The sequence below is a fragment of the Equus quagga genome, chromosome 4, assembly GCF_021613505.1.
Source record: "Equus quagga isolate Etosha38 chromosome 4, UCLA_HA_Equagga_1.0, whole genome shotgun sequence".
Lineage (NCBI taxonomy): Eukaryota > Metazoa > Chordata > Mammalia > Perissodactyla > Equidae > Equus > Equus quagga.
The window spans coordinates 43,506,471-43,578,559 of NC_060270.1; positions in this window are offsets into that span (position 1 = coordinate 43,506,471).

Sequence of the window (72,089 nt, forward strand, 5' to 3'; positions counted from 1 at the left end):
TACTAAAGCGGAGAGGCGGACATTAAAAAAAAAGCTTTTCGTGACAGGAATTGGTTTTAGTTTCACAGACACTTATTGCATTTGTTTGCCAGTGTCATTTAGAGTCCCACCAGCCGACAACACCATGGACAAGTAGAAAATGTTGAACAAATGCTTTTGGGTCACCTGGAAACAGGACAACATAAAATAAAAAAATTTTTCTAACTGCTTCACAATCTGCACCTGTAGCCTTACAATCCTTAGTCTGTTTGTCTGTCTGTCCCTCTATCTATTTATCTATGTATCCATTTACAGTTATTATGTGCACTATCTTTTAACATGGGTCAATGGAGATGAATTCTTATAGAATTTACTGCATTACTGTTCACTTTACGTATTCATTCAATCATTTTGTTATTGACTGAATGGGTTCCCCCCAAATTCCTATGTTGAATCCCACCCCACAATGTGATGGCGTTTGGAGGTGGGGCTTTGGGAGGTAGTTAGGGTAGAATAGGTCATGATGGTGGGGCCTCACGGTGGGATTAGTGGCCTTATAAGGGGATGAAGCTCTCTTCATGTGAAGACACAGCAAGAAGGTTGCCAACTGCAAGCCAGGAAGAGAGCTCTCCTCAGAAACTGAATTGGCTGACTCCTTGATCTTGGATTTTCCAGCCTCCAGAACTGTGAGAAAATAAATTTCGGTTGTTAAGTCACCCAGTTTATGATAGTTTGTTATGGCAGCCCAAGCTAATACGGATTTCTATTTAATAATGGTGACAAGAAAGATGATGATGATGGTAGCTAACATTTGGATTCTTGCCATTTGCTAGACATTGTCTTGGATAGTTACATGCATAAGTGCTTTTAATCTCCACAACAACGCTACAGGTTAGGTACTATTCATTGGTCCCATTTGATAGATAAGGAGAGGTTAAGTTACTGAACCAAGGTCCTACAGTCAGTAAGTGACAGAGCTGGGACTTAAACCCAAGACCGTGACTCCGCAGACTGAGTCCTTTTCCAATACTAGGTACAGTATTTCAGTTCTGAAAATTGTCAATGAATAATTATAGTTGGTATGTATATTATGCCATATGTTTTGTAAAGTGTGTATCTACGGGCATCTGCTTGACACATCCCCAGAAACAGTATTATTGATCTTATCCTCAAACATAGGCATCTTTGGGTCACATCTGGTGTTCTTTCCACTGTGCCTCATTTGCCACATACCTATTGTAGCAGATGCTGTTAGTGCTCACCCCGTCCTTTCAAGTCTTACCATGTCACTGTCGGTTAACTGCTTTCAATGGCCAGAACTCATCTCATTCACTGACAACCTTTATTGGCTGCTGAAGCCAATCTGCTCACGTGCCTAGGAGACCTGAATTGCCAGGTATTAATGCCCTCTTGCTTTCCTCATGGTAACCCTCAACCAATGACGGATGGGAGTTGGTGTCTAAATATTCTCACTCCCTCACCCTGGGTGGCATAATTCTGAGGTGTGTGTTTTTCACAAGCTTCCAGATTTTCTTCCTTTGCAGGGTTGAGTGCCAATGGCTTATAGGAGTAACTTGCTTGGGGACACATCCTGTAGTGTCTACCTTCTCTTCCCTGTCTCATGTCCCCGTTCCCCTACTGCTGTTTTCCTTCACCCATCAAATAAAGTACTTGCCCTTGAATTCTTTGTCTCAAGTTCTGCTTACGGAGGAACACAAACTAAGACAACTCTGTGTTGTTGTGGGACAGTCAGTATGTACTTTACCTGGCACTTTAGGTCTCCATGATTTTATCTCCTCTCCCCAGCAAAATTGTTAATGGTGTGAATATATAGTTTTTCTTTTATGACACCTAGATTCTCATGTGTTCTGGATTCAAGAGGGATGTCAGGGAGATCGACTGGCCCTTCCATGGGCTACTGTGTGGAGCCTCCAGGGGCAGGGCTGGGCTCATGATGCAAACTCACTATGGGTTGTTATAGTGACTTGTGTAGCCCTTACCGATGTATCACTCATTCTGACTCTTAATCACATGCTCTCTTGAGATGCTGGACCATCTCTTTGAGTGTAGGTTTGGTCACCCTTTCAAAGTGGTGGCATCACTTACATAAACAGTAATCTTTGCTATATATATTCTTATTATCTTTAAACCAAATCAGGGTATAGGGCCTTGATCCAGTCTCTGATGCAAATCCAGTCTCTCAGAAACAGGAACATTGGTCACAAGGGAGGAAAACCAAAAGATTATCAGGAACTAAGACCAGATATGTCTGCCCCACCCAGAGACCAGATGTCTGCCCCACCCAGAGACCAGCCCCTGTATAACTGGCCTGTAGTCTTCGTTCTGTAAGATGGGCTTTAAGGACACTAGTCCACCATCTTCCATCTTTGCTGGCAAAAATGAATAAACCCTTTCTATTCCACTGACTTGCCTCCTGACTTTTTGGCTAGTCTTGCGGCAAGCAGAACAAGCCTGTCGCGCAGTAACAAAAGCAGTGGCTATCTTGAAAGCAGCAGCTATCTTGAAAGCAGCAGCTGTCCCACCCTGATTTTGAATTTCCCCTCATGCTGAGTACTTTGTAGGTGCTTCCCAAATGCTGTGTTTGGGAGTGTATATACTGTTTTTGATTTGTAAGTTATTCCACACGTGCTGTGTGATTTCCCTTTAATATTTGCGTCAGAGCTGGCATAGTTGTTTATTATGTTAAAAAAAGTTCTTTTTAGATTTCTTTAATTCCAAGTTTATGTTAGGACAAAATTCAGACTGGAGTTCATCTTTGCACTACTTATTAGGGAAAAAGAGGGCCTAATAAGTTTGGCATAAACAAGCTTAAATGGGAAATACTTATCTACTTAAGAGAAGCTTTACTTTTATCGCTTAAACTACTATTTCACATACGTTTATTAGGTAAGCAGAAGCAAACTGAGACTTGTCTTTGTTACAGTTATTTCAAACAGTTCTTATCTATTCATTCTTCTCTACTCTTATCTATTCATTCTTGTCTGTTCTTATCTTATCTCTCTAACACAGAACTTTTACCAGATGACATAGGTGTTTGGATGAATAAATACAGGAGAGTTTATTCACTGGCTAGGGTGCTTGAAACATTTCTGCACTCATTTGGGTGTCATCTTGGGCTGCCTTACTGGAATCTGGACCCTGTGGTACCATTTTATCCGTGTGTGTTCTCAGAGAAGAAGGAACTAGTGGTTAAGCACGAAGCCTCCCGTCATACTCTGGGTGGTGTAATGGGCACATTTTGGGTGGCTGCCCAACTAACAGTAATTCATGCCTGATACAAAGGTGTGGACTCCCAGCTTCCATCTGCCATGTCTGGTCCAATATGACCTTCTTTTCTTGGCAATGGCTAATTGTTTTTTAGTGGTGTCTTCTGAATGTAAACTGGGCCACTTGTATTCTCTTTCCTGGGAATTTTTAGAATTTTGAGCTAAAAACAATGGACCTGGGAGTCATTAAGATTGACTGATGTTAATGCCAACATTCCAGAGGAGTAGTTCTCAACCTGGCTATACATTAAGATCACTGGGGAGCTTTTAATATACACTTGTTCATGGGCCTCACCCCTAGAGATTCTGATGTAATCTGTCTGAGTGGAGCCAGTGCCTTGCTTGTTTTTCACATTTACTCATGTGATTTTATTATGTAGGCAAGGTTAAAAATCAATGTTCTATAGGAAATTGCCAGTGAAGCCCCTGGAGCATCGCAGAATCCTTCCAGTGCCCTTCTAATAGATTCTTTTTCTCTCCCTCCCTCAATGTCTTTCTGAGTCTAGCTAGAGTGAGTATTTGTTCTTTACTACTAGAAGAACCTTAATTAATATAGATGATATCAGTGTGAGGATTACCATCTTTAAATTTTTTTTTGTTCATGGAAATATATCACTTAGCTATACGACTCCCTATTTTGCATCTGGTCTTTTAAAAATTGCTGTTTTAGGTTTTCCAATATTTTCTTAAAGGGTCTTGCATATTTCCCTTAAGATATGAATATTTTGTTTCTTTAAAGGTTTCAGGCACTAATTCTATTCCATTACTTTAGCTTCCTATTTATATGTCTGCATAATTTTTTCCTACTGGACAGATTGTAACCTTGAGAGTGAACAGTAAGGTTAGAATGAATTGAAGTTGCATTGGGTGAACTGGAGTGTAAATCTTGTCTCTTCGTTCCCAACAGCTCCCGTGTGTATGTGTGTGAATATGTGTTTTAGTAAGAGTGCAATGCCAGTCCTCACACCTTAATGTACTGTAAAATATCTCATTTATGTTTCTTCTTTTTCTGGCTCTCCTTCCTTTTCCTTATTTTCTCCACATGATTTCAAAGGGATGAGAAAATTTATTTGAGCATTTGTGTTGCTTACTGTCAATCTGAAAAACAATTGTCAATAGACTGTATTAGTTCGTATTATCAAACATACATAGATTCACACACACACACAATCAAATTTTAGTGTAAGCAAATTGCCAAGTATGTCTTCGGCATGACTGCCTTGCCAGTGACCAGCTGAGGCTTCAGCTACAGGACTCAGTATATGTATGGTCCCCAGCTGTACTGACTGGCTGGCATATGGCATCATGCTGGCACAGAGGTACCGCCAGTCAGTCCCACAAGCATGCCACTCCACCCAGAAACAGAACCAGAGGGCTGATTTCTCCCTTACCGTTCTCAGCAGAAATACACTTTCAAAATGGCTTAGGATAATCTTGTAAGTGTGAAGGAGATCCATTTATTAGCATAACTTATTTAATAGCCTTATTTAAAGTTGGGAGAACCCAATGATTTTTAATTGAAAATATTGGCTACAAACTGCTATGGGATTTAATAATGTAATTTCCTGTCTTGAAATTCCATTACCCAGGATTGGGCTAAAGAACTTTTGTGAGTCACTTGAATTCTTCTGGCCAGCTGCACATTTGATTCTAAAATACTGTGCTGCCTTGGATCCAAGGAGATGCCCACTGTTCTCACCTCTAGCACATGACATCCTTTCTACTTACTGTTGTAAGGTGAGGAATGGTAAACTGGGCTGGGAATCAAGAGAGTAATATTTGGATTATATTTCTACCACAAGGGGTCGTGTGACATCTCGTTTAAGTAGGCTGGGATTTGAGGGTAATTCACAGAAAAATTGCTATACTATTTATCACCATGTGACTCAAGGATATCCAACTATCAGGAGTTATCCTGCCTTTAATACTCACAAGCAAACAAAACAAAATACACTCAAGGCCCATCCCACATACAGCTGGGAATTTTAGCATCTTCATGAGGTGGGACAGGCAGACTAAACTGTTCCCAGTATGTTTTCTTTTGGTTTCTTGCTTTCTGCTTTTGCTAAACTCTTATTTGCTGCCCTGGATCTGACCTCCTGGCCTGTTTTTCCCTTCTATTTTTTTTCATCAATTCCATATAAGGAAGAGAATTTTGCCTTTAATTTTCTACCAATTTTCTCTTACCCAAGACAGTGTGTTTAACGGACTTTCACTGAAAGTCTGAAGGTAAAGTGTGTGTGTGTGGAGGGGTGGGAGGGAGGGTGTTATGGGCTGCATTGTGCCCGCCCCCTCAAATCCGTATGTTGAAGTCCTAACTTTTATTACCTCAGAAGGTGACTATATTTGGAGATGGGGTTTTTTAAAGAGGTAATTAAGTTAATTGTATTAAGAGATTAGTGGAGTGGGCCCTAATCCAATATGACTGATGTCTTTATCAAAAAGAGACACTAGGATACAGGCAAATACAGAAAAAAAGATCATGTGAAGATGCAGGAAGGAGAAGATGACCATCCACCAGCTGGTTTCTTCCAATGTCTCTCTCCTTGGAAGAAACCAACCCTGCTGACACTTTGATCTTAGACTTCCAGCCTCCAGAAACTGTAAGAAAATAAATTTCTGTTGTTAAAGCCACCCGGTCTGTGGTAATTTGTTATGACCCCCCTAGAACATGTGTATAGGGGACTCTATCAGAACTGAGCACTGCACAGGAAATAATTTAAAAGTGGTTGCCATCTTTACTTTAAACAGCTCTTGGCTCTCTTACCACTGGAAATTCCTCATCAGCATCTTTTCTTCTTACAATCTCACTTTTTCTTCATGTTGTCAGTGCCTTTCTTTCTCCTTAGGTCTTCTTATCTCTCCTTCATTCTACCTCGAAGGAAGGGGAACTCTGAACTTTGTCAAGGAGAAATGGAATTCTTAGGGATGCGCTCGGCCAGGTGGGTGCTTGGAGGCAGAGAGGCCTGATCCTTCTTCTCTGGGCTCCACGACTTCCCTGCTGTGGGGTTGGGGTAGAGTCCTGAACCTCTCCATTCATCAGTGTCCTTGTCTGTAAACTGGGGATAGTGCTGCCACTTACCTTACTAGAGTTGTTTTGATGATTAAACAAAACAGTGCATGTAAAGCACTTAGAAGAGTGCTGAGCTCAATAAACACAAGCTATTATTATGTCACAGTCCCACCAAGTGGTGCATTAGTGGATGGAGAAAAAGGATGATAAATGGATGCAGGTGCCAAACCAGCCTGTTTGATATACTAAACAAGGTTGCATTTCCTTTGATATACCCATGGGCAAGGTAGACCCTTCTCTTTGAATTAGTGCATCTCTTCTTTTATGAGCTCTGCTGTCTTCACTCCTTCCAGGTCCTGTTCAGGCACCATTAGGTTCTCTGAATGCCCATCAGCACCAAAGTGGGCCACAACAAAAAGAGCTACTGAATAACTATCTTGTTTGCATGAGTACAGAACTCAAGATGTCCTTTTGGCTCACTCACAGGGCAGGAGAACAGAAAGGAGTTTGGGTTTGGGGCAGAAGTCTTGTTGTTGTTATTTTTAGGTCTATTGAGTCAATTCTGACTCCTAGTGACCCCGTGTACAGCAGAGTGGAACCCTGCCCTGTCTTTTGTGCCTTCCTCTCACCTTCCGGTGCTATATCAGCCAATGCTCCACCTGCCATTGCTAATCACAGAGTTTTCATGGCCAATTTTTTCAGAGGTGGGTGGCCAGATCATTCTTCCTAGTCTGTCTTAGTCTGGAAGCTACACTGAAACCTGCCCACCATGGGTGACCCTGATAGTATTTGAAATACGGGTGGCATCACTTTCAGCATCACAGCAACATGCAACCGTCATAAGATGACAACTGACAGACAGGTGGTGTGGTACCCTGACTGAGAAATGAACCCGGGTTCCTGTGGTGAGAGCACCAAATCTTAACCACTAGACCACCAGGGCTGGCTGCAGAAATTTTAACTAATAATAAATAATGTCTGTGTGCCTATTTCCTTGGGACCTGGTATGGCTGTAAATAGCAGGATAAGATTCAAGAATGCAGAGCTCTGGTCCTTGTCGCCTTTACCACAACCAATACAATTTTTTTTTTTTTTTGGTTATTGAGGCATAAAAACAAACAGCCTATGACAATTAAATTGCCATCATCAGCTCCTTGCAAGATGGACCAGCCTGTACCATTGCCATGCCCATGGCTGGAGAAGAGCCCTATTTGTAACTCACAAATGGTGAGTGAAACTATCTGTAAGAAGGCAGCAGCCAGAGTATCCCCAAAGATGTACAGTCTCAGAAAGATGACACTGCAGGCACCCAGTGCAATAAGATTCTCCATTGACACTAGTCTGTGGCCATTAGGGATGTAAGTTGTGCAACAGTGCCAGATTCTGGCATCGGATCTTGATTTCATCTCCTTTGAAAGCTTTCCCTTTTATGTGTAGTTAATAAAAGCCATTGAGGAGAAAGTACCATTCAGGCCTTCCCCTTTTGTCTAATGTGAATCTTTACAATTTCTCAGACAGAGCTTTTAGGAGGTAGTTATTAATTACACACATTATGGATTATACAATCAATATGCCTGAATTCCTCTAAATTATCCCATAATTTGATCACAGAGTAACTCAGTTAACAAGGCAGAAATAACTTTTAAATGATGTCTAATTACCACTCTAACCACCAGATGTCAGTTTTTAAATGCAGGTCACAGATCAAAAGGCATTTTTCACAATTGTAGGGGAAGGAAGTTCAGCGGTTGTGGTACGTGACTTCCTGGGGAGTGTGTTTGCGAATTAGAGCAGAGTGGCAGGGACTTTATTTCCATTTGAACAATGCTGACTGCATGATGGAGTTCATGTCTGTGTGCTCCATACTATAGTCAGACTGTAGGGTGACACTAACCACTGTGTGCCTGGGCCCCAGAAACCATCAGAAGCACTCCAAATACAAGCCGAGATGAATTGAATATCCTGTGGCAGCACTGTTTTGTAGGTGACAGAGGTGGACGGATGGTGTCTATGTGGGGTGGCAGGTCAGGGAGGCATCGCTCTTTTCCTCTCTCTCTCTCCCTCTCAGTGCCATCACACACAGAGGAGCAAGCGACCCCGGGACTGTGTAACTTTTCAATAGCGCCCCTCAATCCAATTTCCAGATGCAAATCTCAAAGCTGCCCTATGTCAGCATTTCTCAAGTGTGTCCAGATGTTAACATTTCAGTGGCTAACAAGCATTGCCATCTTTTTCATTGTCATAATTCTCTTTAATAGGTAGATAATCTAGATTTTGAAATTCTGCGTTATTCTCCAGTGAAAGATGCCCCACTCTATGGGATCAATGAAGCCATTTTCATTTGTATGAAAGAAGATGTAGCCTTGCCACAAATGTTTTTGTTTTGCTAAACTGGTCCTCATGTGTAAACTGATGTACAGCCTGACTCCCAGGCTTCGGGGGTGTGGTAGAAAGGCACTGCTTTTCCAAGAGGCGGCGAGCTGTGGTAAAGGCACTGTGGTCTTTGAAGTTGTAGGGACTTGGATTCTAATTACAGCTTTACTCTTTTTCTCTTGGCAAAATAAGCTGAAGATTAAGAGAAATAGTGCAACTAAAGTGCTGGCATGTGGTAGGTCACGGTAACCTCCAGCTATCACACCATCAAGCATCATTGTCAGTGTCGTCCATTGCCGTAATCATCTTTTCTACTCATAGTTTTATAAACATATGAAACCAATTCCTGACCTGCAGGGTTTGCTTATCCTCCCTTCCTCGTTTTGTTCCAGCTTTTAAATCACAGCTGTTCCTCTAGGTACGGCTTGACTCTACCCTTCCCCCTCACCTCACCTCACCTCACTCTTCCTGCCCACGACACTTCTCTCTCACCTAGGCTATATGGTACTAGTCTTGTGGGAACATCATCATATACACAGTCCATAGTTGACTGAAATGTCGTTATGTGGAGCATGACTGTAACAAGAAGTCAGTGCTTACTTGAATGATGAATAAAACCATGTGCTAGTTGTCAAGTATATTCACTTGGTGATGTTGGTGGATATGGATTCAAACACACAGAATGTAGAAGTTGGGAAAGACCTTTGAGCTCATCTCTTCCTTCTTTCATTTAACAGATGGGGAAACTAGGATCCCAGGAAGCAATAGACACTTGTACTCACAGAGAGTTCTAACTTAAGGGTTTTCCTGTTGCCAGAACTGTATCATATTCGGTGAGAGCAGTCAGAACTTTTGTTATTATCGATCTAAGCATGTAACATTTCTGTGGAAGCATGTTTGATTCTTTGTATGTGGGCTGCTAGAAAGTATCTCCTTAAAAAATTATTTCAAGGATTTTTTTGATCAGGAACAATTCAGCACACTGATGTTTTCACAGGCCAGACCACCATACTCTGTGTGCTTGTTTAGCTGTCTATTTAGGCAGCTATTTATTTAGGGACTTTTAGCTGCCTGCACTAGCTCAATTCTTTCCGTTTCCCTTTCTGACGAACCTGGATTTTGTGCAAATCTATTCCCCTCCTTCTTGCAGCCCATGGGACTCAGAGGAAGCTGACCCCGTTTGGCTCCAAGGATGGATCCTGATTGATCTAAGACTATAAGCAAATCAGATTAATCCTAAGATCAGTCCGTTTGAGGATGGTTATGTTTTAGTATTTTGACCTATGAGCCAGAAGAAATGATTTGTCAAGGCTGTATGGGAAAATCTTTCTGCCTCTCCTAGGATCCTTCTGGGAATTATTCTCTCTCCCTGACTGAATGTAAATAGCATGCCCTGTGGCCCAGATTTCTACTGGAAACATCTTAAAGCCACAGGAGGAGCACGCCTCAGGATAAAACGACACTGTGGCTAGTAGAACATGACATGAAAAGAACACAGGCTCTTCATGATGTTGTCCCATTGCAAATTAGCATGACCTCTAGACTTCACGTTACTTGAGATGATAGAGTTCCTTAATGTTTAAGTCCATTTAAGTGGGTGTTCTGTTGCTTGCCTCACATTCTAACAGAAGCACTCATGGGTAGCTATTTCCCCGCAAGTACGAAATAGTTCCCTAACAAAATGTACTATCCGCTTTAATATAAATTAAAACCTTGCAAAACTCTCCAGAGAGATGCGAACTATTCAATTGCTTCAGAGTATGGTTGGAGATTTCCAGAATAGTGACTTAAATATCACACCACAACTGCTAACAGCCCTAAGGGTCTATGAACACCTGAATGCTAAAGCTTAATGGACACCAACTTGAGGCAGCACGTGGTGGAAGTGGAGAATTTAATAGGTCTGATGTCGGCTTGGAGTTGAAGACAAGGATGATGAAGAAGGAAGAGCTCTTAGCATGCATAGTGAAAATAAAACTCTGTAACGCTGTTATTAAATTTCTGACGGACCTCTCATCTGAATTATAGAACAGAGTAATAATGGTCATAATATTAATTATTATGCACTTACTCTGTGCTGAGCACTTTATAAACATTTGCTCATTTAATTGTTCCAACTGCATTGGTGTTATTCTCCCTGCTTTAATAGATGAGCAAACTGAGGCTCAAAAAAATTAAAAAATATGACAAAAGTCCAACAGATAGAGGATAAAAAAGGGAGCCACAGCGTCAACTTATAGAGCCAATACACTCTGTTGCCTTAAAACAACATTATCATTTTGCCCATTTACTCATAGTGAACAATGAACGTTCACTAAGTGCCAGGCCTGTTCTGGGCCAGTAGAATACATTAGTGAATAAAATCATGCTGCTATTGTTGAGATTACATCCCAGTCGGGGAGGATAGACTAAAAAAACAATTGCACAAACACATGTATCTAATGTATTTCTAATGCTTACACAACGTAAAACGTAACGACAAAAGGCAAAACGCTTTTTGCATGATGCCCTTACAAAAATATTGACATCTAATGAGGCAAGCTGTACACCGAATAGAACGGGTGCATTTCGGCTCTCAGAGAAAGCCCTGTCCTGGTTAGTGTGAGGGTGAAGTCCGTCGCTCTTGGTCGGACGTTGCAATCTTTAATGCTTGCCAGTAGGTGGCATTCATGCCCTATAAACATTATAGACAAGAACCTGATTGGCACAGCTTACAGCGAGACTGAAGTTTGATTTTGTAATGCTAGAGCTTCCTATGCTCTCTAATTATCTCTGTTGAATGGGTTGGGCATATGAGAGACTTAGTCAGTACAATTTGAAATACAGGTAATGTGGCTGTGTAATTTTCAGTGATAATTTATACAACTTTTATTTTAAGGTAGTCCTAAAAGTGTACCACGTTTTCTTGAGGCCTATGGATTATATTTATATTCGTGATGAACAATCGACTGCGTGGTGAAAACAGGCTTCTGGAAGTGCAGCATTCTGCTAAATTATACGGTCAGAACACACTTGGAGTTAAGAATCTAATAAAGGTTTTCACAGAGGAAAATGCGATTGAAAAATAAAACCCATTCCTAGAAACTGATATGCCTTTTAATCAAGCTTGGAAAATCGTTCTGATAATCTGCATGGGATCTTTGCTATTTTAGAGGGAGAGAATGTTGCAGGATGCTGGATTTAAAAAGGAAAACATGCACATTTCAGGCTCTGATTAAAGACCTTTTGGTAGTATCCCTACCATCATCCTTGTCCTTTTTCTTTCCAAATTAGATGGAGGGGCGAAAATATGTAAATTTGCAGCACAGGAGCATCATTCTGTCCTTTCATCACACTGCTCTTTGCAGTAAATGATTGAGACCCTGTGATGGATGAAACCCGAGACTGGGAGGTGAACAAAATGCTAAAGTGTATTTCTATGTCCTGCTGCCTTTACTAATGTTGTTTAAAGGCGCAGCCACTGGGCCCTCAAACTCTTCCTTCTCATTCATTAATACACTTGCTAGTCTACCTACTGCATTTGCTGAGAATCTTATTTGCTTCTTTTAGATTTACCCTCTGAATCGCAAGGCATCATCTTATTTGAAAACCCTCAAATCCCTTTTAGTTGCGTTATTAAGACGCTATCAATTAGTATTCACAAAAGACACCCTGCTGACGTCTGCAGCAGCCAATGAATGTGTGACTCAGTTGCTTTTATGCTGAAGACCTGAGAATTCTAGTGTTTTCTCTTCTACACCTAATTTGGGAAAAGTTGTATTTCAGGAAGTTGCTAGACTTTTGTAAAGGAAACGCCAGCTTCACGTGAGTTTCAACTACTATTCTAGCATTTTGCTATTAAAGTACCCTGAAGTTAATGTGGATACATTTATTATTCTTTACTGTCTTTCCCTCTGGGTGTGTGCCTATCAAGCTCAGTAATACTAAGATGGAATCTTCTTGAACTGAATTTCATTTATGAAGCTAAAATCTATGCTTTACCTTTTTTCTTGCAGGACGGCAAGATAGTATCAGGAAATTTTCAGTCCCCAAAGGGACTCTGAGTCTCTCTTCTCAGATCTTTCCTGTGAAGTTTAGCAACTCATCTTTCCACAGCTCCTGATTGTTTCTTAAATTGGACGTAAGCCAACTGCTTACTATGCTGAATTCTTCTAAGCAAAATCACGTCCAATGCCTTCCACTTCTATCTTAACTAAACCTTAGAGTTAAAAAAAAAGTCCAGAATTTGCACCTGATATACTTTTTATTGCACCACGTTTGTGTTTCTTTTCTGAGAAACCAAAGGAAAAAAATGAAAAAACAATGAGCTCATAATGACAACCTGTCTCTTGCTGGGAGAGCTGTCTAAGATGGGAGAGGAACTAAAATTGGTAAAGCTGTCTATAGAAAAACTGAAAATCTTTCTTTGATTTTGGTTTAGTAGTAGTACTGAAGATTTTAACCTAACAGTACTTGGGTAAGAAATCTCTTTGGGAGCATATGAGGACTGAGTTTAGAATTCTTTGTGTAGACCAATCCACTGTGGATCCCAGGACTCAGCAAGTGCTGGGGACAGATTTCCTCCGAAATGTCTAGATAAAACGTAGGCCGTGGTGGGAGAGTATTTGATAGAGCAGAATCCGAGAGATTAAAGGTAAGTCACTTGTGCAATATGGCATTTCAACAGAGTGACAGCTAAAAAGCATAGTTTCTACTCCCTGCCTTTACTAAGTGAATTTTTCTTGGAATGGTAAGGTGGAGAGAAAAAAATCAACATTGTTTATAGCTTGAAAGAAAACCTTTGAAAAAACCATAGAAAAGTGTGGACCCGGTACAGCTTTCTGAAGCATCTGAGAAAAGACAGCATGGCTCACTGCTTCTAAATTAGATCACAAATTTTCTGGCTGATGGCAGCATCTTAGTGCTCACCCTAAAGGCAAAGATCTGAACAAATTACATTTTAATATCTTAGGTTCATTTATCCCTGCTGAGATCACACAGAAGCAAAGAAGTACACATACATGGAAATCCAATAGGCCCAAGGGACTTGGCAGCAGTGCTGTACATGGAAAGAGGGTAACAGTTAAAGTGAAATTAAACCTCTCTGCTTCTGCAGCAGCTGATACACCTGCTTAACACATGTCGTCATTCTGACGGAGTATACCCCTCGTGCATAAAAAGGGGCATGATGGATTTACGAACTAAACTTTGCTTAATGAAATGTTCACGTAGTTAAGTGCTTAAACTCTCACTTTGTTTTTTTCCTATGCATAAGAAAAACGCTAATGTTGACATAGAGCTCAAATGAAGTGATTTTGTGAGAGTATAAGAATTTCGGAGGATAAAAGCAGAAAAAGGTAAGATAAGATGTGACCAGACTGGGGACGACTTTGTGTGGTGGTCTAAGGAATCCCATCTTTATTCAATAGATGTTGGGAATCATAGGAAGTTTTTGAGGGTGGAAGTGATGAATATGGAACAGGCAGGTATTATACATGTGGATGGCAAAGAGGAGGGAGATCATTTAGGATAGTGTTGTGATGCTTAAGGCAAAGAGAAGTAGAAGCTAGAAGAAGAGGAATAAAGGTAGGGATGAAGATAAGGCAATTGAAGGAGGAGTGATCATGAATTTGCAGGTTTGGTAACTGCTGGGGCACAGCAACCAAAGAGAGAGAAATTCCTGTCCTATAAGGTTTGAGACTGGGTCACTGTCAGATGAGATAGAAACAGGATCCCTAGGAATGGAAACATTTGGGAAGAGATGAGAATTCAGTTTTCAATATGGCAAGTGAGCGTCGTGTGGGAGAGCCAAATGGAATTGCCCATGAAGATAACGAAAATGTGAAACAGGAGGGGCCTGACCTGGAGTTGTTTGGGGAGGGGAGAGTTAGGACATAAAAAGCAAATTTTCTTGGAAAGTTTGTGTTTCATCTAAAAGTTCGTTTCAATTTTTCATTTTATTCTTCAATATATATGTGTTTATTTCTTTTTCTTTTTTTTTGAGGAAGATTAGTCCTGAGCTAACATCTGCTGCCAATCCTCCTCTTTTTGCTTAGGAAGACTGGCCCTGAGCTAACATCCATGCCCATCTTCCTCTACTTTGTATGTGGGACACCTGCCACAGCATGGCTTGACAAGCAGTGTGTAGGTCCACACTGGGACCTGAACTGGCGAACTCCAGGCCACCAAAGAGGAACATGCGAACTTAACTGCTCCGCCACAGGGCCGGCCCCTCTTTTTTTTCTCACGTATGCTTTTTGGAGGAAGTATGCTTTGGTGGAAGCTTTTTCAAGTATGCTTTTGGAGGAAGATTGGCCCTGAGCTAATATCTGTTGCAAATCTCCCTCTTTTTTTTTTTTTCAACCCAAAGCCCTGTTACATAGTTGTATATCCTAGCTGTAGGTCATTCTAGTTCTTCCATATGGAGTGCTACCTCAGCATGACTTGATGAGTGGTGTGTAGGTCCGTGCCCAGGATCCAAACCAGCAAACTCTGGGCCGCCCAAGCAGAGCACACGAACTTAACCACTCAGCCATGAGGCTGGCCCCTGTTTATTTTTTGCTTTGCTTTATAACTGCTTGACAAGTATTCAAGTAAACCAAAAAACATCTTAAGTGTACAACTTGGCATTTACATTTGTTTTAATATGAGAATATGTTTTAATATTAGTTACAGTCAAGAAACACCCATATTCCTGGATATTACTTCTTGTACTCTATCATGGGCCCCAGGGAGCATGCAAATAAGCATTTGATTCCAACGGTCACTTTCAGTAATAGAGAGATTGTCAAAAGAGAGGGCTGAGAAAGGAGGATAAAGGGCTATAGCAACACATTAATTATAGATTGTCCATATTTAAGAAGAAGAGCAAGGTAAGTCCAAGAGATTGATCAGAAAGTTCAGAGAATTATTGTTGCTGGAACTGCCCGGAGGAGGAAGTCAAAACCTGGATGGTCAGCTCAGTCAACTGTTGCAGAGAAGCCTCCAAGAAGGAAGAAAGAGTCCTTAGACCAGGAGGGGAGATTGAGGGAAGAGAAAGTTCAGCAGAGCGAAGAGGGTAGAAATCAGATGCCAAGGGTTAAGGAGCAAGTGGATAGGGAGGAAGCAGAGGAAGGTGAGTTTAGAATGAAAAGACTGACACATTTGCAGGCTGATGAGAACGAACTGGTTTCAAAGGAAAGAGGAAAATCCAAGTGAGAGAGAGGAGAACTCCATTCTGGGGAAGACAGGAAAGGGTGGAATGAAAGATTTAAGCCCTTATGAACCCGCAGATGCTCATTAGGGTACTAGATCCCGTTCTTCTTTGTATCTAGCAGAACTACAAGGAATTCAGTTGTAAAAAATTCTGTTTGTTAAAATCATGATGAATCTGAGTTAAACAGGAGGCAGCATTTATTCTTGGTGGGAAACGAGTTGTGGGGAACCCTGCTCAGATGCATTTGTTGCCTGCTGATGAGGAACAAAGCATTCTGAAGCTCCATGCTTGCCAATCTGGGGCATTGGGATGTGTCTGGTGTAATCCAGTGACCAGCTTTGCCTCATTTCTATCACCCAGTGGGTTATTCTAGGCAATACAAGCATGCTAATTTAATTATTGCTGCCCTTGCTGGGAGATGTTCTCCAGCATTCTTGGCCTGAAGAACTGTAGTGGAAAGCATAGGTTAGGTTGGCATTTGACTTTGCTAAATTGCCAGGATTCCAGGATTCATATCCTGTTTCTGGAGAAAACTAAAACCCGCTTGCCAAATTTTCTAAATGTGCACAGAACATTCTTATATCCACTAGAGGTTGGGCATGCATTTCTTTGTCAATTTGGCCAAAGTAAGCAAACACATTTCTTTTCCAAGTCGAAGATAATGAACAGACTTTACCCAGTTCCCGAGAGGCGCAGCTCAGCACGTCAACCTTCTACTCTTACTGGTACTTCTCATCAAACATCAGTGTTAATTATGACTGATTAGGATGAGCTGGATTTGTTGACAGAATAGCTAATGTAACTAATCAACTCCAAGTTTTTTCTAAGTTAATTTTGTAAATGTATTCCAACCAAAGCATGTGGATAAGAACTTTTCTTGTTACAGCTCTTGATCTATCAAAAATAGAAATAGGAGATAAAGTATTGTATTGTAGCTCCCTGAAATTGCGTAGGCTTGTGCCTGAGGAAAGCAAAGACAGGAATTCCTGGAGGCACAGACCAGTCTTCAGAAGATGTAAATGAGGTCATTTGTGTGTGTGTGTATCAATGAACACAACTGTTCTCAGATGCTATCTATCACGGGATTGATTACTCAAGCATCCTCATTCAGAGCAATGGACTTCACGCAAGGTCACTTTCCCAAAAGCGTCACGTCTGAAAAAGTAAACTCAAAGTCCATTTTGCTTGGGTGAGTTAGCAACATCTCCTGGTGTTGAACGGAGGTACATCAAGATGTTGCAATATTGATGTGGAGACATTTGAACTAACAGCGACATTTCCGTATCCATGAAACCAGAACTGTAAACTTCAGCAATAAACAGCTTCCCTTAGAAAATGTCAATATTCTGGAAATACTCTGATATGACAAAGTATTAGAACATTAGCTTAAATCTTTTTAATTCTCCCCACAGACACCTTGGTCCTTTTCATAATTCTGTGCTCCACCCCAAGGTGCAATTTGAGTATGCTCCCTCCTCCCTCCGTTTTTTTTGTCAATTGAAATGCCATACCCCAGTTTTCAATGGCAAGAGATTTAATTTATATTAAATAAATATAATAATTTATATTAAAGAACATTTAAGGCACAATTTGCATGATAGTTCATTTTTCCAAATTTTTCCACCTCAAATGATTTCTACTGCTTATATACATTTTTGGGGAAGTGGTCTCATATACAGAAACCCAACTTCATGACCTCAAAAGCTACCACTAAATGCTTATTTCATATATATTCACAGGGGATGTGGAAAGATCAAAGATTTCCATAGTTAAACTTCAGAGCTTTGACTGAAGTTGGTAAGAAGACTATGAAATATGTGCATTTAACCTTTGCCTATTACCATGTAAATCATTTAGTTTCAGAGTGTTTGCCCTAGAATGAGTGAAGGTTTGTATTTTCTTCTTGTCAAAATGCCGGTGAACCGAGAGCGAAACAATGATGTCTGCAAATGTCAACTTTAATGCCTGTCTGCTGGATCCCAAGCAGCTGCTTTTATATGTTTAAAAATTTTGAAACCTCTGGATGTAATGTAAGTGCGAGAAGTACATAAAGGTGGCTTTTAAAAAATATTTGATGTGAGAGTATAGTGATCAGAGAAAGAAAAATGTGAAAATCAATGCCATTCCTGCTTGACTTACCACCAGAAAGCAGGTAAAATGAATGAATTATGCCCTTTATTTTGCTATAAAGCCATTTCAAAATAAGCATTGGTGTTGAAGTATTTGTCTTATGTCTTTTTTCCCCATTCATTTGTTTACAGCACGACTGACTGAGATTTTAGATGCAATTTCTTCCAGAAAACTTAGAAGCTTTGGGTTATGATGGCGAGCCCAGGAGGAACACCTTCTGTCCGATAATTACTATTGGTTTCACACGGTAAAAAGAAGTTATTGATAAAATTCTTATCATAATGCTACCTACTCCTCTAGGAAAGAATTCTAATATGCTTTGTATACATTTGACTTCAGTAAAACTCTTATTCCAGGGATACATTTTATAAATGTGGGAGAAATGAAATGACTAGATTCAATTATAATATAGCAAAAATAAGTTTTGCAGTGTTTATTCTTGGCTGGAAACTGTTCAAGGTACCTTCCACGTGTTATCTCAATTGATCCTCGTGAAATTTCAACCCAGTAGCCATCTTCGTTTTTGCCCTTCTACAGATGACTCACCTGAGATGCTCTCTCTGAAAGTTTGAACCTACACAGAGTGAATACAAATGAATTCAAAGATACTCTGAAAGTTTTGTGATTTAAAGATAATGCTTATGCTTAATTTTCCCTTAGCTACAGTTGGGATTCCTTCAATCTGAGCTCCAGATTCACTGAAGACAAATAGCCTCTCCCATCACTAGGAGTGGGAGGATAAGAAAGAAATGACTGATGCTTTCAGCCTTCCGAGAGGCAGGTGCTGGTGCACATTCTGTTGGTGGATTAGACTCATTGGAGATTTTAGCAGGGAGTTTGTGGGGCTGTAGCGTAACCCCCGTAAATATCCATCAGCTCCCAGCCTTTGATAGCTGACATCTGCTGCAATTGCAGCTTCAAGTTCAAAGCAGACAACCACATTTAAGCCCCTCTTATATCAAATTCTGGAGCCCCCAACTGCCTGGGCGTCTTGAGAAAAGTGGGGTTCAGCCTTTGGTTGGATGTAGACAGCATGGGGAAAGTCAACAGAGAGAGCAAAAAGAAAGTAGGTGTGACCTGAGGGGAACCAGCAGAGCAGAACGGTGGCAGCAGTCTTCATCTGCATGAAGGCTACAACTCTAACAAACAATGAATGCAGGATGGAGAGGAGGAAGGCTAAGGGCTGGTAGGGATTTGCAACCAGGGCAACAAAGCCCAAATTCAGAAGGAAGCCCTCAACTTTTCAGTGATGCACAAAAAGCAACTAAAAGCAAAATAGAGACACTGGCCTAGCTATCCCCACTTAGGAGGGGTTTATCTTTCTGTCTGAGGAGAGATTCGTGGTCAAAGTTAAAATCACACTTGTTTGTTTTATTTAACTGAAGGATTCTATTTCTTAGAATCATCAGTTCAGTTACTCATTTAGCAATCACAATAAATTTTCTTAAAGAATCTTCTTGAGTTCTAAGCCGTGATTAAAAACCATAGCTAGGCTATTTTTAGTCATGTCAGATTTACCTGAATCTGACCAATGACTGGTTGTTGGGCCAGTGTCTAGCATGGAAAGGACATTCCCTGATCGTGTGTCCTTGATCTCCTACCTTCCTGGAAGAGAGGAATGAAGGTCCCGAGAAGGTAGCAAAACAAAGCCAGAAACCTGGGTTGTTTTCTGTTATTGAATGTAGAGAGCTGCAAGTTACTGTCTGGACAAGGTGGTATTCCATTTGCATGAGTAGGGGCAGAGAAATTTGCTGGAGGTGTGTTTGTTTAATGTAGCTGTTGGAATCTTTGGCTCACACTACTTAATTTCAGAGCTGTCACTTTGTCTCATAGGAATGTGGTGTTTCCAGTAATTTGCAAGAATATGTGAGTTAAGCATTGCCAGATCTCATGGCAGGGAGGAAATTAAGGCATATGATCAGAGTAGGCCACTTGAGGCCCTTAACCCGTTAGGACCAGAATACTAAATAACCTGTTTAAGTATGCTCTGTTGCTATCAGTTTATTTTACAAACTGCTTTGAAACTTCAGGTGGATATAAATATATATTTCTATAAAATATTTTTTTAAAGATGCAACATGCTAAAGAATTAAAAAGCAGAAAAACTCAAATGCAACTCTGTCTGCTGTTTACAGATAGGCTTTAGCAAAAGTATCTATTTTTCCCCCTCTTCTATTTACGTTGTGTTCTACTTAATTATCCAAAATATTCATGAATTTAGAACACTAGGTGCCTGTTATACAATTTCTTGTGAAGTGCGTTTGTTATGCAAAATGCAACAGGAAACCATCATTTAGAAGCTATTTATATTCATTTTAATAGGGGAAGAAGTACCCTGTCTCATTCCATATAAATTCCTCTTTATGATCTATCAAATTCAGAAAGATGCTTGAGATTAAATAAATGTGCTACTAATATTAGTGGATGTCTGATGATTGAAATATTTCAGAGATTTTTGGACATTTACAATTATATTACCCTAATTGCTCTGGGAATTGGTGACAAGAATGAGTGATAGGTAGCGCTTTAGACAGTTGTCTCCATGGTCCTGTGCCCACTCATAAAGATGACTTACTTTACAAGGAGACAGAGGTCAATAAGCAGAAGAGACAAGCATTAAAAAGGAGGTGAATATCCAGGAGAGAATAAAGCAAGCATTCATTTAATGTTTGCTAATGATCACTTACTCTGCTGGGGACATGAAGGAGAAGACATGGTTCCTACCTTCAAGGTACTGAGTCTAGTTGGGGAGTCAGAGGCATGATAAAATGAGTGCTGCTTGCTGTATTCCGTTAACCTTACCTCTTGCTTCAGAGCATATGTTCTGTGCTCTCTTAATTTCCCTTCTGTAAGGAGGCATCTTGGCCTAGTTCCCTTGGTTCTAGCATATACAGCCTTCCTGCACCTCTTCTTAGGACTTGCTTTCCTCCAGACATGAAGAAGGACCATCTGGCCCAGTGCTTGGCATCTACAGATGGTGCTTATTACACTCTCTCTGTTTGTCCACTTTGGGTCACTGGAAGAGCGGCAGTGCCCCTTCCTATGAGAGGGAAAGACGCCTTTTCTGAATGCTGAAAACCCTCCTAAATCTGGTCCCATCAGTTGATGGTGGTAGTAATAACCTAAATGTGACAAATCTCCTAGGGCTACTTATGGCAGCTCTCACTGGCCTTACAAATGGATTTTTCCATCCTCTTGCACTTAGCTTGCAAACAGGGAGCAATTTTTTTTTACTTTAATAAATCAGGCTGATGGTTGGTTGCTGTGGAGCCTAAGGGCATAGTTTACACAAAACCAGAGACAAGTTTGAGCTGGACACCCCTTAGGCACGGGCATCATTGTCCCAGCCAAGGAGCTGGATCTATCTTATTTTTTCCATTTTCCATTTAAAAATGCATGTTTTTTCACTGTGAGAGAATTTTTCTAGGGGTCGATTTAAGTAGTGGAGGTTCAGTTTGACAAGCTTGTAACTAGTAACATGTCCTTAAATCAGAGATTCTCACTTTTTGGGAGCTTGTCAGGGTTGTAAGGCAGATTATGACACAACATAGTAGAGTTTGTCAAGTTGCTTGTAGAGAGCGTCATTCTGTTTCATATGTGAATAAATATATGGCAACACGTACTATATTTCTGATAAAATAAGTTAAAGCAATATGAACACTAAAAGGTTGGTGGGATACTTAATATTTTTAGTTTAAGTGGGGATGTTGAGTTTGTTTTCAAGACAATTGTCTTCCAAACATCCGAAGATGTTAATTATGCAAGGGAGAGAGAGAGAGAGGGAAAGAAAGAATGATGGTGGCAGGAAGACCATGTTCATGGATGTGTTTTTAAGTTTGTTTCCCCTAATGATAACACACATAGAAATCTTCTTTGAGTAGCAATGAGATAAAAAGGAAAAATAGGTTTTCAAGTCAAACATGCCTGGGATTAAATCCAAACGCTGTCACTTATTGGCTATGTTACGTTGGTTGGGTAAACTTATCTTGAGCGTCAGTTTACTTACCTGTAAAATGTGAGTAAACATATACTTCTTGAAGGATGGTGTGAGCTTTACATTAAATCAAGTATGTTCTGTATTTAGCCCAGTCTTGTCACAGACCGGTGATCAGTAAATATTTGGTGGATGAATGGGTAGAACCTTAACTGAGCTAAGATGCTGCATAAGGGATAGACTACATCTGTGAACAATACATCACTGTTTACTGAGCACCTTTTGGGTGTGCGAGACTCGGGGCTAAGCACTGGGGCTACAGAAATGTTGTGACCCAGGCACTGATCTCAAAGAGGTCATAGTCTACTAGGGAAGTCAAGCCCCACACCCGTGTCATAGTATCGTGCAAAAGGAATGATGCAGTGGGGCACACCATGGGGATGTGAGGAGGGTCATCTAATTTGGCATAGGGAGGCCCATCTGGGAGAGCTTCCTGGAGGGAGTGATCCTTGAGCTGAGTATGGAAGGACAAGTATGAATCACTTCATTTTATCCAATGAGAGAGTGAGAGAGGAAGAGAAGCTGGGTAAAGGCCACTAGGGGTTGAACTCATATCCAATTTCTTAGTTTAGGGTAGAAGTTTGGGTATATGAATTAAAATATCTTCTTTTTTCGTGGAGTTCCTGCATTCTCCTTACTCTTCCTCTATCAATACAGGAAGATCTAAGGAGGTGGGGGAGGATTGTAGGGCACATCATTATACGACTATGACTCCCAAACCCTCCATTCCAAATGGCCTCATCGGGGAGGCCATGGTGATGCGGTGGTTCCCTTGCCTAGGGAAGCCTTGCTGCCTATTTCACAGGGGGTGGTAAGGAGGAGGGCAGGGCAGCTTGGTGACTGTGACACCCACTGCTTTATATGTGTGTGTTATGTGTGCATCACCATGGAGCCACATATTGTTGACAGTCAACAAGCACCATACTCCTGCAGGTCAGTGGGAGAACCTTTGAGATAGCAAGATGGCTGTCTTGCTGGATTTCGAAGGCTCCTCCAGACCTTGCCTGTTATTCCAGTGATTCCCACTGCTTTCCAACCCACCCTCTCCCAACACCTCTTGGCAATTATATTTTTTCTGGGAAACGCACTTGCACCAAAAATACTGTTATTTCCATCACCAGAATGCAAATCACTCCTTTGCATTCTTGGGTAAGTGGACTCTCTGAGGCTTGCAATTACTAAAGTTATGCAAACAGCCTCTTTTTAAGATTTCCTTAGAGTATGTGCTGCAGAGGGAGAAGAAGATGCTTTGTGGAAATTGGGCATTAAAATTGCCTTGAAAATACGTTTATAATTGCATATAAAACAAAATGTGCGTGTGAGCTCTGTGGTTTTATTTTTAATTATCTGTTTTTTAGTAAACATTCCACTAAGATTTCAAGAAATAAAATCCCAAGGCCTCATAAATGAATAAATAAAATATGAGGCATAATAAAGTCAGATGATATAATGCACATGAAAAATGGGACAAGAGGAATATAAATAGAAAATATATATAGACATGTAAGACTACCATTGTGCTCCTTTATGAAATAAATATGTCTGGAACAGTCTAAGCAAACAAGTTTTAAAATTTAGAAATGCGCTCCATTATTTTATCTTAGGTTTATGTCTAAACATTAATGTATTTATATTTCTTTTTATTTGTGTTAATCCACTGATGCAGCCTTCAGCCCATTCCCACAACCTAAATGTAGTTCACAGATGCTATCTTTTCATAAAGAAAAAAATAAATTTGTATTTTGTGATGCGGCTGTATTATTTTCAATGAGAGGAGTTTTATTGTGTTAGATTTTTCCATTCCTATGTAACGAAACAGCCTCAAAGTCGTTAAAAGAGCAGTACAAATAATAAACAATACGTAGAAAAGTAGGTGACTCCGCATTAATTTACCGAGAAAACAGGTCCGTTCAAACACAAGTCTGAGACACTTAATTAGTGTTAGTAAGTGCCTTAATGCTGGAAGAAGTTGCGACCGATTCCTGTCCTCCTTTATTTTCCTCCCCCTCTTCCCAGACTCTTGTGTCAGCAAACACTGAAAAAGCAAATAAAAGAGTCGTTTCAGCAGTTCAGAGAGACAGGGCCAAGTTAAGGTCTGGGGTTAATGTGACTGCCTTTCCGCGTTGCATCAGACAGTGATGGGCACGGCCAGAGAGAGTGGGGTGGGAGCCAGGTCTCACCTGGAACAGCAGAGTTGCTGCTTCCTTTTCTTCGCTTGAGGAAACTTACCTCAAAATATAAAAATAGGCGGATCATCTGACCATAGAGACTCCCTTGTTTGTTGCTGACATCTGGTATCTTGGACCAGTATAACTGCCACTTTTAGGTTTCATTAGCATGTTTCTCCGCTAAGCTTGCCTTTGGCCCTGAGAGAATCATCCTGGCTGTTTATGTTGTTGGTGGTGAAGTATTTTTATTGATGGAAAATTCTGACATGTAGGTCAGCATATCTAGGGCAGAGGTTACAAACTCGTAGTTCCAAGATAGATTTTGTTTAGGTTGCATAGTATTCTTTTTTTAAATTATTTTTCAACATTTAAAATGAGGGGATTTCATGTTAAAAATATCCAGATTTCTGGATATTCTTAACAAATCAGAAAATCTGACAACAGTGGGCCTCTATTGATGGCAACAAATAGCTGGAGCTAAGCAATGACATACTCATTAAATACCTACCCACGTGTGTGGTTTCTGGCTTGCCAGAATGCCCAAGACTCCTTGATTTAGAACACTCGTCTGTTTCGTTCATTTCTGCTGCCTACCTTTTTTGTTTTTGGACTAGTGAATCTCAAAACTGGCTGCATATTAGAATTGCCTGGAGAAGTTTTAAGCCTCGGCTACACCCGTAGAAACTTGATTGTGTCAGTCTGGAGTGTGTTGGTAGTTTTAACAGCACCTCAGGTAATTCTAATGTGTGGCCGAAATTGAGCAACTGTGGTCCAGGGATGCTAGAAAGTGGGCGCTGCTCACTTTCTTAGAAGTTTCCCAATTTAACCATTGCTTGACCTTGTGATCTCCGTTAAGGAAACTGCAAGTTTTTTGGTTCTCACAAGGAGAATTGATCTAATTTTCTGTTCCTTAAAATTTTGTGGTGTTGTGCGGACTCACTGGGGCTCATGAAATTCACAGACTTGGTGTTGCTGGCAGGGGATGGATCAATGATTGTGGCCTTTAAGCATTTCCAAATGCTGAGGATCACACTCTAACTGTTTGGATGTTCCACCCTTACAATGCATCATGTGAAGAGCCGTAGTTTGCTATCCCATTATCTCTTCTTCCCTCCCTGCCTTGCTATCCCTCCAGTGCTGTACAAGGTGGGGACATTTTGGCTGAGCGAATGGGATGCATCTGTGGAGTATGTCACGAGGTCAACCATTTTAATGCCCATAAAAAGACAGGATGTCAATTTAAAGCCTCATCTGTCACAAGCATTTTCAATCTTCCCATGATCTGTGAAATATTGTAAATTGCAATCAGGCTGGCCCATAACATCTTGGCAGCTACTTCAATAGCAAAACTTTCATCCAAAAATATGATCCATAGGTGGAATAAAAGTTTCAGAAAGGGAGTGTCATTTAATAGGCAGGTGTGGTTATCATGTGCTTACTGACAAGGGAAAGTTTTTGCAGTAAGAAGTGTTCTGTCCCACTCACATGGCTCCCTGCACAAAGCACGGCGAAGGAGAATTGTGCCGTGCCCTTTTAGGTGCATCTTATGAGCAAGGAAAAATTCAAGGAGGACATGTCAGAAAGAAAAGGCAAGAGGAGAACTGAAGTTTTCATTTGAAATGAACTATCCAAGGTTCTCTTTGCTGTTCTGCATCTTCTTGCCTGCAGACAGACATTCTCTGCATTCCTGTGGGAGAAAACAGAAAGCTGTGCAGAGCAGTTTGGATGGGTCAGTTTGACATGTAGTGGATTGGCAGATTTAGGATGACAAAAAAATGCATCTGTGTGTATGTGTGTGTGTGTGTGTGAGAGAGAGAGAGAGGGAGGGAGGGAGGTATGGAGGAGCAGAATTTGCTACCCCAAATTGTGTATCTTTGCCTTGATTATTTTTTTTTCCTTTTTCTTCCCAAAGCCCCCCAGTCCCTAGCTGTATATTCTTCATTATGTGTTCTTCTAGTTGTGGCATGTGGGACGCTGCCTCAGCGTGGTTTGATGAGCAGTGCCATGTCTGCGCCCAGGATTCAAACCAACAAAACACTGGGCCGCCTGCAGTGGAGCGCGAGAACTTAACCACTCGGCCATGGGGCCAGCCCCTGGCTTGATTATTTTTAAGAATAAAAGATGCAGAATGAAACTTTGACCTCAGCCTAACTGCCTAAAAGAATTTAAGATAGAAGGCCTATTTCAGGAAGGAGATAATACCTTAGATTACTATAGTATAATATGAACTAGGTGTGGTAGACAGGGAGGAACGGAGCAAGGCCCATTTGATCACAGTCCTCTCTGTGTCTCATTGTCTCTGCAAGGCATGGCAAACATTTGTTTATCAAACATTTACTTTTCCATCTCCATGTGAATTGCCTTCCTCCCCTTTGAATTTCCAAACCACTGCCCCCATCATCTTCCTTTGTCTTTAGCTGAAGATGATATTAAGGCTTCCATATTTTAGCAAGTTACTCAGTTTTCCTGGGTATCTCCCGCGTGTACACGTTATTAAATTTGTTTGACTTTCTCTTGTTTTTCTGTCTCCTGTCAATTTAATTCTTAGACCAGCTAGAAGGACCTAGAATGGTAGAGGAATATTTGCTCCTTTGCTACAGAGGGGAGAGGGAGCGAGAGGAGGAGGGAGAGAGAGATCAGTGGGGTCTGTGTTCCAATTCGGTCTTGTACAAAAGCTTTCATATTAAAACACAGTGACTTTAAACCCTGCTGACAGAGAAACATACTCTTGGATTCTCAGAAGAAACTTAACATTTAGAATTCCTAAACTGTTTTTTTGGACATGAGTTTGCTATCACCTTAGACTTTGGTGTCACCAGATTCTAGAAAACTTCACCTCAGCAGGGATTGGCTGGTGATGGACAGAGACCACAGACTCAGAATTTTAAAACAAGGTGTTGCTGTTTATAAGAATGGTATTCTAGAAAGGAATGAGGGGGCTCATCAGTCAGGGGCTGGGAACTGCCTCATCCCAGTTTTTTAACGCATCAAAGTAACAGGCTTTCTTTTGTACTCAATTTACCCTTCAAGCTTTGCCTTGTGGTCAGCTGTGGATAAGGGGCTTCATAACACTCAGCGAGGAAAAAGGAGACAAAGGGACATTTAACAGGAAAGGGAAGATGAACTTATAAGTTTCCAGACTTCCAAAAATCTGTTTGAAAGGGGTATATTTAAAAAGGCTCCTGATGATATACATTTGAAAGGATGTGAAATATACATTTGAAAAGAGGTCAAATACATATTTGAAAACAAAGGGAGGCATAGCATTTGTTCTGGAGAACAAAGAAGATTATAACATTGAAATTCTATAAAGGGGTCATGATTATACAAGGGAGTAAAATCTTAAGGATATTTTCAGTTAGTTGACTTTTTAACAAGACAAGAAATTCTCTAGTTTGGGAAAGGAACTGATTTCCTCTCTTGATCATCCTGATATTCCCTTTCAGCTAGTCTGACCCAGAGAAGGTGCTCAAAGAATACATTTTGATAAATGATGTTTCCTTCATGGGCAGAAAGAAGTTAGATTTAATCAGAATTTTGAAAGCACTTAATTATTCGATGCAAACCACTGTAGGAGGTCAATTTTGTTATATCCTCTGACAATGTTGAACTGTATTGGTTCCCTGTGCTCCCAGAAAGCAATGACAGTTAAGAAATCCCACCACACATTTGTGCTTTGGAAATGGCTAACTGTTGTCAAAGAAAAATTGCACTAGATGGAGTTAAACAGGCAAGGAAGACGTTATTCAAGACAATTGCAATAGAGGTCAAGACTACTGCAATCGGGGAGAAAGCCTGAGCTCCTCTCCAAACACAACAGAGGCAGCTGGGGATTTATGGCCAACAGGCAGCGTGAGAAAGTCAGTGGATGGAAAACCACCAAGAGGAACTTGGTTAGCTGTCAAGGTGGGGAGATTCTTGCTAAACTGGCTTGGCAGGGTTCTTGCTAAACAGGGTCAGCAGGCCAAGGATGAGGCCTAGTTAAGAAGAAGGCTCCAAGAAGCCTGACTAAAGTTTGATCAAGGAAGGAGTTCCCGTCACTACAAAGGACCATCTTGCCCTTGTCTGTTCTGAGGTAAAACCCATCCCATCCTTCCTCATGACTCCCCTAAGACTGGCAGATGACTCTCTTGTTTATCTGTCTCTATGAAACCTCAGACTCCCTTCCTTTTCTTTGAGACGTTCCTCCTTAATGAATCTTCTCCTCTGGCAATAGCTGGAATAAAATCATCTCCTTAGCTGGCCTTTCACAGTTTGCTGGGCCTTGGATCTTCCACCAGGTAATGAGGCCTCTTGAAGCCCTTTGTGCACAGTTCCTGCCTGGTGATCAGGAGACTCAGTGGTGAGTCAGACTTTTGTCTTCCCTGAATTGAATCCTAAATGACATCTTTTGCATGTAAAGTTCTCTTTGAGATTTCCAAAGGGCCCCTGGAAAATTCCAAAGAATTTGTTCTTTCACCTTGTAAAAAAAGAGGTGGTAGAAATAATTAGGTTGATTCAGTACGTTAATATTGATGAACTGAGTGGAAAGAGAGGTCAAAGCAGAAGAGATTCTTAGCCTTTTCTAGGTTAAATTTGTCTAGGTGAAATCTATTAACAAATATTTCAGAAATTGTATGCTGTTGGAAGACTTCCCAAGAATTGTCAATGTCCTTGCAGTCCATGATGCTTCTATTTATGAGTCCCCATTGCTTTGCTTGATAATAGACAACAACAGTATAATGTTTCAGCCATAATTTCAGTGATGTTTTAGGGGTTGGCTTGGTTGCAACTTTACTTCTTTAATTTGAATCTAGCATCTTCTAGGCCAGGGGGGTTCAATTGGGAATTCACATCACTTCCCCATGGAATTTTCTTAAAATAAAGATGTTCAGGAACTTGAGACTTTCTGAATCTCTTTGCTTGATGTCATGATACATCCTATGTATAGTCTATCTATGTGCTTGTTATGTTCATGGTATAATATGTCTCAGAATTATTATATATCTGAAATTTTTTTCTCTGTAATGATTATGTTCATCTGCTTTTATAAATTAGATGTAATATCCACTCTTCTTTGAAAATTGGGTTAGTCATTATGTTTATAGATATTTGCCTAAAACTTTTGTTGGATTGACTTTATCATCTATTTCGCATACCACAGAAACAACCAAATTTCCTCGTCATGTGCATTATTCTTGTAACAATCTCTCATGAGATCTTGCGCTTTTGAAAACTGTAAGTAATAAGTTGGCCGTGGCCATTTTAAGTCTTTTGTCACCTACGGATACTTTTGTTTTACTATAATGCTTCCATGAAAGCATTTGAAATCAGCTACTGGCCAGAGTCCTTCATCTTCAATAAAGAAGCCTCCATGGAAAAAGATAACAGCAAGGACTTTGGGCACAGGCTTCTGATGGCATCGTTTAAATAACCTTGAGAACATACCGGTGTACTGAGGACTCTAGTCGAGAAGCATGTGGGTTGATGAGGCTGCTAACCCAAGACTGAGTGGAACAAGAGTTAACTACGTAGGACTAAATGAACTGAGGGGGGATGATGGTAAGTTTTGTTTGGAATATTGCTAATGTTTTAGTGTTTTATTTTCTGGATGTATAAAGAACATCTTTTTCTTTCCTCCCAATCTATCTATAACTTACAACAACTTAGTAGAATATGCTTTTGTAAATAGAAATGAAACATCAAAAAGGATAGCTTCTTCTCTCTGCTTGAGCCCTCTAGAATTTAGAAACTTTTATTGTTTATTATTTTCATGGCAATACAGTCAAGAATTTTTCCTCCTTGTTTACAAGATATAACTGGAAACATTGGTAATGCAATGGTGTCCTTGTCTAGAATATCATAATTGAGAATGATGCTCATTTAATTACATATGACCAGACATTTTTAAGAACTAAGGTTGACTTTATGGAGCCAATGTTTACAAAGCCTTCTTGGGAAAACTGGCCTGGTACCTGGGCTCTAGGGTTCCAAGCCTCCCCAGTGAGTAAGGAAGATTACTTTCTGGCAGGCCCAGGGAACAACATATTTTATAAACATACATTTTGTTATAAAATATATATGTATTATATGTTTAAATATAAAAGAAAGGAATGCACTCATATTTATAAATATTATTGGTGAAGTTTGATGATGAATTCTTGGCTTGCCTTCTTAGCCTCAAGAGGCTTTTAAAAGTCCAGGAGATTCCTTATGAAAACCTTCAGCAAGCTTCAAAAGGCCTGTGTAGTAAATTACCATTCTTGCTGCACCTCTGTAAATAATCAGACCCAATCTAATGAGACCAATCTTATTTTGTGATCAAGAACAATCTTCCTCTGAGATTAGTTTTTATCAAAAGGGAATGACTCTAGGGAGAAATATTGTGTTTCACTGGAAAACTACATTGTCTATAGCATATCCTTCAAGTTATCAGAACCTAGATCTTTTCATTGTCTTTGAGCGATTTTGTACCTCTTTGTAAACGTGGGTAACGATGGATGTGCAAATTCTGTCTTGTCTGGTAGAGATTTAATTGACTCTCTTCACCCTCATCCCCTTGAAAATGCATTTGGACTTGATTCTATTGCCTTCCCAAATTGTCAATCTTTACCGCATTTTTAATTTTTTCATTTTCCTTCAATATCTGGCTACAATTCTCCAAACTGACATTTCCAATTTTCCTATCTCCCATCTGTCTAACTCAGCATCAGTGAGAACTAAAACCTGACCGCCCAGGTCCCTGTTGGGACACTATGTTGCCTTGTAGCTGGAACTTTTCCCCATGATCTGAAGAAATCCTGTCATTGAAATCTGACTACTTGATGTAAACTCTGAAGAACTCACCACCCCAGCAGACAGTGTGAGGGCTGGATTTCTCCCTGGACAGCCACTGTCTGAGCCAATAAGAAAGCCTGGGAAAGGGTTGGGTCATGTCTGCCCTTACGTGAGAGGTAACCACAACTGTGGACAGTATCACCACGGGCATTATCAAGAGCTTTAAAAAACTCAACTAGCGCTGCTGCTTGACTGAAAGATTTTCCTCGACTGATCTCTTGGACTCTACCAGACTGGTTGCCCTGTGGGATCAACTCCTGGCTCTTTACTTTAATATAACTTTTTATGTGAATATTTCTGTTTTTCATTTTAGGCATCTCTCTTTTAAGCTGCATGGTTTCTAGGACCCTAAAACAACAGACCTTTGTCATCAGCAGATGGTTCAATTGGTATTAGAGGGACAACATCCATCACAGTCTTCAAGAGACTATTTCTTAGACCTTACTTCACCTCACTCAGGACCTCTGAGTTGTTCAGCAACAAATGATATGCATTTTGATATTTGTTTACAATGAGGATGGACATTAATACATAGGTGAATACAAAAATTTTGACTTGGGGAAAGTAACAGATTAAGACTGCATCCTAAACGTAGATGTATAGTGTCATCCGGATATCAGCGTACGGTTATATTGTGGGTGATAGGGGTAAAAGTTTCTCTGATGATCATGATATTTTTTCCCCTGAAACAACTAGATCACTTAAACTACAAGTATTCATACATATATACAAACAATAAGTGTCAAATGACAATTATGAGTCAAGCACTGTGCTGGGCACTAGTGGAAATCAGATGGACAAGTTGAAATTCTATTGGTGAAGCCAGAAAATAGGTGAGTGAATAAAAAATAAGTAAAAGAGCTACAGATGGTGATGATTTTTGTGAAGAAAAAACCAAGATGATGTGATGAAGAATGAAAGGAATAGTTAAGATGGTCATGTAAGGCTTCTTGGGGGTTGACACAGGCTGAGACTAGAAGGCTGCTGCTGAGCCAGCCATGCAGACAACTGGGGGAAGAGCATTTCCACTTTCTCTGGTCTCTGCTTGGCAGACACACTGGAGGAAACAATGTTTTCCATATCCTCAGTAAAAACTTTTTGTCTGATGTGGCTAGTAAGCTACTTTCAAGAATGCATTTGCATTCCCACCAGTTTTGTCTCTGATCAAAAGTCAGTTGTATTTTTCCCCCAAAATTGTCTATACAAGTTACGTTATTTCATTTACGCAAACTGATGAAATATGACTTTGAAAAGAGTCATTTCTATGAAAATTAACTTCAGTAGTATGGAAAAAATTTTCAAAATGCAACTTGCTATATTTTTGCTGTCAAATTAGATTTGGGCAAGAGATCTGTCAGAGTTGGAGAAAAATAAAAATATGGAAGGATTTGGGACTTAGATTGCTTCACAGGAGTCTGTATGTTTTCTCACCAATTAAAGAAATTGAAACTGGAAATATTTGACAGTATAGTACATAAAGACAGATGATGCAGACCTACAAAAAGTGGACCCGCAATCAAAAAAAATTAATCATGGCTCTTTTTCAAATGACTGATAAACGAGTGCATATTTATTAAACAAAATGTTTCAGCTCTATATATTTCTTTTTTTAATCTTTTGTCACTTTAACTTATTTTTTCTTTTTTTTTTTAAAGATTTTATTTTTTCCTTTTTCTCCCCAAAGCCCCCCCGGTACATAGTTGTATATTCTTGGTTGTGGGTCCTTCTAGTTGTGGTATGTGGGACGCCGCCTCAGCATGGTTTGATGAGCAGTGTCATGTCCGCGCCCAGGATTCGAACCAACGAAACACTGGGCCGCCTGCAGCGGAGCGCGCGAACCTAACCACTCGGCCACGGAGCCAGCCCCAACTTATTTTTTCTTTTAAATGACCAACCCACTAACTGATTAGGTAAAATAAAAACCTGCAGTATTATTTTTCTCACAAAAGTGAGATCACGCTATTTGTATTGTTTGGTAAACTTTTTTTTCCTGTTTACTATACTATAAACACCTCTCTGTGTCAATAAATATATTTCTATAATACAATTTTAGATGCTATAGTATTTCATTAGGTGAATGGACCATAATTCTCTTTTTTAGCTATTTATAATGGTCAGATATTTAAAGAGTTCTAACTTGTCACTGCAATGATCTTTCTTAAATACACATATTTAATAACTTTCCTAGGGTAAATTCCCAGGATGTGAATTTCTGACTCAAAGGCAGTTACATTTTAAGGACCTTTAATTTGTGCGACCAAATTATCCTAGAGAAAGGTGGACGGTCACATGTTTCTGAAATTCTCTGAGTATTTCTGAGCCAGTTTGATAATCAGACAATAGGATCTGCTGTTAAAGATTCTGTGCACATATAGGGATACTGAATTCAGGCCACTCAAAGGACAGAATGAATAAAACATAGCAAGGAAACATAAAAGAGTAAAACAAAGCATAGGAACCAATATAAATCCAGCCAAGTCACCATCATCTGGTGAAAAACTTGCTGTTGCTGGTTAAAACCTTTATTTTGAGTGACAAGTAAAATAGAATAGAATCTGAACCACTTATGTCATAGTGGTCCTCCCACTCTCTTCTCTGAAAGTACTTACTGGCTACCTGCACCTTTCAATTTAAAGGCTGCCGGTAGGAGAATAAGCACAACCTTTCTTGAAGGAGCAGCGTCCTTTGTCAGCACACCTGGTTTTCTTTTTGTTGATGTCTGTATAAAGTTTGTTACTTCCTTTCCTTTAATCTACCATGTGGTCACTTTAAATGGCATTCTTTGAAGTGTTTCTTAGAGATAGCCCTAGAGGAAAATAATTGCATTAGTTGCAAACACCTACATGCAGCACAACCCCAGAATAATGCACCAGTCAGATTTCACACCTTTTCCTCACATAGCAGTCCCTGGATGTCTTTTGAGCTGATAATTAGGTTTCCAGGGTTTTCTTTCTCATTAATGGCCCTGGTACTGTCAAAACTCCTGTTGAGAGTGAGATTTATTTAAGGTAGAAATTAAATTCCAATACAGAGAGAAGAGCCAGGAATTCCCACCACATCATCCAAGGATAACGGTATCTCTTGCCGCTCTGTGCCCTGAAACAATTTAATAAGGACCTTTTTCTTGTTCCAACTCAAATAATGACTTCCAGATTTAAAATTCCTTATGCCAGTTGTAATTAATTTCTTCTCTACTTACTCTGTAGTCTTGGGTGTAAGTCCTGGGTCATCTTCTGCAGCAGAATCTCGTAAGTATCATGGAGAAGGGAGACACTGAGACTTTGGAGACAATTCTCTTCTGGGGAAGCAGACTCAGAACTGGAGCCTTGAGCATAACATGATCTAGGCCTTGAGGAGGTGGGCATATAGTTCTGTGGAAACGCAGAGAAAGAAGTGGCCTCATTCTTTCTCGGGGTATCGGACCAGGCTCTACAGAGGAGATGACCCTTGACTGGAGCACTGAAGGATGGGTAAGATTTAACTAGGCAGAGAAGATGGGCAGAAAGAGCGTTACAGGTGGAGGAGGACAGTGAGCACTTGAGGAGAGCAATAGGAAGGACTAGAGGCTAGGGCTGTTTCAGCAGACAAAACAGGTGGTTGTTTGTGACATGACCTGAGGAAACCAGGCAGGATTCTCTCTTCAGATCTTTTGTCCTTATTGCCTCTACTGTGTCTCCTGTTACCTTCATTAATAATCATTTTAAAAGTGACTAAGTCTTTCTTGTTTAAGAACCTATTAAAAGGAGAAGAATACTAGGAGAAATGAACAGTGAATTTCCTACAGGGACCCAAATTCTGTTCTAGTTGCTTTACACGTGCCATCCCATTTAGTCCTCCCAACAACTCCTCAGGGCTCATCTTGCTTACCGCCATTGGCTTTTGGATAAGGAAACAGAAGATTATTTGGTGAGTAGTTGTTGAAGGCAGGTTGTCTAAGGGTGGAACCTTCAAATGATTGGGGGAAGGTGTTCGTGGGGAGGAGAACACCTTGCCGGGTGGGGCACCATTAGGCTCAGGAGCCTTGGGGATGCATCTGACGGCAGTGCTGGTGTGGCGCTCAGCAGAGTGGATGCCTGGAAGTCAGATATGGGGGTAAAGAGAGGAGAGGTGGAAGGACACTAAAAGAACTTGTCACAAATTTCCCACGGGCATTTACTTGTCTACCTCATTCACTTAATAAAAATTTATCAAACGTCTACTATGACATTCACTGGCAGGTGGTGGGCCAGGCATTGGGGTGACAAAGACATGCTGAGGCAGGATTATTTCTCTCCTGGAGCTCACAGTTCTGTGAAAAATGGGAACATAGATGCATTACAAGTCACTGTAGAAATGCAAAAATGGAGGTTCACCCAGTGTATTGAGGTGATAACTCTGCTTGAAAGAGTCAGGGGAATAACGTTGAGGTGCATCTTCAAGGATTATCAGGAGATTTTCTGGGGAAGGCAAGTGGGGAAAGGTATTTGAGGCAGAAGGAGGGTGAGGGGAGAGACATCAATTTGCTAAGGGGATCAATGTGTCTGTGCATTCAGTATGATCGGAAGAGGGTGGGGAAAGTACAGCAGGAAATAAAGCTGGGGATAAAGGCTGGGGCCAGCTTGTGCAGGGCCTTAGGAGTTATTCTGAGGAGTGAATTTACTCCTGTACGGTTTTTAAGGGGAGCAATATGATAATAACTCTAGTGGCAATTCGGAGGGTAGAGTTGAGGAATGGAGAGGTTGGAGGCAAGCAAATAAATTAGGAGGATGTTACAATGGCCATGGGAGAAATGATGAAGATCAGTAGCAGTTAGAAAAGAGAGAAGAGTGTGGAATTCCTTTATATTTTAACAAATTATAAAAGCAATTCATACTGTAGAAAATTCAAACAAATACACGCATATAAAATAAAAAGTGGAAATCCACCCATCCCATAAAAATAACCCCAGCTAACTGGCATGAATCCTTTCCAGACAGTGATGTGCTCTTCCTACACATAGACACACAAACATACACACATACACTCATCCATACTCACCACCGGCTTTTTTTGTGAGTCAAGCATTGATCCTGTCTTCTTTGAGTTCACAGGTGTCCATATGAATTTGAGGATTGGATCAGGAATTTGAGTGTCATGAGTATTTAGATTAAGCGTAGAGAGTAAATGCAATAAATAGGGGGAGTTCATATTGCCAGAAGGGAAGATGGCCAAAGACAGAACACTGAGAAATATTAAATTTAAGGGCTGGGCAGGAAGGGACAAGACCACAGGGAGTGACAAGGACTAGAGAGTTGGAAGAAGATCAGGAAACTGTGATCTTATTGAAGTCTAAAGAAAAAGAGTTTTAAAAGGGAGGAGAGTGTGCATACTGGTGTTAAATATTGCTGAGGGGTTGAGTTGGTTAAGGACTAGAGAGCACCCACTGGATTTAACAGTTTCTCAAATCTGCCCTCTCCTGTTGCAAGTGCCTTAGTTCCAGTCTTCGTCATTCATGGCCCCAGTGACTGCTGGAGCCTCTTAGCTGAGCTGCCAGCCTCTAATTGATTCTCCACATTGCTGCCAGAATCACCTTTTCTAGAATGGGCCTGTGTCAGTCCTCTTCTAAAAGCTCTGCAATAATCCCCAGGTGCCACAAGATGAGGTCCAACTTCTTCGAATGGCGTGGCCGTCCTTAGCCCTCATCCTCCACACGACTTGAAAGCTTCCACAGCGTTGAATGGTTTACACTTCTCTGAAAACATCATGAGCTTTCAGCTCTCTTCCTTTGTAATATTATATCTTCCAGGAATGCCATTCCTCCTCTGTCTGCCTAGCAAACTACTATTCCCTCTTCAAAACCCAACTCAGACATCACTTACTTGGGGAAGCCATCTTCCAGACTGTTCTTCCCCTCCAGTTTATTTACTTCCTTCTTTTTGCATATTTCACAAACATTATGATTTTTGTTATATTTCTGTCTCCCTTGCTAAACTGTAAATTCTTTGAAGGCAAGAAGTGTGTCATACTCATGTCTGTGTCTTGAGCTTTTTGCCTAATACTTGCCACATAGCAAGATGCTCAAGAATTGTACTGAGATTGATTAATTGTTCTCAAACTGTTACTAAAACTATTAAGTGGTTTCTTTAAAACAATCTTCTCAGAGGAATACCTTTTATTTTTATGATTTTTTGATTTTTCAGATGAGAAAATTGAGTCAGAAAGGGATTTATAACTTGTACAAAATAGAAACTGGAGGTAAAGTTAAAGATAATCTAGTTGTGAGGCCAGCCCCGTGGTGGAGTGGGTAAGTTTGCGTGCTTTGCTTCGGCAGCCCAGGGTTTCGCCGGTTTGAATCCTGGGTGCAGACATGGCACGGCTCATCAAGCCATGCTGAGGCGGTATCCCACATGCCATAACTAGAAGGACCCACAACTAAAAATGCACAACTATGTACTTGGGGGCTTGGGGAGAAAAAGGAAAAAAAAGATAATCTAGTTGAGTAAATTAAAGTTCAGAGAGGCTGGGGGACTTTTCCCCAGTGAGCTGTGGAGCCAGAGATCCAGTTACAGTCAAAATCCTGTTCCTCTGATTGTCACTTGTGTGCTTTCCAGGCAGCCACTTGCCCACACTTTTGTGTTAGAGCTGGTCTGGTGACCCAGCTACCAGGTATAGTCCTTTTCTTCTGGAAAGCCAGGCTGACAAGATTGATAAATTATTAGTTGACTCTGATACTGATGAAAAACAGGTCCTTTAAGCTCATTTTTCTAGATGTGGAGGAACCACAGCTTGTTGGGAAATGAAACCTCTTTAGCTGTCAAGGTCCAGTCAGAAAAAGAAAGCCATTTCAGGTATTTTAAACAGAGGGGATTAAATACAGGGGAGAGGTTATATGGATATTGGAAATTTCAAGGAGAAAAAGGGGATGATGGAGTAAGAGCAAGATTAGAGACTTTAGGAGGAGGCTACAATCCCTGAGAGCAAGGGAGCAAAAGAGAACTAGTGCTGCTACCAGAGCCTGGAGCTTAGAGGAGGGGCCGACGGACTGGTCTCTGAACTCTCAGGGGATTGGTGATTGGGTCTCCAATGAGAGACTGCCGTGTAGCTGGCACTCAGATCTCTGAGGTGCCTCCAGCTGGTATTTGGGTTTCAGAAAAGGGACATGGCACAGAAGGTGTCTGGACTGCTGAGGAGGAGTGTGGCCAGTGGGCAAGGGTTGCTAACATGGCTGATCCTGAGGGTGCTGAAAGATGCTGGAGGCTGTACCTGCTCACCATTGTTGAAGGGACTCGGGCCACACTGGAAGCAGGAAGAGTGTACCTTCTGCTCCCCTTGTCCCACTTTCTAATGTTCTGTCGGTGCAAGGTCCAGCTGGAACCTGGGCTCCGCGGTTTGCAGAGTCCCAGCCTCATCATCGCAGAGCAGAGTAGAGAAGGGTGGCACAGGGGCTGAGATGACGGGTGAATAACTGGCATATCCATCCATTCCCCTCCATCAGAGATTCAAGTTCCTTTGAAATCTTGTCTCTTCACTGCTACTCACTCTGCGAGAGAAAGAATTGCTCCTACCTAGGCCTCCTCGGCTATCAAAAAAGAGGATCAAAGGTAACAAACTTAATGAGTTTCTATTCCAAGTGAAGAGTTTGGCTTTTTTATAATTGGTGAATGAAAGACAGCTTCAGTTGCCCTTGGCTGTCTTTACCTAATGAGTCAGCGCAGTAGCTTATCAAATGCCATCACCATCATCTCGCTGTTCCTGGGTTTTACAAGAAGAACCTCTTAGTGTCTCTCTCTCAGGAAGGGTATTTTAAAAAGCAACTTTACAATGAAAAGGAACTAACTATTCTCTTAATTAGCACTAGGACATGAGTTCCTGAAAAGTATGTGTGTATTCTCATTTGTTATTTTCCCTTTTTTTTAAGTTTTTCATTTTACCTTTTTAACAGCTTTAATGAGGTCTAATTAACAGACAGTGTGTCTTAGTGTGTTGGGGCTGCTATAACAAAATACCATAGACGAGGTGGCTTATAAACAGCAAAGATTTCACTTCTCACAGTTTTGGAGACTGGAAGTCTAAGATCCAGGCTCCAGCAGATTCTGTATCTGGTGAATGGCCATCTTCTTGCTGTGTCCTCACATGGCAGAAGGGGGCCAGGGAGCTCTCTGGGGTCTCTTTTACGAAGGCACTAATCCCATTCACGAGAGCACCACCCTCATGAGCCAATCACCTCGCATAGGTCCCGCCTCCAAATAACATCACAGTGGGGATTAGGTTTCAACATATGGATTTTTAGGAGAACACAAACGTTCAGCGTGTAGCACAGGACATTGCACATGGTTATGCACACAACTTGACATATGTGTAGAAATGTGAAAGCATCACCACAATCAGGAGAGTGAACATATCCATCACTCCCGCAAGACGCCTCGTGTCCTTTTGTAGTCCTCTCTCCTGCGCCTATTCTCTGTCTCCAGGCAACCCCTTGTCTGCTTTCTGTCACAACATAGTCACATGTTAAGTTATATAAACAAAGAAAAGGAAAATCTGATGAGTCATGGAAAGCTAGTTGCTTACCTGAACGTCTATTCCCACCCTTCTCCTTTTAAGTGAATCTTGATTTATATTATGGAGGGCAATGAAATCTCCAGAAGATTTTTTCCTACGCTTCCTTGCGTTTAGGTATTGCCATGTAACTAAGATCTTGCCAATGAGATGTAAGCAGAAGTGTTATAAGAGACTTCTGGGAAGACTGCTTAAAGGGGGCTATCTTGGCTGGGCAAAAAGCCTTTTTGCCTCTTCTCCCATTTCTCTTCCTGCTGTGTGGAATGCATTTGTAATGGCTGGAGCTCCATCAGCCATCTTGGACTATGAAGTAACTTTAAAAATGGAAGTTATTTACTGAGTTAGTGGAGCAGAGGGAGAAACCCGCATTTCTGATGTCACTATGATGTTTTCATACCAAACCTGCACTGTGTACATCTGGCCTTCTTTTATGTGAAGGTGTCATAAACTAATTTTCTTAAGCATCTTATTTTGCTTTTGTGTTTATATGCAGTTGATCCTATCTTAACAGAAACATTCATACTCCTATTTTTGCTTTCTCAGATCAGTCACAACAATGCTTCCTGCTTCTATCTCCATTTGAATTACATACCTGAGGTAGATCCTCTTTTAAACATTCATATTTCACTTAAAAGCTTTGACAGGGAGTGAGTCACTAGGCTGGGGTCAAGACAATCTCCTCAAAAACATTAGCAAGCAACTTGTTACAGCAACTTGATTCCCTAGGCTCTGACACATCAACTCCTCTGACAGAATAAACTGTTATACATGTAAGCACCTTTTAACCTCAAGGGAATTTCATGATACATCCTACCTTCAACACTTTCAAGAGGGCCTGGGGAGAATCCTTCCGACACCATTTCTTGTTGTAGGAAAAGAAAGAATATAGAAACTACAAACCTAGGTGGTGCTACCTAGAGACACTATTCCTTTCTTGACATGGATGTAAGGTATTTCCATCACTGTCGTGGCTTAGTGTACAATGTCCCTTATCTTAACATGTGTGAAAAATAGAGTGTGCATTTTTGTGCTAGGATCCATGGACTACTGTGGTGGTCACGGCATGTTTTTTTACAGATTGGGTTCTAGACACATCTTCCTCACTGGCTTCTAACAAGCTTTCTCTTGTCAGGCAATGTGGCTTGTGCTGTAAAATATAAACTTAATTAAGCTCTGTTAGGTGCTGCGTTCTTTGTGAAAAGGGAAAAATGGATGAACTATAATAAAGAAGAATTGGCCTAGGCAAACATTTGTGCTATTTTTCACTGGCATTTCTGGAAATTAAGCTATTAAATCACGAGAACAGGTCAGGCTGGTTTGATATTTATTTTTCATTCCTTGATGGCAAAATAAAAGGTGTAACTTATAATGACATAAAATCAACACCCACTGGGTTCCATTCGTTAATTCCGGCATTCCATCAAAAACATCTCTCAGGTTTGTCTAATACGATATTTTTTTCCTTCATAAAAGCCTGGAGCATATTAGTCATGATGCCATTATATTCTAGATGCTTTAAAAAGACTTCTATAATTCCTCTCATTCCCTGTCTAGTACTTTTTAGTGAGAAAACAAAGCTGGGTACATTAGAAAGTTCTGTGGCTTGTAAAAATGTCTTGGCATGTTTTCACAGACTTTGGTGGTCTCTTTCCAGTTCTCAGTATTTTAAGAATCTTGTAAACAGTTTGTCAAGGGCATGAACAATTTGGATACTCTGGGACATATTTAACTCAGAGTTTCTTTTTTATTTTAGCTTAAACTTTACAGGGCTTCTTTCAAAATAATGTTTCCCAAAGTCTTTAACATTTTCCAATGGGGCACATTTTTTTTTTTTTTGCCACTTAAGAAATTTTTACATATTGGATTTATCTTGTTCTTGTACCATTTCTACTCTAGAAGATAAAGATATTTCAACTTACTTTTCTTTCTTTAATTTTTTTTTTAAAGATTTTATTTTTTTCCTTTTTCTCCCCAAAGCTCCCCGGTACATAGTTGTATATTCCTTGTTGTGGGTCCTTCTAGTTGTGGCATGTGGGATGCTGCCTCAGCGTGGTTTGATGAGCAGTGCCATGTCTGCGCCCAGGATTCGAACCAACGAAACACTGGGCTGCCTGCAGCGGAGCGCGCGAACTTAACCACTCGGCCACGGGGCCAGCCACTCTTTCTTTAATTTTATGGAAAAATTCCTTTTATTTCCTTTGCTCAGATCGTATAACCTTATTAAGAAGAGTATAGACTATAGGTTCATTGATCTGGATGCTGTAGTGAATATTGGGCACAGCTGTATAGCGATCCGTCTTCTGCTAGATTGCATGCTTTCAGATGGGAGATGGGTTTAGCTCCCTTAGTCCATTTCCTGCATCCAGCAAATGCTCCATGTACACTTGCTGAATTGATTTGAAAATAATGGAACCGGAAAACAGCACTTCTTGACTTGTGCTCACTAAGGCTGTGTTTCCACAAGTCTAGTTTGACCTAATGATATAAAAAATTGACTAAATATTTATTTCCCTTTTAAGCCAGGCATATTATGGATGCATAGACATGATCTTATGAGTTAATTTCACTCTCTATTCTTGAGCTTTTCATGTGAAGAGGTTAAAACCCAGTGAAAGAAGCCCCTTTTCAATTATTTATTTACCCACTCAACACACTACAGATGCCTCCACCTCTTGATTGTGAGGTCCCTGAGATCAGAGGTCATATTTTCCCTGTAGGCCCAGTGGCCTCAAACAGGGTAAAACTGAGGAATAAACATTTATTGAAGAATAAGTGATTGACATACATAAATTAAACTAACAAGTGGATAATATAATCTTGAACAAGTATGAAACTGACTACCAAATTTATTTTTGACTTTTAAAGTAAAGCATTCTTTTTACTTATTACCTCTCAACATCATACCCTACCTTTCCTCAGATGTTTGTGTGCTTTTTCAGTGTAAGGAAGAGTTGAATTCCACAGAGCGAATGCTGAGGAGAAGGGAGCCAATGGAAAAAGAAGCAAACTTCTAATAACAGGTGATGAGCAAATATAGGATCTACTCTCTGTTTTTCCTGTGATGAGTAACAGTTGATATCCCCGAAAAGACTTACTCCATAAGCCTTGGAAATAGGGGATGCTGAATGGCCAGAGGCTGTGTGGAGCTTGACCCCTACCTGAGGTAGAGGGTCCGGAGGGTAGCTGTTTCCAGCTCTTAAATACGCTCAGAGTGAGGCGCCGAACAGTTAAGGAAACGTGACCCTCTTTCTCTATTCCTGTCACAATGACTGGTGTAATTATATATGTGGGTTAGAAGGTGCCTATCATACGGTTGACAGGTGGAATTTTTGAGGTAGAGGTATTAAATAGATGAGTTGAAGCTAATTTGAAATAAATATTCAGTTATGAAATATATGAAAACAGAAATTCACTGACTATAATTTCACACCCCCTTCCATTTTATTTACAATTAAAATTCCTGTAAAAAGCACCTGGGGATGAAATTATTTTCCAAATAACTGATGACACTCAATACAACATGACATTTATGGATTCTGACGACTTTAACTCCTTTTGGAAAGCAAAGGTGTCCTGTTGCTGTTCAGTTTATTGAGAAATGAGCAGGTGCAGTAATTTGCCATTTTCACCTCCATGGGCTCCCAGAAGCCTCTGGACTGACCTGGCCACCCACAGGCACCTGGGATACACTGTTGCAAAGCTGACGCCAACAACTTCTCTCCCTGTGAGCATGCCCCTTTCCAATGTGATTTGGATGCTCCTCTGACTAAGAGATGAAGTCTCTTCCCACCTCTTGAGTCTGGACTGAACTTGGGACTTGTTCTGACCAGCAGAATGGGGTGAAAATAATGTTGTGGGAATTCCAAACATAGACCTGAAGCTTCAGTTCAAACTCTCTTGGAATGCTGCCCTGCAATTGCCATATGGTAAAACGTGGTCTAATCAACGAGAAGATGAGAGGCCATGTGAAGCAGAGATAGACCAACCCAGCTAAGTCCTCCTAGACCAACTCATCAGTGGCCAGCAACAGGCACCTGGCTCATGAGTGAGGCCATCTTAGACCACCTAGCCCGACTCAGCTGCTGGATGGCTGCAGCTGCAGGAGTGGCCTCAGGCTAAGTTACTATTCCACAGAATTGTGAGCAAATGAAATCATTGTTATTTAAGCCCTTAACTTTTGGGGTGATTTGAGACATGAAAATAGACAACTCTTATAGCACCCTAGAAGAAGGACCTTTCCCTGCATTTCAGTGATTCATGGTATCTCTTCAGATGGCTTCCTACCAACCCCACTGACCGTGCTTGTCTCACCTGTGTTTACCCCCAGCTCTGACTCACACTTGGTCTATTTCTCTCTGTCTCTGGCCTCTTTAGACTCCTGGCTCAATTTGGAGTGTCTGTTTTGACTCAGGACTCCAGCCTCACCTTGGGATGCTGGGCCTTTGGATGTCCTCTGGCTCCATGCTTTCTAGCCTAAATACCAGACTAGCTGTGCTCGTTGTTATCAGAAGCCTGGCTAGGCATGGTGTGCAGGGGGCCTGCTTGGTCAGGACAGGAGTTTAGAGGCAACAGTTCATTGCATAAAGGCTGGCTTCCAAGGTCATGGAGCCTAAGGAGACCTGACTTTGGGTTTACCGTAGCCTATTTGTACCCAGATACACTCTCATGCTCACAGTTCTAGTGATTGTTTAGAGGCAAATCTGATCACATTTCCAACACCCCCTAAGCTTCTCACATTGCTTTTAAGATAAGGTCAAACTCTTTTTTTGTGGATCACAAAGCTCTGCTTGTTTTGTTTTTTGCCGAACTCCATCATCATCTCGCACCATTAATAGTTGCAGCACTGTGCTCCCCGCTTCTGTCAGATTGAACTCATCTCATACTCTTGAATGTGCCTTGTTAACTAGCCCTGATGTTTAAGCCACCTAGTTTGTGGGACTTTGTTATGGCAGCCCTAGGACATTAATACATCCTACTATCTGCCACACAATATTCAGATGCTTGGAATACATCATTCAGCAAGATAAAGTTCTTCCAAAAATACCCTGGAAGAAGTTACATTCTAGTGGAAAGTGATGGACCATGAACCATAAATATATGTTAGAATGTAGTATATGTTATGGATAAAAGAAAGTATAGAGGAGTGAGGGGGATTAGAAGTGTGGAGGAGTGAGGCAGTGCAAGACTCATGGAGAAAGGGACATTTGAGCAAAAACTTGATGATGGAGGGGTTAAGGTAGAGTCATAGGGTTTACTGACAGACTGGATACAGGAGTGTGTGAGAAGGAGAGCAGTCACGGATGACTCCAAAGTTTGTGGCTTGAGCAAATGAAAGGATGGTGTACTCCATTATTTCTTATCTTCTTTTATTTTGCTGAGGATATCAAGAAATTTTTGGTGTACTTGATTCCTTCTCTGTTTGCAGCCTTTCTTTCTTCCAGTTTGCTTTAGAATAGATATCTGCTTTCCATTTGAGATGATTTCCTACAATGTCCAGTAACCCTTGACTACTCACATCTAAGGGTAGGGCGCAAAAAACCTTTTTGGAAGCTCTGTGTGTGGGGGCGGGGGAGAGTAGGGAATGCTTGTTGACTGTGGTCTTCACTGTAGGGTGACCTTGTCACGTCATTTCATTAGGGAACCCCCAATGATAGACTACTTTTATTTTTTCAGTTGTTGAAATTCCTTAGAAAAGAATCTTTCAGTCGTAGAGTGTAAGTTTGTGTTTAGGATGCTAAATGGTTGTGAGCTGGGGCTCTCAACATTCCGTGTGAGATCTGTTTCCAGTAAGGTGTCTTTGCCTTAGGTTGTGACATGTGTCTATAGTCCAGAGACTTGTTTTACTCTCCCCAAAGGAAAAACCTTTAGTGTCTTGCCAGGGTAGGCGATGGGCAGGTGCCAGGCTGAGCAGAGTGGAGGAGGGGATCGAATCCCCTCTCAGCAGCGTTTCAAACAAAGCACTTGTTTTAGCTCCATCTTCACTCCTGCTTCCTGAGGTCCAGGGACCAGGGATTCAAGAGCCTTTGAGAGATTCAGCAGCATAAATGGTGGTACTTTTTGGTTTTTCCCTCTGCTAGTTGACAGTCAGTTTTCTCCATTCAGCTAAGTTGTTTTCTATTTGTTAACTAGCTTTCCAAATTCCAAAATTTCTTGTTGGTGTCTTCTTTCCCTTGTAAGCTATGTGTTTATGTCTTTTATTTAGAACATTCTTTCCCTTTTGTTTTATGGAATTTTGCCATCTTTAACCATGCGTCCTTTTCTTCTCTTGATTAACTACTTCCCATCCTTCAGGCCTCAGCTTAGCTGTTTCCCTCTCAGGAAGTCTTCGAGTTTGAGTTAGGTCCTCTGTTACTGTTTCCATAGTTTTCTGTATTTCCTATCACAGTTCTTTCCACATAGCATTGGATTTGCCTGATTACCATTTGTCTTCCTCAATAGACTAGAATCTCTGTAAGGGCGGGGATGACGTTTGTCTTCTTCGACATTATATCCCTGGAACCTGACACAGTGTCTAGTACATAACACGGATTCAAAAATATCTGTTGACTCATTGGTTAAATAATCTTTAACAATGTTCACAGCACTCTGAACTCTGACCACGCTTCTTATGGAGGGAGCCTGCTGCTATTTGCTATTTTCCTTGACAGCATACACCACACCCCCAGGAGCGTCTACCTCACAGACCTATCATGGGACACTTTGAACTTAACACAAGAAGTACATTTCCAACAAACCTGCTGGGAAGAGAATAACACTTTGGTGGAGAGCCTGCTCGCAGCTGTATGACAAATCTCCGACGTGCTCTTCTGTGCCATCTCTTCTCCCACAGGATTCTTCATCTCAGACACTCTTTGAACACCCATCAAAAACCCTAAATCTTCTTCTCAGTGTGCCATATATAGATTAATAAGTCACCTATCTCCAGCACACCAGGTTTTCAAACTCTGGCGTCTCAGCTTATCGATTTGGATCTTCTGACAAAATACACCACAACTGTGGTTTCATCTTGTGCCATGGAAAATGCCTTTGCTAGCAAAACACTTTAGTTAAAACCGCTTCAGGCATCTGGGAACTCACAGCCTAGAGGCCCGTAGATCAAAGGGAGAATTATGCACTTGAAAAACTCAGCTTTCTTAATTAATCATAAATTCCTCAAATTAAGAGAAGATTGTGACATGATAAAAAAGTATTACTGTTTCACAAAACTTATTTCTCTTTTTTTCCAGAACTGTTCTAGACTTTTTTTCAAAGGAATATTTCCCAAATTTTCTCCTATTTTTCCCTATTTTACTCTGTAACCACAGGATTATCTGGCCAGGGAGAAATAAATACATGTGCAGCACAGACATGGTAAAATGAGGCATTAGGAGCCATGTGGAGACAGGAAGTAGAAAGCTCTATAGTTACGCACAGGAAATAACAGCCTTTCCCCACTCCCCTTCTCCAACCCCAGCTCCATCCCACTGCCTGCCCCTCGGGGGTTAGTTAGCCCACACTGTTCTTCCCTCCAACCGGGTAATTCTTTGTAGCACTTGCAGCACGTGTCATCACTGTCCAGTGCCTGTCTTCTCTGCTAGCTGTGACCTTGACGAGGGTAAGGATTATGTCAATCTTGTCTACTGCTATGTTCCAGTGGCTAGAAGACTTTTTCACACTTAGGAGGCATTCAAAAACTCTTTTTTTAAATGTAAGGATGAATGAATTATGACAGAGGAGGGAGATGTGATAAGTTGTTTACAAAAATAGCTGCAGCAATTCCTTGCACCCCTTTGCAATGTGACTTTGCCATTCTTTGAATCAATAGGTGGCGTCTGTCTCTTCCACACCTTGAATCTGGGCTGGCCTTATGACTTACTTTGACCAACAGAGTGTGGCAGAAGTAACATTGTGCGACTTTTGAGACTAGGCTTCAAGAGGCCCTGCAGCTTCTGTTGTCACCATCTTGGAACCAATCCACCGTTGAGGAAGCCCAGTTAGCCTGCTGGCTCAGTGGAGAACTGAGGTGCCAAGTCCAAAGCCCCACCAACTGCCACACCCAGGAATGAGGCCTTCCAGAAACAGCCAGGCCTAGTCAACCAGCCACCTAATTACAAACACATGAGTGAGCCCTGACAACACCAGGTGGAGCAGCGTTGGGCCATCACAACTGGGACTCGCCCAAATCGTTGACCCAAAGAATGAGAGCTAATAAATGGTCATTGTTTTAAGCCATTAAATGTTGGAGGTGGTTCGTTGGGCAGCAATGATTGATACAGGAGGATTTTTTTCAGGTTTTCCTCAACAGGGGAGTTCTCTTTATTCAAACTAGAGAATCTATAAAATCTGCCCCTCCCTGAACCTCCATGGCTTCATTGCAGACTCATAGGTTAAAGCCATTCCTGGGGAAGTGAAAGCAGCTATAGGTAATTTACAAAGAGCAAATCAAATTAAATTCCAGAATACAGATCTGTTACAGAGTGTGATAAAATGTAGTTGGTGAAGGATCTGCTTTTAAAGAAAATCATTACTTCTATGAATTCACCCTGATTATAGAAATGATTTATGCTAATTATGGAAAATTTCAAAAAAATCAGATAATTATAAGGAAATGATAGAATTACTTAAAAATTCCAAAATACGAATACTATTATGACTCATAATGTATTACTGCTACTACTATTATGTATTAGTGGCGAATGTGTTCCAGATCTTCCAAACTGCCATAGTAACCTTTCATTCAGGAACATGGGCCTGTCTTTTGTTTATTCCAACCTTCTTGTGCATGTCTCAATAAGGTTTTACATGTTAGGTCGGCATATGTTGTCTCGGGCTTGTACTTCAAAGCTTTTGTATAGTAGCTTCGAAGCTACTATAAATGGACTTTTTAAAAAGTTAAACATTGGGGCCAGCTCCGTGGCCGAGTGGTTAAGTTCGCGCGCTCCACTGCGGCGGCCCAGGGTTGGGATCCTGGGCGAGGACATGGCACCACTCGTCAGGCTACGTTGAGGTGGCGTCCCGCATCCCACAACTAGAAGGACCTGCAACTGAGATATACAGCTGTGTACGGGGGTTGGGGGGGGGGGCGTTTGGGAAGATAAAGCAGGAAAAAAGAAAAAGAAGATTGGCAACAGTTGTTAGCTCAGGTGCCAATCTTTAAAAAAAAAAAGCTAAACATTATATAGTTGGTGTATCAGTTACCTGTTGCAATAATAATGCTGGTTAGCAGACAACCGCAAAATCTAGTGGCTTAAAATAATAATATTTTGTTTGAGAGTTTGTGGGCCAGCTGCGACTTATCTCGGCTGAATTTTCTCACGCATCTGTGGTCAGTTGTGGGTTGATTAGGTGGCTCTCATATGTGCAGGGGTCAGCTGGTGACTGCTGCTCTGGAAGGTCTCTGTTGGTATGACTAGGCTGACTGGACTTGGCTCCGTGAATTGCATCTTTCACCAGAGTAGCCTGGGCATGACTTCATGGTAAAGGCAGAGATGTGCCAACTCATCACAAAAAAGAGGAGGCATGAGAAGAAATAGGAATGTGCAGGAACTTTTTCAAGATTCCAACTGTGTGAAGTTTGCTACTGACATGTTGGCCAAAGCAACTTACACAGCCAAAACCAGAGTCGATGCTGGCAGGCACTACCAAATAGCACGGAGACAAGGAGTTTCGCTGGTATAATGAAAAGCAATTGATTTTGTACATTTGTCTGTTGAATAACTCTTCTAAAGTTATTTCCAAAAGACATTTTAGTCAATTATCATGTCATCCTTTTTTTGACACTTATCAGTTTAATTTCTGTTTCGTGTGTGAATGCATTGACCAGAACGTCCAGATTAGAAAGTTAGGTGCTTTGTGTTGTTCTGATTTTAATGAGAAAGCTTCTAGTGTTTAGATGTTAAGGATGTAGATGGCTGTTGGTTTGAAATAAATGTTCTTTATCAAGTTAAAAAAGCATCTTTCTGTAACGGTTTATGAGGAATTTATGTCAGCATTGTATTTGGAAATTATTGAATGTCTCTCAAACGTGTTTAATTGGATCATGTTGGAGGAGGTCATCGAGAGGCTGTGACTGCTGGTTGACCTGAGAGCTGGATCTAGGCAATTGGAGGCTCCTCACCCCTCCCATGTTCTTGGAATGTGCATTCCACTTGCCTTCCCTATACTAGAATCTTCCCGAAGGACACAGCCTTGAGAGAGCAGTGTGTTGTTGGTACATCTGGGCGGTATACATGACTGAACCCCATTAGGCCTCTCTACAGACTTTAAGATTCTGGTGGGCAGGTGTGGAGATCTACTCATCTTGTGGCTGCAGAGACAAGCCTCAGAGCTAAATTCCCTTCATTATTAAACCTGTCACCTACTAATCTGGAGAAGTTTGCTTCTTTCTTCAGTCAGTCCTTGCCCTCCATGTACAGGGCCAGTTTGCAAACCAACAATTGGCAAGCCAATCGGGAGAGTGAAGAAATGGGCCTTGGGAAAGTGGCAACCGAAGGAGAAATCCTGAATTGGCCATTGAGTTCTGTGTGGGATGGGGTGGCCCATATGATAGAAGCTTGTGGACCGCCATGTGAGAATTGGAACACCCAGAAAACGCCAGCTGTTCTAATGTGTTTGTTTGAGGAACTTCATAGCACACTGGGGCAAAGAAGAGAAGTGAATGGCTGCCACAGTGGGCTGGCCTCTACTGTGAACAGTTCAGCTGGCCACTGACGCCCAACCAGAGGCTGAAGCTCTAGTTAGAAAGCTGGAAGAAGAGCTGAGGTTGGAGAAGGAAGTTCTGTGTCCACTAATCTGCTAGCTTTGGGCTTGCAGACAAGGTGGGAGAGCAGGATCAGTTGGAGACCTTAATGTGCCGTTGTGCAAAGCTGGGAGGGAGCAAGCTGCCATGGATTAAGGGCTCGGCGCTTGTGACGTAGGCTGATTGGGAGACTAAGAGGTGGAATCCTTGGGAAAGTGAAGAGAGTGAAGAGGAGGATGTTGCAGTTATTGACAGTGAAACAGATGAAACGCCCTGTGCCGTCTTGACTCCTAATACAAAGGAAAGCAACAACAACCCCAGGCAGCAGGGCAGCCGCCGATTCAGGAAATGATCATGATGAGAGCATATATGCCCACTGAGCTTGTTGACACAGCTGACAAGTTCCAGCAAAAGGCCAGAGAAAGTATCCAGGCATGGTTAGTGTGGCTTTGGGTTATGGGGGGGCAATGGCATTTCTCTGACCCGGCAGGGAGCAGAGAAAACAAGCAACATCCCCACACAGCCTGCCCTCCAGCAGCACCTGCATGGCGCTCGGGGGGTTCAGGATACTCACTCCCTTATAGACCGGGTTATTCTAGCCTGTAGGGAGGCTTGGCCCAATGAGAGGGATCTTCTGGGGCACATGGGAACTTGGAAATCTATAGAGGAGGTATGATCAATACTTAGGCAGTTGGGAATGAGACACGCCATCTACATCCCCTCTTTGAAGGCCTTAATCAGGCCACATTCACTGCAGGAATGAAAGTCAAGATATTCCAGTCTGTCCTAGTAGCTGGTATGGGACACTGACACCCATGCTGAGCCTAGTTGTGGGACAAGACATTTACGATGTTGGCCAATCCATTGCTGATCTGAGGGAGACTGTCAAATCCTGAGAATGGGAACAGCCTGTGGGAAAGACCTGAGACAGAAAGAGAGCTGGAAAAGCCAGAAAGCTATGCCAACTGGCTGAAGGTAACCTGGAAGCAAATGTGATTTGACCTCATTGCTGCAGGGACCCCTCTGAACAGATAGACCAGCAACCTAACACTGTATTGGTCTGCCTGTGGAAAGCCTGAGCAACAGTTCAGACCTGCCCCACCTGCCCCCTACCATCTCTGATGCCCCGCCTGCACCAACTGAGACCCCAGGGATACAGTCCTACTGGTGGTGGGAGCCTCCCACACCCCAGGTATAGGATACAGGTCAAGATTACCTCCAGGTGAGGGTCGTTGGAGGTGATCAGAGGCCTCATGCTGAGCTCACTATTCATTGGTCCCCCAGAAATAAACAAAAGGTGACGGCTCTGGTTGACACTGGAGCCAAAAGTAATCTAATACATAGTAACCCTCACAAGTTTTCTGGTCCCCTCAGCATCAGCAACGGTTATGGAGGGTAAATGATTATGGTCAGGAAGGTCCCTCTGACACTACAAATTGGGTGTTCTCCCTCCAATCTGCCAAGAATATGAGGTTTTTATCTCTCTAATACCAGAGAACACATTAGACATTGATGTCTTACAAGGTCAAATTCTGCAAACCTCTATTAGTGAATGTTGTCTTAATTTGCTTTATATTTTTTTCGGTGTGTGAGGAAGATTGGCCCTGAGCTAACATCTGCTGCTAATCTTCCTCCATTTTATGTGGGATGCTGCCACAGAGTGGTTTGATGAGTGGTGCTAGGTCCACACCCGGGATCCGAACCTGTGAACCCCAGGCCACCAAAGCAGAGTACACAAACTTAACCACTATGCCACTGGGCCGCCCCGTTTTATCCTTTCTTTTTCTGTCCTTAAGTTTATTTTGTTTGCTTCCTTAATTCTTCAATTTGCTTGATAATGAAATTTAAATACTTTAATATAATTGCAAATCAAATACGTGTTATTGTAAAAAAATTTGAACACAAATGTAAGTTTTTAAATTTACCTTAGAGTATAACTTTGGCAAGAGACCATTAGTTATCATGTATTGAGTTCTCATTTTCATTATTTTTTACTCAGTTTTAAAATGCAGTTTTGATATATATCCTGACCAAATAGTTTAGAAAGATGTTTTAAAATTTCTAAATTTGTGGACTATTTTATTATCAACTATTGTTACTATATGATTATTATTAGTTGATTATAGTTAGAGAAAGTGAGTTACGACTTTCATTTGTTTTACTTTTTCTGTTTGTTTTCTTTGTAAATTGGTTCAAGATTAACTTTGTGTACGTTACACTGATTCTTGAAAAGATAAATTCTGTGTAAGATAGACAATTTGATATCTAGGTATGAATTTGTTTACATCTTTTAATTGAAACTCATATTCTTTAAGTTGTCTTTGTATTTTTTTCTACTTCATTAATCAAAATCCCACAGGGAAATGTTAGTCTCCTACTACAACTCGAGGAGGCTGAAGGCCATAATTTCCATAAGCATAGGTTGGGCCCAAGTCCCAGCTCTGCGAATTCCTGCCTCTGTGGCTGTCTGGGCCTCGGTGTCCTCATCTGAAAAACAATTGGCAGTAGTACATGACTTTATTCCATTGCTATGAGTATTAAATGAGATAATCTATGTGACACGTTGGCACAATTTGATGCATAGTGAGAACCTAATTAATAAAAGCTAGCTATTAGATCTTCGTTCCGTTCCTCTTGTATTTCTTACAGAGCAACTTTGGAAGTTATGTTTTTCGGGATATCTTAATTGTGCAGCTTGTATTAATATAAAACCACCCTCTTCCTATCTAATCTTTTTTTCCTTTGAATTCTACTTTGTCTGAAATGCATCAGGCTGCATTTGCCTGATGAATTTGTTTGACTTTAAACTGGTGGTGCCACTTTACTTTTTAGATCTATTGACAGCATAAAGTTAAATGTTGTTTTAGCCGTACCTGTTCCCTATTTAAAGTTTTCTAAACTATAAAATATTTAAAATATACAGAAAATTATGGAGATAATCTAGGGAACATGCATTTAGCCTCCATTACAGTTTAACAAAATTTAACCTTTTTTCCTGTTTGCTCCAGACACACACACACACACACACACACACTTCCAGTCGCAGCTGAAGCCCTCTTTGCTCACTCCTGACGTGTTCTTCTGTCCTCCTTCCCCTGAGACCATCACTGTCCTGAAGTTGGACATACAAGTTTTAATACTTTTAATAGATATATGTAAGCATTTATAACAATATATAATATCATATCATGTGTTTAAACCTTAAATGAAGATTTTTATACTCTAGTATTTTCCTACAACTTGCTCTTTTCATCTAATTTTATTTTTTGTTCTATCTTTATTTAATTCATTTTCTGGTTTATTTTCAATTTATGTCTCAGGTGAATTAACTTTAATGTCTTTCCATCACTGTTCATACTGGGCATCTATTTTGATACCCTAACGAGAAGGCCAACAGTCTGCTCAGTTTTACTTTTCGTTAGCTCTAGTGTCATTTTCAGAGGTATGCATTTTTTCTGAGTGTTAAGGATGGTGTTCCATTATTTTTTTTCTATAGTTCTACGGATTTTTGTTTTCTTACATGTGAATCAAAAGAAACCATCCCAGGCCCAGTGTTTGCCAATAGAAAAGGTGTATCAGCCTTGGCCCCATTGTTGGTCCAACTGAGTCTTGTTAAAGACTATTCTGAAATCGATGGCTGGAAAGTAGATTACTGTGCTCATTCTCAGTCCTGTGTACATTGTTGAGCAGAAATTTAACTTGTGCAGTTATTCTGGTTGAGGGTCTCCTACCCTCAGTACCGACTTCTAACAATCAGAAGCTCGGGAGGACGTGAAAAGCTGCAAAGCCCTGCCAGCCACTGCTAGTGTTTCCTAGCTGTTTCTGCACTGGGGCTTCTCTTTCCAGGGCACAATGTGGCATCATCCATCTACGTGATACTACATGTTGATTTCTGAATTATGCTCTCTGTGTGGATGTAGGAAGGGAGATATTAACTAAGATATTAACTAAGGGAGAAGCTAGTATGGTGGCCACTTCAGAAGCAGTACTCATGGGATTACCCCTGACTGATTTGGACCCTAGGACCTTGAGCCTTGGGGCAGGTAGAGAAGGTAGCAGGGAAAGAATGTCTCCCTGTCTTTGTCAAGCATCACGTGCTCTGGCTCAGTATCAAATCTTGCATTTTCCCATTAGTTTTGACTCTGAATTTTGTTCTATAAGTCTTATAGTTTATGCAAGTTCTTTTCAGATTAGCAATAAATTGACTGACATTCTTAGATTTTCTGTGTTAAGCATTTTTATTTTTTCTTTAATTTCACATGTATTTTGCGTGGGATAGTAGAAGTTGCACTGAGCGCTACAATTCAGATGCCATACAAAAATGAAGTCCAGAAACTTTGTAAGCTTTAATAATTGTACCAAACTGACTTAGGACAGACTAGTTTGGGGTTTATAACAGCCTTGGGCAAAGGAGGGGTTTAGTGAAGGACACAGCCATGTAACAAAGAAAGCTGCAAAGAATATGGAAAGAACCAAGGCAGAGACATTTTCCTTAGTCATTCCTGGCCAAGAGTTCCATCAATTTCTTAGTTAGTAGAAATTGGAAGTTAATATCAGACCTACCCTGTAAATATACCAACTCAGGTCAATTGACTGTTAATGTGTATCCTAAAGAGAAGTGTGAGATCATGTCTGGACTTAGCTGGAGATTGAGAGCCAAGAAGAGTTAGGAATGGCTGCTATGGTGTATGATGTCTGTATATTTACAACAGTAGTACTTTATCAGCAGATTAAGAACTGTGGTATATTCACACTGTGTCAGTTCAGGTCCTTTGAGAAGCAGATGTCAACATGGGATTATATATGATAGAGACATTTTTGGTGGCAGTGTCAGTGAAGAATGAAGGGGAAGGGAACAAGAGTAAATAGGTAGAGCCTTTAGGCAATGATGAAGCCTTGGGACTTGTGAAAGGAGAGACGAAAGAAAGGGTTTGGTAGGAAGAGTCTCAGGCTGCGGTGAATTTCTGAGAGTTTTGACCAGGCTGATGGGAAGTCCTTGAGCAAAGCCTGCCCGTTGGAAGAGTCCTGTTTTAGATAGTAACAGGCCAGACCCAGTAGCCCCAACAAGCTCAGTCATCGGCTGGGAGCATCGGGGGAAAGTGTGGTCTCAGCACGAACACCATGGTGGATCCAAAGTGTGGCAGCTGGAATCATCAGTCTCCATTAACACCTGCCATTTACAGAGTGCATACTGTGGTCCACAAAATTTTAATATTTAATATACAAAACAAACTTGCAAACTGAATGATATTGTCCCTATTTTATGGATAAAGAAGCTTCAACTTGGAGAGGATAAATAGTTTAAAATCACATAATCAGTAAGTGGCAATGCCAGAATTCAGACACAGATCTATAGAGACATGTTAGGATTCTTTTGGTTGAAAGCAATAGAAAATGTTTGTTTTTAGGATACAGGCACAGTTGTTACACAGAACCCAAGGGCGGACACACACCCAGATTGGCCTAGAAGCAGGGATTGGCATGCCTTCAGGCTCTCTCTCCATTTCTCACCTCTGCTCCTCCCAGTGCATCTGATTATTTCTTTTCTCTTGCTACGGAATTGGTTTTCTTGTATATAGCAGGAAAGAGGCTGCCATCAACTGCTGAGTTCAAGGGAGCATCAAAGAGTCAAGTGGAATTACTTTCTCTGGGAAAGGGATGCTGCATCAGCTAGGGTCAGGTGCGCACGTTTAGACTGATTAGTCATTTGGCTGGAGGCTGGGATCTAGTGAAGAGATTCCACTGGGATGGGGTGAGGGTGGGGATGTGCTGCTGAGGTTATGTAAACAGTTGGAAAAGGGGAAAGAAGTTAGGAGAAAGGGAGGTGTGGGACATAAAACTCAATAGGTGTCCACGGCAAGATAGCTTCTCCAATGGAGTGAACCCTAAATATAATTGGGATGAAATTTCTGTGCAGATATATATTGGAAGACCAGTAAACACACTCTTTATATACCAACATTTAGCAAGGTATATTCCTTACTGGATATGCACTTATTTCACATAAGGTTAACTAAACTGATTTTCCCCAATAAACTATTCCATAAAATTTCTTATTTTTGACATGAGTAAGCAGTGTATAACATACTGAAGATTGTGCAGGGAAGTAGAGGAGTGAGTGCACATTACACTGGATCCCTGGGGAAGAAGTTAAAGCAGCTGGCCCAGGTCTAGTTCTTTCCTGATCACTGGGAGAATGCTCCTGGGGGAGGGAACAAGGCAAGTGACCTGGTCTCATCTTCCTGTAAACATCCTGATAGCTGAACCTACTGGTAAATAAGTTAACGATGTCTGCTAGGAAGACAATCCTTGTCTATGTTCCCGGTTTAAGATTGCTTATGGTGAGCGAATTTAGGATGCATGGATTTATGGGGCATGGCTCCTTGGAAAATGTCCTGTAAGCTAGGTATCAGATAGAGGTTTTTCATTTTGTAAATGTTTCCTGCTCTGGGGACCCATGTAACTCATTAGAGGCCTCACTATCACTCCGGGCTGGACAGCACATGTCCAATATTAGACAGAAGGACCTCACACGTGGAATGTTCCAGATCTTTCCTACTTCACCCATGCCTTTTAATTGCTTGTATCTTTGAAATTATTAGTAAACCTTGACGCTGGGAAGATCTCTGATTTAGATGAGCCTGACTAGACTATCTGACCCTTTGTATGAGCTGAATCCTACAGCAAACAACTGAAATCCTTATAAGGCATTTCTTTTCTCCAGAATTATCTTCCCTCCTTCACTGCTGGAAGGTGGTGTTATGGGCTGAGTTGTGTTCTCCCAAGATCCATATTTTTCAGTCCTAACCCCCAATACTTAAAAATGTGACTGTATTTGGAGATAGGGTCTTTGAAAATGTAATTAAGTTAATATGAGGTCATTAGGGTGGGCCCTAATCCAATATGGCTCGTATTCTTAGAAGAAGAGGAATTTTGGACACAGACAAGTACAGAAGGAAGACCACGTGAGGACATAGTGAGAACACACCCGTCTACTAGCTTTAAGAGAGAGACCTCAGAAGAAACCAGCCCTGCTGATACCTTGGTCTTGGACTTCTAGCCTCTACATAGTGAGAGAATAAATTTCTGTTGTTTAAACCACCCGGTGCATGGTATTTATTATGGCAGCCCTAGGGAGCTAATAGAGGTGGGAAGGTGATTGAGTACCCCACTCTTTCTGGTTCTCTCATGGAATCCATGCAGGATCCAGTTTCATGGATTTGTATGTCTTCTCCTTGTCCTTACCCCTTTATTATGTAGAATGTTTTTGTAACTCAAACATTACCTTGCATATTAATAATAATGAATTATTCATTATTATAATCAATAATTATAAGTGGAGGAATTCTTGTGAATAACTTTTCTCTCTATTATAGCATTTGTTTATGCTGCTGGAAACTACAGGTCAAACTTTGTACCAATGATGAATGGAGTCAATTATCTCGATGATGTTTTGGGAATATGGTAAAATATTAAAAAAAGATATATAATATGTTACCTGGAAATTTAAGAGTATTTATTTGCTATGTGACTATTACTGGAAATTCTGAACAGTTTTACTTGATTTAATTAACTTGCCTTTTTTTTTTTCTGGAAGGTTTGCAAATTGCAAACTTTCTAGTATTCTCAGTAGACTCTACCCTGATTATTATACAGGCAAATGAAGATTCTGCTATCATTTGAAACCGAAGAGTTCTCCAGGGTGAATACTAGGATTTTCAACTATCTCACTTAATGCTTTAGTTTGGAAAATGTCTATGACTTCTTCCCCAAATAGAGCAGAGGGGGGGTCACTCTGCGGTTATGTTTAAAGGACACGGAGGACTCCACAGATTGAATTTTTACCACACTCTTAATCCTGCTTGCTAATTTGCACTGTGTTTGAGCTATTTGAAAGCATTCTTAGGAAATGAATATTTGGCCCAGAATTCTAATTTTTCAAGCAGCTTTGCAATGGAAGGGTACCAGCCAGCATCTTTCCTTTATCTAAAGTTCCCACCTCCATTATCTGGGCTCAGGTGAGTGCACAATCAAGTTAAAGAGCTTCAGTGCTCATTCCAACTCTATTCATAAATAAAATATCTACTCACTCCCTACCTGTGCTTATATTTTTTAAGGAATAATATGCGCTAGATTATGTTTAAAAATTTTTAAAGCTGTGGGAAGACACTTACGGACTCACTCTGAGAAGCCCCAAGCAAACAGAAAAGAGAAAGGAAGAGTGATTGAGAAGTGTTTTGTAGATTTACCTTTTTTCATGATTAGTGTTGCTGAAGGAGATAAAGTTACCTTTCAGCTGATGAGAATTAGTTTACCTACCAAGCTCTGAACAGAAGAGGGCAGAGGGCAAGAGGAAAGGGGCCATGTTATTAGCTTCCTTGAAGGCAGTATTCCTAGGATCCTCCAGGCAATGCATTACAGAGTTTAAGATAATTCCTAAGGGAAGCTATAGAGGTCTTTATTTCCTGTAACAACCTACAGGGTGTGCATTAGGGCAGAAGTGTGTGTTTAAGCCTGCAAGATGTTTGTCTTCCTGCCTGAGGCTCTGAGCAATTACGCCAGCTATCCATTTTCTCTGTTCTTCTCACCTCCAGTCACCTCAGGAGGTGTCTCCTTGTTGCCCTGAGCTTCCAGGCCCCTTGCCAGTGTTAAAAGAGTCTGGATAGGGGACTGCATCAAGATGGATAAGGATTTTCCCTTCCCTTAAAAAGTTTACACTCTTTTAAAAGAGAAAGCATGGAGGTACAAGGCTCTGTAAACTCTAACTGAGTAGAGATAATGAGTGATTGCTGGTCAGAATGGAAGAAATAATCAAAGAATAAAGGGAGAAGGAAAGAGAGTTTTAATGAAGGAAAGAGAGATAAATACTACTGGCAAGTGGGAGATTCCGACACAGGGGAGAGCAAGGAACATATGCTTTAGCTTGAGTCAGACTATGTGTATGGAAACTTTCCAGAAGAGGGGAATTCAGATCTTACGAAGAAATGGTAGCATTGCATGCTCCCCAGAACGACCCTCAAAATGCCTAGATCCTAGTCTCTGCAGGTAAGCCTGTTAGAGATCGAGGAGGGAGACGCCTAATTGTGGTTGACGTCTTCTCATTTAGGCCATAGCATCGGCTATATGGAGGTAGTTGTATGCAAACCTGATGTGGGAAATCAGTCAGTGCTCTGTTTTCCTGGAGCAGGAAGATGAAATGTGACACAGAGTTCTCACTAATACATCAAATCTCACCAACCATTATCTCATTCTGTTGACTCACGTGAGGTTGACTGTGTGGATCAGAGAAGACTTGTGGTAAATAGCAATGATGTAGAAGTCCCACAAGAAATGGAAGAACTTGTGTACACAGAGGGTGTTATTCTTTCTTGTCTGGGGATGGAACCATAGACAATTATTAAAATTACCTGTTTATCTATTTGAACACACTCAGAGGGTGAAGACATTGTCTATTTTTCCACTATTATAACTGCAGTTGTTATTATAACACATTGTACAAAGTGTTTTCTCAATACATGTCTGCTAAATAAACACATGAAAGAGGAAGGCATTGATGTTGATTGGACGGCAATGTAGAAGGTGTTACTGAAATATAATTTAGATTTTTGAGCCATAACTTAAGACCCCAGAATGGTGGGTTTTTGGCTAGGGTGAGGATACAGCTCAAAATTGTATGGTTGAGATTTAAACTAAATATGAAGGAGAAGAAGATAAGTAATCAGATACATTGATATAGGCTATGATTTTGGAAAATGAAGGTAGTAACAAGGAATGTAGGAGATGTTTAGTGATTTGCATGGAAAATCAGCAATGATATTGAAAGCCAAAGTTATGGCTTCCAACCCTTATATACCTCTGCAGAACATGAGAAATGAAGAAGACATAGTGAGATTTGAATACATGGCAAGAAGTTTATATACTTTCATAATTATCATTGAGATTCATTGAGATGTGATTCAAAATTGAAAGATGGTGATAGTAACCCCTTTTAAAAGGAATGGACAGTTTGTGATAAGAAGTTAAAGAAGAATTTATGTATCAAGGAGATAAAGTGCAGTGTAGAAACTCGTGATGGTGTAGACTGTCGCTGAGGAAAATTGAAAAGGGAATGAGAAATTATATTGTTGGAGGAGTGTTCTTCAAGCTTCCTGGCCAGATGGAAGAAAGAGACTATATGCTTTTGATAGACATCCAAAAGATGACCTATGTCAAGACACAGTCATGATGGAGGGATTTTAATTATTAAGAAATCTACTAGAATTCTCAACCTGCTAAGAAGCTGAGTCCTTGCAAGCTCATGAGGTCCTTTGAGAAGTTGATAACAAACTCCTGAAAGATCAGCCATTGGGAGACCAGTTCCCTGGGTCTTCCTCTGACATCTAGAAGAAGTTTATTGACAAAGCAAAAGAAGCAAAAGCTTTGGGGGAGGTCCTGTGACAGCATAGAGTTCATGATAAGCATTGAGGGGAAACCTGGCATGGTTGGCCATGTGCTGCAGACTTCGAAAGGGTAGATTTCAAAAAAGATCAAGGAAAACATAGGCATGATTCCATGTCATGCTGTAGCAAAGGGAGGAGGAAAATAGGTTTGGGAACTTAGAAATTAATTCTGATTCTGCATAGTCCATCTGATAACAGTGAGGGGGAATTTCAAAAAGAAATGAAGATCTCTAGTGAACTCAGAATTTTGAAAGGTACGTATAGGTGATAGAAAAAGGGGTACAAATCAATGAAAAAATTTGTAAAGATGGTCCACATGTCCATAATGCTCAAGTATACTCAGGTTTGCAGAAAGTGCCACCGACAATAAGAATAAAATGGAATTTCTAATTTCTTCAAGATATTCAGAGCAAGAAAAAGATCAAGAAAGAGGCAGTGTAACAACACTTGGGAAGAAGATGCAGCATTATACATTACCCAGTAGATTTCCTTGTATCAGCTTAATCTTCATACTAAAAAGAGTGGTGCAAGCATTGGAATGGGAAATGCAAACTCAATACAAATAAAGAGATGAGAGAGCATTAGCAGTTCAAATGAGTCCAAATCTTATGAAGCAAATGAATGACACCTTGGGGCATTCACAAAATTCAAACAAATTAACTGAATTGCTGTTTGTTATTGCAGAGAAATTATGAGAACTGGGCAAGATGTGGGAGACAGCAGTCAGGCAATTATCCTAAAATTTTTTAAATAAAAGGTGATCACAGCATTCATTTCTGTCAATATTTAGCCATATATACTGTTAATCTATTACAACAATTCCACCCCCCCCCTTTTCTTTTGCTGGTAATTTTAAGATAATCTCAGATATAATGTAATTTTATCTCTAAATATATCAATATTCATTTAGAAAATAAAAAAGGGTTCTTTTTATACATAATCACAATACCAGCAGAGGTGGCTTATTTAACAAAGATTCGTGATCTATCAGAAGTGGAAAATGATCATTGGGAAACACAATTGGTTGACATGTCTTATTAGACTGGCTTCATTTCTTTCTTTGATGGGATTTCCTAACTTGTCAAGAAAATGCAGTCCAGATGATACTGTATATCTAAATTTAATCAAGGAATTTGACAAGGTCTCCCTAATTTGTGGACAAGATGGAGACCCACAGATTGGATTCCAATATTCGATTGAAATAGTTGATTTCTGTTCAATTGGAGGGATATTTCTGTTCTTAACCTTGTCATTTTTGTTATTTTTGCCAATAATTTTAAGAAGATGTAGAAGGTCTATTCATCTAAGTTGTGGATAACAGAATCATTAACCAAAAAATCTTTACTATCTGCAGGATAGACTGAATCCAATATGCTGAAATTTAATAAGTCTGAATATAAAGTCCTTTATTTGTTTACAAAAATTTAGCTCTAAGAGACAGGAGGTTTCTGTTTGCAGTAAGTACACAATTGACTGAGGGTATGATGAGACTTTCAAAGAAAAGGGAATGTGATCCAAGATTATAGGAATAAACAGAGACGTCCGAAAAAAGAGTAGTTATAGGCTTGTTCCTTCTCTGCTCCAGTGGGTCACTTTAAGAAGATTTAGACAGATTGAGCAGCTAAGAGACAGTAAAGAGAGTAACCAACGTTGTTAAGCCTTGTCATGTAAACAATCTGTGAAAGAAAGGAGAATAAACATTCCAGAAAAGAGAAAACTTGGGTGATGTGATAACCATCCTCTGATATTTCAAGGGTTGTCACATGAACATATAATTAAACTTTCAGTGAAGACTTGAGTGTTAGCACTTTAACTAGTAATAGAACTTCCAGGGAGTCAGATTTCCACTCAAGATATGGAAGAATTTTCTAACAGTCAGAGCCACCTAAAGTATTGTGTGTGTGATTTATTTTTAAGTCTTTGGAAATGTTCCAGAATAGAGGAATCATTTCTTGGGATGTTATAGCAGGCATCCAAGCTTTGGATGATTAGCTAACACTTAAAGTCTTTTTTCATGCTTGAATTTTTAGCATTCTATGAAGCTGTTTTCAGCTTGCTTGACTTCAAAGAGGCCAATTTTCTAGTAATCCAATCCAAGATAATTATGTTTTAACCCCAAAGGGTTAGTACAACTTAATAGGGAACTTCCCAAGCTTCCTTTCTCTCTAACTTTCTGCTTGATTCACATTGAAGTAGCTTCTGACTGCCATCCTGTCTTCCTGGAAAATTCCTTCCTTCCTTAGACTCAGGCCCTTTTCATGGCGTAGGTATCCAGATCACCTATAGCTTTCCAATATCTAGTTCTAATCTGATGAAAAGACTCTTTGACATTTGATTGGCAGGAGTTTGGTGACAGACTCTCAATAAGATCCAATGACTATCCAGTTCTTCCTCTCCTGGGTTAATATGTTTGACCAGCTATAGAACTTTCTATGAAAACTCGTAGTCTTCACTCATTTATAATTTTACAGAATAGCCATAATTTAACTCTAGACATCATAACCTTCACAATTACATTACAGTTCATTTCTCACAAATGAATTTATTTTGAAACCCATGTGGCTTGTGGGAGGGTCTGAGGTAATGGTGGCAAAAACAAGTAGAGATAAACAGGGATATGAGATAAAGACATGGGAGAATTTGTGTAATGGGTATGTTGCTTAGAGAATGTATAGAGAGAGAATAATGGAAATTTCAGCTCTGGGGTAGGTGTCCTTTACTTCAAGTGTGCCCTGATAGTTAGATAAGAGACTTAAATTTATTCAACACTCAGACCAAACATTAGTACTAAGAAAAGAATAAAGGAAAATAGTGTTTATATTTTTTGTGTGTCATGGCCTGTGGTAGGTACTTTATCTATGCTTTCTCACTCAATTCTCATAAAACCCTTGGAGGCAGGTTACAAAGATGTGGGTAAGGAAACAGTCCAGGGGGTTACTTGCCCAAGTATACATGGATAGTACGCTACGGAATGGCAGTTCGCATTGGCCTATGTTTGCATTTTCTACCACACCACACTGCATTCTCTGTTGTATGGATGGAGGTGGGGGTCTCAAAACATAACATGTAGCAACAGTGCAATGATGCCATAACTATATTCTCATCATTTTAAGCAGTAAATGCTTATTTGCTTTTACTGGAAAATTCACAAGATTGAAATATTGGATTTCTGGAACCCCCTTGAGTTCAAAGGAGACAGTCCGTTTTAAGAAACCATAAGGCACATGCAAATTTGTCAGACATCAAATACATCGAGCAGGTAGCTCAAAGCATTCTGTGAAACATGAAAAAGCTGAGGTCGTTTTTTCATAATTCTATAGCTGCCCCTGGGAACCAATGTGGTGAATTTCCTCGATCTTAAGAGTTTCAGGTGACAAGATTAAATCAGTATGGGAAGGTTTCTTGACCTCCAAACACCTTGAGTTCGATGAGATCTGCTTGAGAAGGAATGCGACTCTAGGCTCAGGGCTACGGGAAGCCTTTGGCAGCTGGTGGTATGTTGGTGGAGGGCTGTGATAACATACTCTCCATCAATTCCCTTATCTCCTGATTACACTGCTTTTTAGAAGCTATCCCTAGGGTAAATCTCTTCAATTGATTTTGCTGTCAGGAGTCAGTCCAAGTTCACATAGGAAAGGAAGATTAGTACCTCACTGGTTAAGTGCTTTAGCAATTTGCCCTACATGTTAAATTATGGGCTTTATCAGCTCAGAGCTGCTTAATTTCCGGAGCTGGGAGAAAATGATACCATTTGGGCCAACCGTTGATCTTCACATTTCAGTCATTGGGGAGTTTGTCAGCTTGAACTTCTCTGTAACTTTAGTAAAATCCTCCAAGTCCTGGGATGGATTTTTCAATATCGCTGGCAGTCCCTGTCTCTCTTGATAAATTGCATGGTCGCGTTACTGTGAATTGCTATACAGTCTGCCTCCACTATCTCTTCCAATTTCTTTAAAGAAGAATTTGCTGAAAATGATAATGCTATTGTTAGTGTTAATGTTGGTTCCTAGTTTGTGTGGTTGTGTGATGTGGCATACAAATAAAGCAAAAACAGTAACATTACAGAGACAAATGGCAGAAAAAGCGACAGTCCAGCTCAATCTTGAAAAGTTGGAATAAACCACAGTGCTATTCCGCAAATTCCACTCTGTCTGCCAGAGGAGAGGCAATATTTCATTCCTTCCATAGTTTTTGTTATCTTGAGTCAAGCCTCACTAAAACTCCTGGGGAAAAAAATCCCTTTTTCCTATTTTTAAATTATTTTACCCTCCTTGAAAGCTCCTAACATCTTCAGTTACATGACTAACTGGACTTCTGTTTTGCAAATCAATTTTTTGAAGGAATGGGAAGCACTTGTAGTAAATACTCTTGTTGGATGTTGATAGAGGATTGGTGATGGTCTCCCACAGTATTACTCCTACCTCTAAGTGCTTTTAAAAAAATAGGTGCGTGTTATGTTAAAAATAATCCCTTATAATTTCTCTGAGCAAAAGAATAATAGTCAGATTTCCTTCCCTGACTTGTTCCTGATCTCCTTGGCTTCTGACCATTTTCTCTTCCCCTCATGGACATCCGCTTGCCCACAGCCTCTCAGACTTCCCCTGCCTTCCCCACAGCTGCCAGTTGAGCAACATCTGGAAGGTGGACTTGTTGTGCCTACAGGTTGCAAATAAGCAACGCATGCTGCACACCCTGCACATGGATGTAAGTATAGGGTATCAGTTTATTTCAGTGTTGTGGATTCGGAAAAGACTTCCTGGAAGAAGCATCTCCTAAACTGTGACCTGAAGGATGGATGCATGAGCATTACTCAGGTAGAGGAAAAGAGCAGAGACAAGGATCCAAAAATGAGAGAGACTGATGTGAATGGGGAACTATAAGTGGTTTGGTATGGCTGCAGAGTAGGGTAAAGAGGGGAAGGAGGAACAAGTGAGGCTGGAGAGGTAGGTAGAGAGAGGTTATGAAGGACTTTTTCCAGTTTCATTTCACTTTGCTAAGCAGTTTGTTTTTATTCTAAAGGAAGCAAGGGTATAATTTCCTGGTCTTTCAGAAAATTTGTAATTCCTAATATCGATGATTTATCTCCACATCTCAAAACAGGTATTGCTCTTTGTCAAACAAGGATCTAGCTCTTGAGATGAATAGAGGAGCAGATAATAATAATTCCTTGTGTTTTTAATTGAGCAAGTATGAATTTTGAACATATTTAGCCTCAAACCTTCATTTAATGATGAATCACTCTAGGTGATTAGTCATCTTTGAATATCACAATCTGTATTACCATGATCTGTGGCTCCGTCATAGTCTGGTTCACTGCCACCTTTCCAACTTCATATGCTTATTCTTGCCATTAGGCTCAAATTTCAGATCTCACTGACTTTCTTTCAGACCTTTAACCCTCCTGTCGTAGAGAATTTGCACCTGATGATCCCTCTTTTTGCAATTTTGTTTCATTTCCTTCTCACCCAGCTAACTTTCATTTCTCCATCAGCCCTCAGCTCCGTCATCACATCCTCAGGGAAATCTCTCCCAATCCCTCTGTCAGACCAGGCTGGATTCCCTCTCTTGTATTTACCTTAGCCATTATTGATAGCCCTCCTTCCCAAGAGTTCATATAGGCCTTCTGACCTTCCAGATGGGTCCAGAGCTCCATTTCTCCCTCTGGTATGTGTTTCTGGAAATTTCTCGGTAAACAGAATAATGAACCAAAAATTTGTTTTCCTCACTGCTTCTTGGAACAGGTCTTTACTGCTCCTTTGTGTTTTGGTCTGCTCTGTTCTCTCACACTTCATGCAATGACACTTAGGTCTCCTCCAATATCTTCAACCACTTCTTCTCATTCTTCTCTGTGGGCTCTTCTTCCTTCCCTGTCCCTTTAATGTGGATATTTTTCAGGGCCCTGTCATTATTCCTATTCTTTTCTTCCCATGTAAACTTCCCCTAGTTTATCACATCTACCCTCATGACCTCTACTGCTACTTAGGCACCAGTGAGTCTCAGACTTTTTATCATCTCTCCCTAGCATCCACCTCTCACTTGAGCTCAGTTGTTTTTTCTAACAAATGGCTGAACATCTCACTTTCATGTGTTGAAGACACCTTATATGCTATACGTCTAAAGTCAACCTCTGCATTTCTTCCTCCAATAGCACGGCTCCTTCTCCTCTATTCCCCAAACTAGATATTTTCAAATCAGTTCTGACTCTTCCTTCTTTCTAATTCCTTCCACCTTCATTTCTACACTTATCTGATCACCAAGTGCTGTGAGATCCACCTCTTAAATGTCTCTAGAATCTGGCCTCTCTATTCCTGTCTTTCCCCAAGAGGGTTGCTTCCTAGCCTCCCCCATTTAAACCTCATTTCCAGTTTATCCATCTACAGTTCATCCACAATATTGTCATCAGATTAGCATTCCAAAACAGACAGAAATTTGATCATTCAACAACTCTGGCTAAAAAGCTTTGCTCATTATACATTTTCTATGGGATAGTGTTTAAGATCTTTGACATGACATTCAACATCCGGATCATCTCTTGTTTCTTTGCCCGGGAATCGTTCACCCTGATCATGGTAGTCTTCCCATTCTCTACATTTCTGCCATCTGTGGTTTTGCTCATGTTGACTCCTCTACCAGCAGTTCAGTTTTCTTCCTTCTCTGCCTGAGTAACTTCTTCAATCTTCAAATGTCCCCTTCCTTGTGGAATTTCTCTAGAACTCACTAGCAAGAATTAGTAACTGTCACTTCCTTGGTGTTGCTGCAATATTTTGTACATCCTTTGCAGCACTTATCATAGTAAACAAATAAACAGATTATATATGTATGCACATGTATAATTTTAGTTGTTTTTACTTATGAGTCTACTCTTCTCACTAAATAGAAACATTGTGAAAATAGGGACAGTGTCTTAGACTGTCTTCATTTTTACATCTCCAGAGTTTAGTATAATGTTTGGATCTGGACCACATGGTGGGGATTTGAAAACTTTTTGTCAGATTGAATTTACCAAATGTTATTGTGCATTGGATGAACATTCTTCTATTTAGAATATCAACAGAAATTGCTGAAAAAAAGGTAAACATCAAGAAACAGATAATCGGTATCTTTTTAGTCAGTGTTGAGTGAATTGTTTGCTAAAATATTAAAAGGCAAAAACACGGTTGATGTGTATTTGACTTAGTATTCGCTGCAGGTATTAACAATCCCCCTTTTAGACAAGAATAATTAGGGCTTCAGAAATCAAGTCCTCTGTTCTTGTTTCTCTTTCAAGTTGTCCACAGGTAAGAGAGTTGGGGCAGAGCTGTGAATGCAGCGTTGGTAGACTGAAGCAGAGGAAAGATGCCGTGGTAATGAAGACAGGTGCACCGAGAGACAAACTGGTTTTAAAGAAGACGAATTAATCTACAATAAAGTCAGTAAAGGAGTCATTTCAGAGATTATCCTGCATTTACTTATAATTTCAATTCATGGTATTTTCTGTTGAATGGTGAAATTAGTATTCAGTGATAAACGCATTTTTGGGGAGTAAACTTGGTATGGCTTATTGGTAGTCTGATGAGAAATTTTCCTGTGCATCATGTTAGAGGTTAGATATAAAAGCACTTCATTCTGAAGTTAAAATCCATTTTAGCCAAGTAGATTGGAAATAATTATACTGTAGAACCAACTCACAATTTTCCAGTTTTAGAAACGGCAGAATTGTAAATGAAATTTAGGTTAGAATAGGAGTTTAAAATAATGATATACGTGGAATGCTACAGTTGAAAACCACCTTATTACGCGTCTGAATTACCTGGAGAAATCTGGGGCTCTGAAGACTGAAGTGATTTGTCTAAAGTCGAGTGAGTCATTGGCCGAGTCTGGGCTGAACCCGAGCCGACTGACTCTTTATCCAATATTCTTGTCATCACCACAGTCCTGATTCTTCCTTAAGAAGGAAAGTACACTTGTAAAATTTTCTTATCTTGGGCCAGTAAGTTTGATTTTTAGCTGCACCGAAGGTTCTTTGATAGCTTTTATCCAGTTATCATTCTTGGGTTGAAGAGCATTTATCTAAATAGAGAGCTATAGTTCTCCTTAATATTCAGGCACCTTCATAAAATAAGGAATCCACTTGGGAAAGTGTATGTTTTTTTCCCCAGAAATTTTATAGGAATATACCTCATCAGTTTAAGAAACACTTCATAACAAATAATTTCCTGACATTTTGAAACTACCCAGCATTAAGATGGTCCTTACAACCTGCCAGAACAAAGTAGTTCCTTGTTTAAGCAGTAGAATTTAGTATAGGTTTTTACTTTGTTCTTACCAAAGTCGTGTTTGATGTTGGAAGAGTCAGATCTGTTTCTCCTGTAGCAGCCTCTAGAACTTTCCTTGATGAAGAGCTGCTTTCTCAAATATTAGCACGAGTCTTCAAACTTCCTACCCTGAGTAAAAGGAGGTAGAAACCGGGAAGAAAACAGAAAGGTATAGGTACAGGGAATGGATTGCTGGCCACCTTCAACCCCCCTTGCCTAATATTTGCAGAGTGCTGAATTGATGACAAAGACTTTCATGTACTTCAGCCATTTTCTTTTTACAACAGCCCTCAGTGTTATTGTGGACATCATTGTGTAATGAAAACTGAGGCTCCAAGATGCTAGACAATTTTCCCCATGTGACACACCCACGACATTGCGGAGGTAGGGCCTGGCCAAGGGCTAAAGGCTCCTAGCCCAGAATTCTTTCCTCTTTCCAGTTGTCACATTTCCAGTGCAGAGACCCTCCAAAAATAACAGCATTTCAGCTCCTCGTGGTGTTTCTCTGCAGCATTTTATTGGACACTTGAGTACTGGGACTGAAAAGTCAATAATTTAGTCTTTCAAAGGAGATTTCACGTAACTCTTTGGTTTGGATTATTCCAGGATTTTGATAATCTTCCAATAGGATGGTTTCAAAGATGTTAGTGGAAATGAAAATCAAAGTCTTTACAAAAGCAATGTGTCAGATCTTTCCAACAGGGATCCAAGTTTCTCAAGAGCATGGGTTAGGCTGTTATGTTTCTTTGAATCCATCTCATCCCAATCCCCACAATGCACACTAGCATGATATTCCACACAAAGGAAGAGATCTTTGAATGTTAACTCCCCAATGATACTAACGTCCAACTTTCATTTAGCTCTAAGACTTTATAATTCTATGGGTCCTTATGGTGGAAAAGAAATTTATAATGCTATACATACTGTCATCATTCCATTTCAGAAACTCAGTTATATTTATAATGCAAAAACACTATAGATGCAATCACCCTTCCAAAATTTCCATGTTTTTTTATACACTAAATCTAATCTTCATGTTATGAATAATTGAATTACAAATGTCTTATACATATAAATGACAGGAGTCTGTGTGTGTGAATACGGTTTGTGTGTTTATGTCTCCCAATTCTATACATCAGCCTCTCACTGCATCACGTCAGGCCTTATCAGTATTGGTGGTGCTGAGCCTGAACTCTTGGTTGAGGGAGTGACCACCAGAGCTCTCCACTGTAGATGTACATTACCCTTTTGTAATAAATAAGTAATCTATGAGTAATCCTTTGAGGCCATATGAATATGTAAATAATTTTCTTTCTCCATCTGTGGAAAAAATGAGCCCATGCTATTTTCCTCTATGGTCCATCTCCTATTCACTCTACTCCATGCAATATCCTTTTATTAACTCTATCCCATGCAATATCCTTTTCAAATTTACTGTGTTGGGGGTCCCCAAACCACTCTCAGTTTTGATGATTCACTAGGACTTGCGGAACTTGGAAAAGTTGTTATACTCATGGTTACAGTTTATTACAATGAAAGAATAATGTCCCCTCACCCCTGGAGGTAAAATGAATACAGCATGGCCTGGGGGCCCAGGAGAATAAAAACAGACATTCACCATAAATCTCATTGTCAGCATAAACTCTCTGAAGTGGTCCAAGTTCTCAGGTGTACAAAGACAATCTTATCAGGCAGGATATTCTAAGGGCTTAGAGGTTATCTCCCAGGAACCAGTTAAGGGCCAATCTTTTCTTTGTAATGCACAGTTTGAGCACCCCATGCCTGTTGAGTTAACCCTTTACTGCACATTTACACAAATATCCTCATTCTTCTTTTAATTAACAGTTGCTTAAGAAATAATTTTCTTTCTTACCTCTTTGGCCCTTCCTTCTCTATTGTACTTATGAGTCCTCAAAATGTCACTAATTATAGCTGAAAAGCTGTGCATAATGCTAGTGGTACATGTATTTCTTAAAAAAGGGATGTCATGATTTTCTGAAGAAAAACTAGACATAAAAATTAACCACTATCATGACTTCTAATATTCTGTTGAGGAGTTCAGTAACAATTTCTAAGTTTTCTCCATCTAATAAAACTCATTTGTCTGCTCAAGAACCAGCATTCATGCTAAATTAAGTTTTTCTTATTTAGTTTGTTTCTGTTTTGTATACTCATGTAGCAGCCCCTGACACAGGAAGGGTTAATAATCACTGGAAAAAGCTTGCCAACAAACTGTGACCCGGAGGTGAGAAGGCCGGTTAGCCAATGGTGGGTAAGACCTCCAGGGGAAGGCAACCTAAGACAGGCATCAGCCACCCGGGGGCACAGATGGAGACACGATATTAGGAGCAGGAGGGGCCGTTGCCTAGGAGGCCTTGCATGCTCCGAGAGAAAGTATATGAGCACAGCAATAACATGATAATATCAAAACAGAGGCCAAGGGAGGGCTCCTTGAGAAATCACTAAGAATTCTTGGCATTCGCTAATTACTTCATCCAGAACACCTGTGTATGTTCAACAGCTGTAAGCTATGTATATATTGAAACGCTGGTTATAATAAACTCAGAGTGGCCATCAGACCTCTCCGCATCTATCCTGATGTGTACATTGGATTGCGACACCGACAACTCACTAGTTTCATGATGTGATAGTTTCTTATTTCTTTTTTTTAATGGCGATTTTGTGGTATTTCTGCTCCAGTTAAGCTTATGTAATGTTTTTGAGATGACTTAGGAACCAACTCACTCACCACTTAGAGCACTGATGTTCTGTCTTTTTTTTTTTTTTAAAGATTGGCACCTGAACTAACAGTTGTTGCCTATCTTTCTTTTGCTTTTCTGCTTTATCTACCCAAATCCCCCTGGTATATAGTTGTATATCTTAGTTGCAGGTCCTTCTAGTTGTGGCATGTGGGACGCTGCCTCAACGTGGCCTGACGAGCCGTGCCATGTCTGCGCCCAGGATCCGAACCAGCAAAACCCTGGGCCGCTGCAGCAGAGTGCGCGAACTTAACCACTCGGCCACGGGGCTGGCCCTGAATACTGATATTCTCTATAAATATAATCAAGGTCACAACCAACTCAACTGCAAATTAATTTAGGAATATAATTTGCTTGTAATTTTAAGACTGCTTGTATTTTCTTGGCATCTGAGACAAAGTCTCTCTCTTGTGTCCCGTTTACAGATAT